The sequence below is a fragment of the Strongylocentrotus purpuratus genome, unplaced genomic scaffold (genome assembly GCF_000002235.5).
Source record: "Strongylocentrotus purpuratus isolate Spur 01 unplaced genomic scaffold, Spur_5.0 spur5_scaffold_13, whole genome shotgun sequence".
NCBI classification, from domain to species: domain Eukaryota; kingdom Metazoa; phylum Echinodermata; class Echinoidea; order Camarodonta; family Strongylocentrotidae; genus Strongylocentrotus; species Strongylocentrotus purpuratus.
The window spans coordinates 999,656-1,071,744 of NW_022145598.1; the positions used below are offsets into that span (position 1 = coordinate 999,656).

At 38.3% G+C, this 72,089-nt stretch overlaps 7 protein-coding genes and 1 long non-coding RNA gene across 9 annotated transcripts in view; 2 read left to right on the top strand and 6 right to left on the bottom strand.

Moving 5' to 3' along the window:
* Positions 1-1,198, top strand: part of LOC583520 (ADP-ribose glycohydrolase OARD1) — an 8,644-nt gene extending 7,446 nt beyond the window's left edge. For both annotated transcript variants that reach the window (XM_011682578.2, XM_783425.5), the window contains exons 5-6: positions 179-448; positions 1,110-1,198. In XM_011682578.2, coding sequence (XP_011680880.2) covers positions 179-394 — 216 coding nt within the window. In that variant the 3' untranslated portion in view covers positions 395-448; positions 1,110-1,198. The remainder of the gene's footprint in view (positions 1-178; positions 449-1,109) is intronic.
* A 3,344-nt stretch (positions 1,199-4,542) lies between these two features.
* LOC105446164 (PHD finger protein ALFIN-LIKE 5-like) lies at positions 4,543-4,902 on the bottom strand. The gene has a single exon (XM_011682609.1). The coding sequence runs from the start codon at positions 4,900-4,902 to the stop codon at positions 4,543-4,545; it is 360 nt and encodes a 119-aa protein (XP_011680911.1).
* Positions 4,903-5,012: 110 nt separating this feature from the next.
* On the bottom strand, positions 5,013-7,320 carry LOC762421. The gene is made up of 2 exons (XM_030983809.1): positions 7,314-7,320; positions 5,013-6,583 (listed from the first exon to the last, which is right to left on the bottom strand). The coding sequence occupies exons 1-2, from the start codon at positions 7,318-7,320 to the stop codon at positions 5,013-5,015; spliced, it is 1,578 nt and encodes a 525-aa protein (XP_030839669.1).
* Positions 7,321-16,334: 9,014 nt separating this feature from the next.
* LOC105436827 (uncharacterized protein K02A2.6) lies at positions 16,335-19,589 on the bottom strand. The gene has a single exon (XM_011662828.2). It carries the CDS (start codon positions 19,587-19,589, stop codon positions 16,335-16,337), a length of 3,255 nt encoding a protein of 1,084 aa, XP_011661130.2.
* Positions 19,590-21,689: 2,100 nt separating this feature from the next.
* LOC115922928 lies at positions 21,690-25,229 on the bottom strand. Its single transcript, XR_004063681.1, has 3 exons — positions 25,144-25,229; positions 22,047-22,048; positions 21,690-21,774 (listed from the first exon to the last, which is right to left on the bottom strand). It is a non-coding gene; the product is annotated as an uncharacterized LOC115922928 (long non-coding RNA).
* A 14,299-nt stretch (positions 25,230-39,528) lies between these two features.
* On the bottom strand, positions 39,529-40,197 carry LOC115923351 (5-hydroxytryptamine receptor 1A-like). The gene has a single exon (XM_030983810.1). It carries the CDS (start codon positions 40,195-40,197, stop codon positions 39,529-39,531), a length of 669 nt encoding a protein of 222 aa, XP_030839670.1.
* Positions 40,198-43,071: 2,874 nt separating this feature from the next.
* On the top strand, positions 43,072-58,011 carry LOC588922 (diamine acetyltransferase 2). The gene is made up of 5 exons (XM_030982674.1): positions 43,072-43,270; positions 51,765-51,893; positions 54,149-54,337; positions 56,180-56,220; positions 57,056-58,011. Exons 2-5 carry the CDS (start codon positions 51,773-51,775, stop codon positions 57,203-57,205), a joined length of 501 nt encoding a protein of 166 aa, XP_030838534.1. The 5' UTR covers positions 43,072-43,270; positions 51,765-51,772; the 3' UTR covers positions 57,206-58,011.
* A 7,395-nt stretch (positions 58,012-65,406) lies between these two features.
* LOC105436621 lies at positions 65,407-70,379 on the bottom strand. Its single transcript, XM_030982675.1, has 2 exons — positions 69,257-70,379; positions 65,407-65,693 (listed from the first exon to the last, which is right to left on the bottom strand). The coding sequence occupies exon 1, from the start codon at positions 70,371-70,373 to the stop codon at positions 69,357-69,359; it is 1,017 nt and encodes a 338-aa protein (XP_030838535.1). The 5' UTR covers positions 70,374-70,379; the 3' UTR covers positions 65,407-65,693; positions 69,257-69,356.
* Between the last annotated feature and the right edge of the window lie 1,710 nt (positions 70,380-72,089).

Genomic DNA, 72,089 nt, shown 5'->3' on the forward strand with positions numbered 1-72,089 from the left:
AGCGCTTAGAGTTATTGTATTAAGCGCAAAGCTGATGCACAATGGCCGGGGTAATAGTATATTTGTAAAGCGCTTAGAGACATTTGTATTGAGTATATAAAAGCAAAACATTATTTATTATTATTCATTCCTCTATTTTTTTCATGCAAACATTCTGTTCTGTAATATGCCTTTCTAGGTCACAAAGGAGAAGTACTGGAACAAGCCAACTTACAAATGCCTCCAGGACTCTCTTCAGTCGATGGCCAATCACTGCAAGAGGAATGGGGTCAAGACACTTTCCATGCCTCGTATCGGTTGTGGGTTAGATGGCCTGAGGTGGGACCAGGTCAAGCAACACATCTCAGAGAGCTTTCAGGACCTGGACATCACAGTGACCATTAACACAATTTGATCAGCGGCAGGTGCTTCGAGACAAGATGTGTCTGTGGTTTGAAGCTCTGGATCGGTAAGAGTTACTGTTCAACAAAATCCTGTAGACTATTTGAATTAAAATAAGATGGATAGAGACTTCAAAGTATAAAATAAGAATAGTTGCATAGACACTAACAACTCACACCTTGTACTTACCTGCCTACCCTTACAAATAATCCGTAATATTCTGATTTTCTGGATTTTAAGTTCCTGAAAATTCTTAATATTACAATTTTTTGAAATTAACTGCCAAAGCCAAATTAAAGTTGTTTTATCATGTGCCGCGATTTGAGAGTTTACGTATTGCGTGCGTTGAATGGCTGCATAATCGAGCAGCGAATCTGTATTCGCTTTTCGGTACAGATTTACCGCGTAATGCCAGTTACACTGCTGCTGCAAGTGCGATTTCTAATTTTCAAAGGCATACGGTCCTAAAAATTCCTAATTCTTATTTTCAAATGTTAGCAGGTATGCGTGTATCCCCAAGTTACTCAAATTCTGTTTGTTTGGGGAAGGAGGGGGTGTGTGGTCTTTTATGAGTGTTACATAGTTTCATTAAATTCAGTGGAAATCCTTTTGAACAAAATTTGTTTGTCAATTGTAACATGCAATGGTGAACTCCTTGAGAATTTTACTGTTAGTCATTATACATGGTCAAGGCTAATTCTTAACATCCCTATGTTCATTTTTTCCAGGTCACAAAGAAACAGTCCTGGAGCAGTCCGACCAACAAGTGCCTTTGAAACTCAACTCATTTGCTGATCACTGCTAAAGCGATTGGACCATTCAGGAACTAAACAATCCTGTACAAACATTTTCATGATTTGATCATTAGCAGAGCTCTACCTTAAGTTTAGCTTTGGTTGAATGTGAAGGTCTAGAAAGGTAAGGATTGTTGATGAACAGAGTTCTAAAGCTGACGGGATTTGATTACAGTGCATTCATCAGTTGAAGTCGATTCAGCTCTACAGAAGGATGAGGTTTTTCAAGTACCGTTTAACATGTACCGTTGTCATGTTAGAAAATAGGAGATAACACTTTGATGTGATGTAATGGCATACCTGATAATCTGTTGGGCTTTTATCAAAAGCCTAGATATATTAAACTTGCAAGCATTGTGAAGGAGAGCTGTTAAAAATGATTAACATGTTTTTTTTTTAAATAAATGATTTTGGTGAATCAAGCAACCGCAGTGACAACACCATTTAGAGAGACATAGAGAATTAAAAGGAAATGAAAGGGCAAACCAATTTGGAGGTAAATGTGCTCGCAGAATGTTGTGTGGGAAAATAAGAGATCAAGTCACTGTTATTTCTGATATCTTATCCATAACATAACAGCAGCAAACATGTTCACCTACCACCATCGGCAGAGCTGGAAGCAGCCTCCTCGTCATCAACGTTAGCTGATGCACCATCAGCTATCCCAAGCATATCCAAGACTTCTAATAGTGAAATATCTGCCATTTTGACATTCAGGGGTCACTTTATAGTGACCTTATTTTAAACTGAGACTAAAACACCTCCTGATTTGTTTTTCTTCTTCATGGTAGATATTTTGTTTTACCCATTAATGTTTTTGGAAAATCATGAACATCATGTTTTTTTTCTCAAATTATTTGCAATACCCCCATATGTGTTCAAGGCATGATTTTTAAATATCTAGTGTTGATCTCTGTTTTCTGTTTTTAAATGATGTAAATGTATCAAAAAAAAAACATCTATAGTCTTTCTCAGGAAAAAAATATGAATGAAAATTATATAAGACCATGCCCATTTTTCATTAACAATTTTAGCAATATTTGAATATATTTTTCTTGATAAATCTAAAATCCCTAATGGTAACATGTTTTATTAAACTTACTCTTGGCACTATTATGGATGATTAGAAGAAAACAAATCAGCTTTCCTGGATATGTAATTTAAAAATAACAAATCATAGAAATTATTTAGAAACAGGACCTTTTGCAATTAATTCAATAATGTGACATCATCGGAGATCTTTAACTGTTTTACAAACATGCCCACTTGTCTTCATAACACTGTCTTTGTTGCTGATAGTAAGCTGCAATAGCTGGTTAAGTATCTGAGACTGAGGCTGAGCTAGTACAAGCTCAAGCCACTTTTGCTCTTTGAGTGCCTGCACTTTTTGGCTTTCCTCCACATCTTCGCATCTTTTTTTCTTTTTATAGGTTTCACCTTTTTAGGTGATATGCTACATAGTAGCATATCACCTATTGTGTTTGTACGAATCTTATTTATTATTTAGTAATTTCTTTCTCCAACCGAATTTTGCCATCAATTATCTGAACAAATTGTATCAGTATCATCTTTAGATATTTACAGTATCTTTGGCATCATCAGGAATCGTGCACCTCCTCTTTTTAGTGTGACGCACATGCGCGCGCGTCAAAATAAAAAAATGATGAAAATCACTCCTGAACAATTTTGAGTACGAATCCGGTCATTTAGAGCATTTCAACATTTTCTGTTCGTACGTATCAGTACGTAAGTTGTGCGCTCTCAGAGCGCGCGAAAAAGGTAAAAATTCAAATTTTTACATGATTTGGATTCCTCTTACCGTAATTGACAATTTCCATTCATTTCAGTCACTCCTGACCTTTCATAAGGCCGTGAGCATGCGTCAAAGAGCGTGCGTCATAGCATGCTGCTATGGGCAATATAATGCAAATTTGATCAAAAACATACCATTTTAAAAATCAAAATAGCTCTATAGATAGTCCATCGGCCCCAAAGTTTTATATCATGGTTGGAAAGAGCATGAGTTGGAGATATGATTTCATACCACCCTGAATGTATTTTTTGATGACGTCATTTTGTCTTTGTTTAATTGAGATTATCTCACTTATCAGTGATTGATTTTCTCCCAGATTTTAATATGAATTTTCAATTCAAAATGTCATTTGAAAGTACTCAGAGACTAATTTTCTGCCCATTAGGAGAACACTCCATTAGAAAATTTGCTCATCAAATTCACACTCTGCCTAGCACCTAATACCTTCCTAATCCCTGGGGGGTCCGTAGAAAAACATTTGCAACCGAAACCAAGTTCGATAAAGGCGTTAAACATCAACAACTGCGATTATGATATAAGGGCAGCGGATACCCTACTCCTAGACTTGGGGCTACTGGACCACTTAAGGACTTATCGTCACCTTTCCTCCACGAATAGTACTGTAAGACATTTAAAGTGGTGTTTTGTTAATGTCCAGCCACCTGTGCATCTATTACTAAGACAATGATGATGCATTATTTGCATATTAATTATAATATTGATTAATTAAAATCAATACTCAAAGTGGTCCAGTTGCCCCAACATCGGGGCAACTGGACCACTTAAAGAACATGATTTTATTTTACAAACATGGTTGAAAACTGGAACAAATTCTCAATTTAAAATATTTATTATGTAATGGAATACATAAATGATTAATAAAACAGACGCTAAGGCCACAGAAATGTTTGACTGGAGTAACCAGATCTCCTGATACTATCGACCATGGATATTTTTATTAATTTTGAGGGAGGAAAAAATGAATTTCAGCATTGATTTTTTTATGCATTAAAACTTCTGGTTTCTATGAATAAAAAAGTAGTTAAACATTTAAAATAATATTAATTTTAACCATCTCGTGATGGTTAACTTAAACACTGATAATATTCATAACACTTATAACAAACCATAAGGCATGTTCCATCTAAAATTAGCTGAAATGGGTTTTCATTATTACTTTTCAGTGATTTCAATATCAAATCTCATACTGAATGTTATACATTGTACATGCACCATATAAAACACTAGAGGATGAATACAAAATCAATTGTTTTGAAATTGCATGCCAAATAAATCATGTGGACACTGGATTTACAATTTTCATTTGTTAAGCAGAAGTGATGTGTGATTTATCCTTGGCAGCGTAATAAATGTTGGAGTGTGCTGGTACTTTGGTAAACATCAGCAATTATTATTATTATTATTTATATTTGAATTTTAGTTTATTTTGACAAGCATTTTGTATTGATCCACAAAATTAATGTTTAACAGTCAGCAAAGTTTAAATTAAAGTTTCCATATCAAGATAAATGTTTATTTAAACCATTTGTAGATTTAGTCAGAATCACTTTCTGAATCATAATGGTACTTGTCCATACATGAACTGCAAATAAATTTGTTCATATTGCCTCGCCATCTGGTACACTCTTCGTGATACCATCTGCTGCAGCTTCGACACGAAACCCAAGGTTCGTCGTCATCTTCCAACCATACCATATTGCATTCCTCACACGTTGTATCGTCATCATCTTGTGTGTCAGGTGTAGCATCTTCGTCATCATCTTGTGTGTCAGGTGTAGCACTGGTAGATATCACAGGGGCTTTCTTCGCTATCCTTTTCTTTGGTTGTTGCTGTAGGCCTACCTTCTGTCTCTTGGCTTCTGCTGCTGCCTTCCTTTCTTCTGCTGCCGTCATCTTTTCTGCTGCCTTCTTTTGTCTTTCTTCTTTTCTTCTCTGTTTATCGTCAGCATCTTGTTTTTTCTTTCTCTGCTTTTCTCGCACTTCAGCAATGACTTCGTCAGAAGTTAAGTCGTGGTCTGCCTTTTTCTATTGCCTCTGGTTACAATAGCTGTTGGTACCTGTAGTAAATCTGCAAGCCAATCATTACCTGGTTCTTGAGTAGCTAGTGCACGATGGGTGGATGAGGTTGAAGGCATGTGTACTGATGGTGGTTGTGGGGCTCTGGCAGGTTGTTGATGTTGATCTTCAAGATCACTGTGTGTGCTCTGTGTTGGGTTAGTGGGTACTGGTGATGTGCCCCTCAATGGAGCCGATATAGGCTTTGGATCAGCAACCGGCACGTTTAGCGAGGACACGCTTTGCCCTGGTTCATTTTGAGTAGATGGAATGTTCTCTTCTACAGCGAGGGCGGGAGCGGGGGCCCATGCTTTTGATGGAGCAAATGACTTCTGTGGTACTGCAGTAGGGTTAAACGGGTATATGCCTGTTGACCGGAAACCACTGATAGCATTGGCGATTGTAGCGGCTTTTCCATACGCTTGTCTAAATAAGCCGGAAAATTTGTATCTTGTAACAATCTGCCCTGGATTCTCTCGCATATACTGGGCACATGCCTTGTCATAATTGACCTTTAAAGGGCCATACACTGTGCGATCCAGAGGTTGCAGCCAATGGGTTGTATGGGGTGGCAAACAAAGTAGTTCAACCTGGTTTTCCTTTGCATATTCTAAAGTCCCAATGGATATATGGGACCCATGACCATCAACTATGAGTAATACTGGACGGGCAGGTGGTATGTGCTTCACGAAAAACTGGATCCAGTTATAAAACAGGTCCATGTTCATGTATGATGTATCCGATGTAGCAAACAGTGTCCCTGGTGGAGCATTGCACGTCAGTGCTGGAGACAACCGCGATCCTTTGAAGATAACAAATGGAGGGATATAGTTCCCCACAGCATTCGGGCAGGCCATGACAGTGGTGTTAAACCCGCGCTCTCCACTTGTCTTCGAATGGACTTGCTTCTTTCCCTTGGTGGCCATGATTCTCGGCGGCTTATGGACTGAGGAAAGACCAGTCTCATCACAATTATATATTTGTGCTGGTTTGTTTTTTAAGTCTAGTCGGTCCATTGTTTGATCAAGTAAATCAAAATATCTCCCTACAACAATCTCGTTCATGGCTCTGGCTCGAGCTGCAGACAGTGCCTCAGGCTTCCTTATGGAAAGATGGCTATATCTTCCCTGAAACGTTTTCAACCAGTCATAGCCAGCTTTTTTCGTCGTCTTGTTGAAGGGATGAGGCCTCCCTGACTTTTCCGCGATATTGTAAGCAACCTCACACACCTGTGTTGGTGTGATGCCGAACAGTTTTTCCTCGCATTCAACGAGCCATTCCGCAATTCTGCCTTCTTCATCTTCGGTCAGCACAGTTGGTTTGTGTGCTGGTGCCTTTTCATCGACCTGTCCTCTGTAACGCCTTATAAGGGTGTTCCTGGGCACATTGAATCTTGTTTGTGCTTCTCGAAAGCTGGTTACCTCCCCACTTTTCAGAGCTGCTATGGCTTGCTGCATTGAATCAGCGCTCCATTTGTTCTGTGGTCCACGCTTAGTAGCCACATACTTTGCACCATTTCCTGGGGAAAGGAATTAAAAAGAACAAAAACCATGAATATTATATAAACTGACACATATTTAATAGGTCAAACTTAGTATGATAATATTGGATACATTTCAGTGATATTTCAGCCAAATTAATGACATTAATTAATTAATAACAATTTCTGGGGCTACTGGACCACCCGGTCCACTAGCCCCAGAAACATGCCCCCAGTAAATACCAAATATTTTAAAACCACCATTTTAATTGTTTCCCAAATTTGTAAATTATTTTCTATTAACAATAACAATATTTGTTACAAGTATATATATTATAAATACACATACTTGCTCAATATGGATTTGTTATCAAATTATTTCATAATCATGTCTTAATTTTGTAGCTGCATCTGAGCACTAGTGTCGGCCATGTTTAAATCAATCTATCATTGAACAACAAATTTGGCTTATTTTCCTACTAAATTTCCTCTCTTAAATTACATATTGCAATTTAATAAATGTATTATTATAATAAATAACACATTCTACTCATTTTAATTTTATACAGGCTTGGTTTTACATAATAAAGCATATTAATAGGAATTGTTGTTGTCATTAAATGCCAACACGACGCCATTTTTAAATCCCTTTTGGCTTTGCAGTTTATAACCTAATGTAGCCTAGTGTACTTGTTGCCATGTAGCACTGTGTGGCATTGACAAAGCGTAACACACATAGCCCTGTTAGTGTACGTATACAGCATCATACTGATCATTTTTACATCACATATACTACTACAATCTACAAAAATATGTGTTCAAACTTACCCCTGGTAATCTCCGCTAAGTAGGGGAAATCTTTTGTCTTCTACACCGCAGTATATGCCCACAAAACCTGTGATTTTTATTGGTAAAATACACCTAGCATTGATGGTAAACAATTTTTGTGGTGGGTTCAGAGATCGTCGAAGTTGAAACTGAGCAATCTTAACTGTTAGAGGGCAGCATGCAAGTAAAATATTGAGATAGCTTAATAGCGGTCCAGTTGCCCCAGTGGTCCAGTAGCCCCAGTCTCCCCTATTCTTTATTTTTTGCATTTTAATTTGTTCAGCGTGAATTCCGGGTATCTCTTTCTTTCTCTCTCTCTCTCTCTCTCTTTCTTTTCCCTCCATATCTGTTTTAAATATTTTTAATGAGCCAAAAGGGGGGGGGGGGGGAGGGGTAACCCCAGGGTAGTACTAGCCCCGACACCATATGTGTTGTCCCATATACATCTTTTTGTGTAAGTGATTGTTACTTTACCAAGACTCTGCCAAATTTATGATGATTTTGATGACTCCAGAACCTTGCATTACACACCATTACTTAACTTTTCTCATCCATTCCACACCTTTTCTTTCACAATGCAATCGCATTACCAGAACTCAAGTTTATCTTTAAAGTCATTGGCTGATTCTAAATTACAGATTTCAAAACACAGCTTACGAAACATTGTTGCTAGGAAAGAGTACTGAGGATCTATCTTTAATCGCCATCCATGACGGTAGTATGTTGGAAGAAAAAAGATGAATGACAATAATTCAAGTGTTCTCCACCCTCGGTTTGGAACCTTGAAAGGGTGAGTTCAAGATGTTCCATAAAGAAAATAGCATAATCAATACATTTTATCATGTATGGAGTCAAGTTCTCCCATGAATATCTATGGCACATCAACTTATAAAAACACTCGGCATGATCTCGATATCTTCGTTTCGTATCATTACTGTATCCCCATGTATAATCGTCTGTTAAAATTGAGCCTTCTAATTTCCCGTCCTTCAGAACAGGCTTTGGCTCTGATCTCAGAATGACATACATTTTATGTAAACTTTCCCAAATCTTGCATACAATGTCAAATTCCGATATAGGTACATGATTAAAATACCTTAATAGATATCGATTGAAGAGATGAAACAGGCAAAGGTAAATTGTGTACAACATTTGATAAGACGTGAGGGAAATCACCCTCTCTCCCGTGTGGAGGAGGACTAATATTTCCGAGTGCATGATCTTTGTTAAGTGTTATAGGCTCAAGCTTGCCTCCTTTGTCAAAATTGATATGAAGGAAAATTCCCTTGCCTGATCCCTCTTTTGTTTATATTATTTACAAGGTTAGACAACAGCTCTTTACCATACATGCCAACTGTTCAGATTAAAGAGGAACATTCCTCTTTTTGGGAGAAGATAATTATCATTTTAATGCAGGTGTTCCTCTTCCTGTACAAATTTGTCTGTAGTATTGAACAGGAGAGTTAGGATTGTTCCTCTTTTTTTTGAAAATAGCATAATTTGTACAGATTTTGATTTTCAAATGTTGGAATGTATGCTTTACTAGTGTTAAGGCCTTGTCCCTGTTCATTTTTGTTGCCCAAAGACAACAACTTTTCTATTTCTAATCTAAGTAATTTCTCTACAATTCTTGTAAATCCATGCAAGATATCAAAAACAACATTCTTCAAAGGTAAAGAGGGTGCCAAGGAATCCGGGTAGTTCCTGTCGATGAGAACTGGGATATCGTTTTCTATTGCCAGTTTCACCTACATGACTTTTTTCAACCTTTTTGGCTTTGTGGTACAGATTCCATCCATCTTCTGATGTAGGGCTCAGTTCACCAGATCCATCAAGAATCTTTATTAAAACCATTTCATTGCCCGAAAGGTAGAATTTATGTGTCTTCAACGAGCACAAATCATCCAGAATATTTTTATTTTCATTGATCAAATTCATTTCTAAATTGTCACGCGAGTCTTCTTCATAAAAAATTGCAAATGGGTATGTGTGATGTGGACTTTGAAAGGAAGTGTTTCTCAAATGCATTTCATTATTAAGAATAGATAAACCTTTTTACTGTACTGTGACGACCTCCTATTTCACGTCCATCGCCCCATAATTTGATATGAAGGGGAGCTGACAGAAAAGGGTATCTAAAGGTTAAAATGTCTACAAGTCTTTTTGCATCTATGTGCCATCCTGTATCGGTACGCTGTGGAAGAAGCACACAGCGAGAACATGATTCATACTGTTTTTTCCTATCTTTTTCCACCCGAATAGAAGGCAATATATCCGGCAACTTTTTCCGAAGCTCATTTATCAGTCTACTTCCACTGAAATTTTCTGTAAGGTAAATTATCTCCTCCGATGATAACTTACTCTTTTTCTCTGCTGAAAAAGAAGATGCACTGTGAGAGTTAGACTGACATGAGGGAGAGGAGTGGCTGTCAGAACTGAAGGATGGTGGGGTAGAAGATGCAGCTTCGTCATTCTTTATGATGAGTAATGTCTTTGCAGCCAGACTCTCGATGTGTTTTGATATTTCTTCACAAACCCTCGGTTTCTGGCCATGATCTCCAGATTTAAAGCGTGTCAGTAAGACATGCAATGCACCATAAGATTTGAACCATCTCTTTGATCGTTTATTTGATGTACTGGCTAGAAAACAAGAAGAAATATTCTGATCATATTTACTGCGCAAGACTGCATCAATGAATTTCCATCCATTTTTTTTGATGTGGCCACTCAGACCAACAATCTCTGCAACTTTCCTGAAATCCACAAATACCTCTTCCCCTTTTGGATAGAACATGTACTGGCACATCACAGATTAAAACTGAAGTGCCGAGGTCATTTGTATGACTTTCACCATCAGGTCTCTCAACAGGTTTCTTCTTCTGTTTTGAAACTTCTTTTTCAAAACGCACTTTTCTGACAACATCTAAGACAGCTACTGCTCTATGTTTCTTGTAAGAAATCGGATACTGCTGGAGAAGAATAATCAACGCAGATTTTGATAACCATTTGTGAGCTTGGTGAGAAGTCACAATACAAGCAGGTGGACCTTTGCTCCTCTTGTTTTTAAGCAACACATCATCAATCCTTTTGTATCCAGCTCGGGTAGAAATGCCACTAAGGTTCAAAATATCTGTGGAGAAGTACATCTGACCATTTATTTTTGTGTATGAAATATCTTGGCCACAAAATTTCACAAAGTTTAGGTCAATGACCTCATCTCGAGATAGCTTCACGATTGAAGGACTCGATCTGTTTAATTTGTAACTGTCGGTGGATGGCAGGGTAGACTTTTCAGCGTTCTTTGGTGCGTCAACATTTGCGTCTATTTCTTGGAGAGGCTGATGGATGGTAGTATTTGTTGTGAATTTTTGTCGCTTGTTCGGTGTCATCCAACATTCGTGTTGTGGCGTAGACCTTTCCTGTTTGCCATCAGAATGAAAGGACAGAACTGGATCACTTTGGCTGTGACTGGATCACTTTTGGCTGTGCCTGGATCCCTTTTGCCTGTGACTGGATCACTTTTGGTTGTGACTGGATCACTTTTGGTTGTGACTGGATCGCTTTTGGCTGTGCCTGGATCCATTTTGCCTGTGACTGGATCACTTTTGGTTGTGACTGGATCACTTTTGCCTGTGACTGGATCGCTTTTGGCTGTGCCTGGATCACTTTTGCCTGTGACTGGATCGCTTTTGGCTGTGACTGGATCACTTTTGGCTGTGCCTGGATCCCTTTTGGCTGTGCCTAGATCGCTTTTGGCTTTGACTGGATCACTTTTGGCTGTGCCTGGATCCCTTTTGGCTGTGCCTGGATCCCTTTTGGCTGTGACTGGATCACTTTTGGCTGTGAATGAATCATTCTTAGAAAGATCAATACAGGGGCCTACTGTCACCGTCTGGGCAGCTGCCCTTTCGCTGTAGATCAAAAAGTGCACTCCATCATGGTCCAATGTCAATTTCTTAGAAGGCTTCCCTCCTGCACTTTTCTTTCTCGTGATTGCACAGGCAAATGAACGGTAGCATGTCACAGTAGGTCGCAAGTCGTCAATAACAGCAAATTGTCCATTTACTTGAACAACAGAATAAAAGTGCCCTTTTTGCATTTGTATGGCCCCCGTCAACTGATACCTTTTCTGAAAAACTTCCAAATCCTCACTAACAACCATAGGAGGAACTTGCATGTGCCTAGCATGCTGATCAAGGAAGGGACTGTGCTCTGAGAAATCAAGGGGTTGGAACACTTTCCACATTTTGTCCTTTTTACCCTATTTCTCACAGCTCTGTGAAAACAACTTTCCACTCCAGTTGCCATGTTACCAACATTTCTTTCATTGACTGAATTGTCATAGAAGACGACTGGGTCCAAAGTCTCTGCCAAAGGATAATGCTCATGACATGAGGAGCACAATGCATCGCCTTCATATGTTGCAATAAACTTGTTGTTATCATCGCCCAATCTATTGAACGCCTCAAGAATTTCAGCATTTGAAGTGCCCTTTGGCTCATAGGCCTACGTGGGAACATTCTTACACATCCAGTTCCACAAATCTTCACGTATTTCACAAATTGGGCCATATTGTTCACGCAACTCGCACAGCTGCAATAACTTTTCAATGAGCGTATTCCCGCCAGTTTCTCTGTTATCAGGCTCATATGGATAGACTCCATAAAAGTAAACCTCAGCTAAAGCATCAATACCACATGATGCTCGAAAATCACCATGATTGTGCTTAGAACACCGAAGGGCATTTTTGAAGTGACTGACTTGCTGTCCTACTCTACGGTGCAACATTTTACTATATGAAAACATTATTTAATGGCGGAATTCATAATTAAAGGTAAACGGAAATCATACTTATGCAGCTTGGAAATAAATTTCATGAAGCTAACTAAAAATGATGACAGATTTAGCTGGTGTCCATAAGAATGAAGAAAATAAAAATCAATAACGAGCACTAGGATTTAATATTGTAGCGCAGTGTCGATATACATGAAGATAATATCAAAATGATGATCCATGATGTGCACTCGGAGCTAAAAATGTAGCGCAGTGTCCGTATACATGAAGAATAAGATCAAAATGAACATCCATGTTCAGACTTATTAATAGAAATGGGGAGGACCAGGAGCTATAATGTAGTCTTGTTTGATTGTACTAAATTAAACAATGTATTGTAAGCGCTATGGAACGTTGTGATTAGCACTATATAAGTAACCTGTATTACTATACAAAACGTAATTGCCATCATACAGTCCTCAAAGTCTTTACTAGTGTTGTAGTGAATATGTTGGTCGTTTCACAAAGCTGTTTAATTTGTTACCATTAAATAATAAATTCCGCAATTGGATTCTGAGTAATAGTAAATACCTGATTTTAATTTGGATTATGTTTACCTTAAAAGTGACAGGAACAATTCCACTGCACATGCATGTAGGTTATTCCCTTTGCTCATTTGATAGTTGAAAAAATTGAACAAGCTATGCCCAATTTGGGGAAATAACAAAATCCCTACAGCACTAGTGCCTTGCATTAGGCTATTTATCAACTTATCTTGCCTTGATCACAAAAAGCTCTGTATAAATGTTATACTGTTTAGTGTTTACAACCACATAGAAAATTACAGATACTGATAAAATGATCCATCAACGTCAAATTCAACCAAAATCACTAGGAGCTTTAACAAATCTATTTCCCGAAGGCTTTTTGATTGAAGTCAAAATCAATGGGCAGTACATGTATGTGATGAAATCTTGACATAAATTTCAACTTTTTTCACTTGGTGTTCTTTTTGCTGTGAGAGTATCGCACATCATTCCAAAGAATGACCGAAGTCGATAATGTCTTGTTCTAAAAAAAAATCAAGTTAACGGATCACTCATTAAGTCTACTAATAACCATGCTTGATACAGTGTATAGCATGACCGAAACTAAGCTACATGTATACAGCAAGATACATAAATGTTACAATTTTGTTTAAAAAATGAATTGGCATTGTCATGGTAATGTATACCTTTTTGTGGAAAAATAATTAATTGCTAAGTCTTTTTACATCATGCTTTCATCCCAAAACAGACTTAATTTTTGAAAGCTTGTCAAGGAGAAAAATTGTAGTAGACCAGTCATGAGTAAAGGTTGATACCTGAAATTTAAAGCGTACATGCATGTACGTACTGCATTTTGTTCCACTAATGTTTAAACATGTTTGATGTATGATGGAAAAATAGGAAATTCCTGATATAAAAAGGTAGCAATTACTGCAAAATTAAAACAATTTAAACAAGCTGCAAAAGTACAATTTCATTTTTTTCTCTATATTTATATATTTTATATTCCTTGCAATCACTTACTGCATACATTTGGTGATCTGCTTTACAAATGGAACATATGATCTCGAAGAACAGATCTGTAATCATGAGAAGGTATTTCGGCTGGAAATTCTGCAGTTTTATCCTGCAGAGTGAGATGCATCTGTGAAGACACCCTGATTCGCAATGATGTTACAAACTTCACAAATGTTGCATGTCTGCAGACATCCCACTCGCTGCCTAGCAAACTGTCCAACTTGTCAATATTGTTTTTTCTGTAGCTGTAGGTTGTTGTTCTCTCAAGTATGTCTAAATCGAACAAGGCAAAGTCAAACTCTATGTTTGCTAGACCCAGGTCGACAACCTTCTGATTTGACCGGGAATCTAAAGTGAGTTTAATATTCCTCTGAATGTCATAACGCATTTAATTTTTTTTTCTGTATTTTTTCCTGTAATCTTCGTGCTTGCAGTTTTCAACTGTCTCTTTTATTTTCTCCTGGAGGATACATTTTCCCTCTCTGTGCATGCTCCCCGCAGTCTTTACGCCCTGTTTCAGTCTTGCTGCCTTCACCTCGATTGTGATCTCATCGTCCACCTTGCCGTTGACTAATGGTGATGTGGTGCATCGCTCCTCGTCAATGCCGATATCAGCCACTAACACGTCGATCCCCAGATCAGCAATCTAATAACAAAACAGAAAGAAAAAAAATGGTTTTAATTTGTGAACAATAACAAACCATGATACGTCTATGAATAGCACGGAACACGTCTGTACAAATCTCTTTTGTATTTCTTTCTGTATGAATTTTGTGTTCAAGATATCTCAAAAACGGAATCACCAATCACCTTCAAATTTATTTCATCGAAAACACAGTCCCAGATACCCAAATATTGATCCTTTTGCTGATCCATGGCCAGTACCTTCTTTATTTCTTCCTGCTCTCGATTACCCGGGTCGTTTACGAACACGTCGTACACCGCCATACCTCCTCGCTTCACCACCACCACGCTTCCCTTCTCTCTCAGGTCAGTCGTAGCCTGTGTCGTCCGACGTTGAAAGCCCTCAACCAAATACATGTACATGGTCGCTTTCCTGCCACGAATACTCCCAGTCGAGGTAGAGGCCATCTTGATCTTAGTTGCTCTGCACTAGCTACTATTATTTATAAAGTTCTAATACCTGTACATGTACCGGTTACCATATGTGCATGCCATGTACGTTCAGTCCGGAAACAACTGCACGCAGCCATTGTTTTTCACTTTTTTAGTATCGCCGCAGATAATTGGTCCATATTCTTACTCTCCCAAAGTTCTATCCAATCACTGCCCCTGTACCTTGTAATCAAAATGAATATAGTCATCGAATATCTATATAATGTACTCGGTTCACGTAATGTTAATTTCAGTCTAAAAAAAACATTGAAATGTATTTAAAAATACTTTAAAATGACCTTAAATACCATATTATCAATTGTAAAATATAATGGTAATTTTAAAATAAATTAAGTTTTCTTGGGGAAACAATGTTAATAATATTGGGTACGAGGTTCGTTGTCATTATTATCACGAGGCTCATGAAATCTGGTAGGACAGAATTTTTTCTATAAGCCTACCAATTTCAGGTAAATTTACAACTTTTTCAAGATTTTCCATCATATTGCTCTTCAATCCCCACTTGCATAAGAAAATGATACAACTAGAACAGCATTATTGAAATATTGTGATTTAAGGAATATGTTTAATCCATAAATTCAGACGAATAATGACACTTCGACAAAAAAAAATTTAACAACTTTTTTCAAAACGTGAATCTGCAATGGCAATGATCTTTGAGCCGTATCTGGGTTGTTATTGAGCCATTTTCTCCCAAAATTTAGTATTTTGTAGCTGAGACTATGGGCTATCGCAACGTATCAGATGTCGGCAACATGATAACATTTTTCAATTCAAAATATCAGAAGAATATCACCTCTAGTTTTGGTATTGTTTTTGTATAATGGTCTTAAGATTTAATAGTTGTCGCCTTTTTGAGGAGATCATCTCTAATACTCTGCAAACATCCGTCTAAATACGACTTAGTCTGATGTTGTGTCTGTAAATATCATATCCTTAATACAGGAGTTACATACTAGTTATAGTTAGGAGGCATAAAATGACAATAGTTACAACATGGTTATGTGCTATAAGAGAGGGCTATCAAAGCTCTTCATTTACTAGATGTATTTTCACTGTTACAAGTCTACCACAAGGTGGCGCTATTTCACTGTTGACTTCAAGATACATTGACTCATATCATTACACCTTTCCTTCTTTAAAGAAGCATGTCCTTATATGTACTACAATAACGCAAACCATGTTGTTCCGAATTAAACCGTACTAAAACGTTTGAGAATGTTACATAAGCTTTCAAACCCTGACCTTTGTATTGTAAATATGCATGTGTGTATTCCATAACAATCAGCTCACACATTTTGGATATAATGATAATAAGTGATCCAATTATCACCGAGGTATACATAACAATTAGTGATCCAATTATCACTGAGGTGTAAACTTCTAACTTCAACAAGCATATATTTAAAACTTAGTATAAACAGTAACACCGCAATTATACTTGCTTGATTCTTACTAACTGTTTATTGTTTTTATTATTCATGAGTTCAGTTGAGTTTGTAATCTTGTAGGTATGCTGGCTGTTTAGTCTGCCGCTGACTTCTGCGGAATTGTTCTGAGCTCTGCCCGGAGTTGTCACTACTCGATGTCATGTTTGGTGGTGACTCGGTAGGGGTTGGAGGTGTGTTTTGAGGATTGTCCGTTGCAGAGGGTTCTTGATCCACAGCCAAGTCAGTATTATCATCAAACTGTTCATTTGATTTTCGAAGATGTCGGCGGTTTCTTCGAATCTCTGCTCCGCGCTCAGTTCGGATGGAGTATGACCGAATACCAACTTTCTCGAGAACGATGGCACTTTCCCAGGCCCTGGCATGCTTTTTTGGCTTAACCCTTACAGTATCTCCGACTTTAAGTTCTGGCAGATCTTTGGCACCGCGATTGTAGTAATGTGCCTGCTTTTCGCGATTCTTTTCTTTTCGTTGATTAGTGTCTGTTTGTAGCTTCGGTTTAAGTAGAACGCTAGCTATCGGCAGATTGTTTCGAAGTCTGCGACCGAATAGACGTTGAGCAGGTGAACTGTTCAAGCCAACAGTTGGTGTGTTTCTCCACACAAGAAGGCTCATGTAGAAGTCCTCCTCTCCTTTCTTAGTCTTTTTCAGAAGCTGCTTTGCGATTTTCACCGCATTTTCCGCTTTTCCGTTACTTTGCGGATATTCTGGCGAACTTGTAGTATGCTCGAAACCGTATACACTCGCGAATTGATTAAAATCATGCGAATTGAACGGGGGTCCATTGTCGGATTGGAACGTTTCCGGGATGCCGTGATTCGCGAAATGTCTCTTCAATCGAGTGATCACAGCTGGCGCATCCTTTTTCCCGGTCAAGTTGTCTATCTCCCAGTAATCGGAAAAATAGTCCACTGTGCAAAGATAGTCACGGCCATCTAGCGAGAAAATGTCACATCCGATTTTCTGCCAAGGACGCGTTGGTAGTTCATGGTGTATGAGAGTTTCCTTCCTTTGTGATGAAGCATATATGTTGCATGCTTCACACCGCGACAAGTAGTCCTTCATGTCGGATGTCATATTCGGCCAATAGACACACTCCCTTGCTCTTTGTAGTGTGCTCTCGAGGCCTGTGTGACTAGCGTGTAGTTTTTTGCGAATTTCGACTCTCATGTCCGCGGGGATGACACATCTCAGTCCTTTGAACACGATACCGTTATCGCTTGTTAGTTCGTGACGAATGCTAAAGAACGGTCTTGCCTCCGGCGTACAAGTCTGGCTAGTGCTCGGCCATCCTGACGCAATATACTCCATCACTGCGTTCAGGGCTGTATCGCGCGCGGTAGATTCGCGGATCTCTTGTTGCGAATTCTGAGATACTGGAATAGCATCAATAAGGTGAATATGCTCGACCTCTTCTTCAATGCCTGATCTGTCACCGTTCTCCAGGAACGCTCGCGATAGTGTATCAGCAAGGTACATCTCTGTACCTGGTATGTACTTGATTTCAACATCATACTGACTCAGTCTTATCATTAGTCTCTGAAGGCGTTTAGGAGCTGTTGCAAGAGGTTTGCTCAAAATGTCGACAAGAGGCTTGTGATCCGTCAACAAAGTCACCTTCCGACCATAAACGTAGTCATGATGTCGCTCTAGTCCGAATACTTGTGCTAACAATTCTTTCTCAATTTGCGAGTAACGGGTTTCCGCTGGTGTGAGAGCTCGACTCGCATAGGACACCGGTTGTCCATCTTGTAGTAATGCATACCCGAGTCCGTATTGGGATGCATCACCTTGCCCCTCGGTGGGACACTTCTCATCGAAATATCGCAAAACCGGGGCGCGGCTGACCAGATCTTTGATTTCTTGGAACGTTACTTCTTGTTCCTGTCCCCACAGGAATTCTGCACCTTTGTGTGTAAGGCGTCTGAGTGGTTCGCTAATGTCCGATAGTCGCGGCAGGAACTTCCCGAGGTACTTCACCATTCCTACAAATCGTTGTATCGCTTCAACTGAATCTGGACGCGGCATATTCTTTATAGCTTCCACTTTCTTAGGATCAATTTTCAGTCCATCCTTACTCAGAACGTGTCCCATGAACTTGATCTGTTCAGACTTGTAGTCAAACTTCTCCTCGTTAAGGCGGATTCCTCGCTCAGAACATCTGTCGAGAAATGCTTTCAAGTTCTCATCGTGGTTGTCGTTCGCTTCAGCCATGTCGGCTCCATGTCCTGTTATGATGATGTCATCTGCGATCTTGAACACACCTTCCAACCCTTCCAAGTTACAGTCCAATTGTTGTTGGAATATCTCCGGCGCTGGGGAGATTCCAAAGGGCATCCTATTCCACTTGTATCTGCCCCACGGGGTCTGGAACGTTGTCAAACGAGTTGATTCATCATCAAGTTCTATTTGCAAAAAGCCTTCTTTACAGTCTGCTTTAGTGAAGACTTGAGCTTTGGACATGTGTGGTAGTACATCTTCAATCACAGGGAGAGGGTAATGTCCCCTTTTCAAGGCCTTATTTAAGTATAAGGGATCTATACATACTCTGATATTCCCATTAGGCTTCTGCACTGTTACCAAACCCGAGACCCATTCTGTTGGTTCTACAACCTTCTCGATGTATCCTAACCCCTCTAGTCTGGTCAATTCTGATTTCAACTTTTCTTTGACTGCCAAAGGCACACGCCTTGGAGGCATTACAACAGGCTCTACAGCCGGATCCACCTGAAGATGTACCTTCCCAGGCATCTTCCCACGTCCCTTGAAGACTTTAGGGTACGCATTTATCACATCTACTTTGCTTAAAGCTTTGCCTACAATTGTGCAACCATCTGACACTGATCCCACCACAAAGTTTTTGTGTTGTACTTTTAGGATTTTCATTATCTGGGACATCCTAGCACCTATCAAGGGCGTGCAATCCTCATGAACGACCACAAACTTTACGTCATACTTTCTATGGTTCTTTGGGTTCTTCAGAACAATGTTACATACACCTATCCCATCTACTGTGGCCTTATTACCATACAATGAGAGTCTTCGTGTACCATAGTTAATCTCAACATTGTCAGGGACATGTCTCTTTGGTATAACATTGCACGTGGCCCCGCTATCCACCTGCATTGAAATTTTGTTTCCTCGTATTAGAAATGCAGCCATCACTTTGTCTTTGTAGGTACTATTATCACCAATTGCATTTAGGGCCAACACCTCTTCACCATCATCTTGGACTAGTCTGATTTTGTTTCTGAACTGTGTCTCTTTCATACAGACCTTGGCAAAGTGATTCATATTGCCACATTTATTACACTTTTTTCCATAAGCTGGGCATTTTCGGACTTCATGAGAACCACCACAGTATTTACAGTTTTTAATGACCTTAGGCTCTTTATCTCTATAAGTGCTTTCTTTGTTTCTCAGAAATGAAACACTTTCATCACTCTTGGTCATGTCCTTCATGTGTTGCTTTGTTGCGTAGAACGCGTGGCCAATTTTGGTGCCTGCCTCGAGTGTGAGGTTACTTTCTTGGAGTAGCCTTTTTTGGAGAGTGTTGTCGGCAACTCCACACACCAGCCTATCTCTGATCAGGCTGTCTCTCAATTGCCCAAAATCACATGACTTGGCCAACGCGCGTAGTCTAACAACAAAAGCATCAAATGAATCTGACCCTTGAGTACAGTTGTTGAATTTAAATCTCTCATAGATAACATTGGTAGCCCCTGTACAATGCCTGCCCCAAAGATCTAAGACTACTGACATCTTCTGTCTGTCAGAATCCGACTCATATGGAAGGTTATTATGAATATCTAAGGCATCTGACCCAATGGCCATTACAAATGTGGCCACTCGTATTTTCTCATCTCTCTCTGTAAGACCAGTCACCAATTCATAACTATCCCATAATTGGCTGAATTTCGACCAATTGGACTTGAGGTCTCCTTCTACGGACAGCCTCGGCAGTGGAATACCCTGTGCCATAATCCAACACTATATGCTACACTTGGGACTACAATGTACAACTGACTACCAGTGCACCCGTACCACGAATTTATGCATACATATTCACAACAAATTTATGCATTCATCTTCATCAAAATGTTGCTTCCTACTACATCAAACAACAGATATCATATTATCAACCACTTCTGTCACCATGTAAATATCATATCCTTAATACAGGAGTTACATACTAGTTATAGTTAGGAGGCATAAAATGACAATAGTTACAACATGGTTATGTGCTATAAGAGAGGGCTATCAAAGCTCTTCATTTACTAGATGTATTTTCACTGTTACAAGTCTACCACAAGGTGGCGCTATTTCACTGTTGACTTCAAGATACATTGACTCATATCATTACAGTGTCCACAACACAATGCCTTGCATTGCCAATGCAGAAATATTTGGAATTTTTCTTCTCATTGGAGGTCTATGGAGCTAATTCTTGTTCCTCATGTTTGGTGAAGAAATGATGAGGTATTCGGTCTTGTCATCATTGGGTTCCATGTCCCTTGTATGTAATAAGTTCCTCCCCACTTGAATCCAAGGAAATGTGACACAAATGGCATATTATTTTGAAGACAGGAGCAACGGCCTTGTGTACACTAGCTGTGTCTTCTTGTAAGAACAGTGAGAAAGCTCTAATACACTGGCAGGTGCTGGCGGCGGTGTCATCCAATCAATGACGTATGCATCATCCTCAACCTTCCATCCATGGCTCACTGGAGATGGTGTTTCTGGTTTACCTTCAAGACAAAGCTTGTGGACAGCAGCTTGGTAGTTTGCCCTCTAATACACTTGGCAGGTGCTGGCGACAGTGTCATCCAATCAATGACCTACGCATCATCCTCAACCTTCCACCGATGGCTCTCTGGTTTAGCTTCAAGTCAAAGCTTGTGGAGAGCAGCTTGGTAGTTTGCCCTCTGTGTGTGCTTATGGAGAGCAGCTTGGTAGTTTGCCCTCTGTGTGTGCTTATGGAGAGCAGCTTGGTAGTTTGCCCTCTGTGTGTGCTTGTGGAGAGCAGCTTGGTAGTTTGCCCTCTGTGTGTGCTTGTGGAGAGCAGCTTGGTAGTTTGCCCTCTGTGTGTGCTTGTGGAGAGCAGCTTGGTAGTTTGCCCTCTGTGTGTGCTTGTGGAGAGCGGCTTGGTAGTTTGCCCTCTGTGTGTGCTTGTGGAGAGCAGCTTGGTAGTTTGCCCTCTGTGTGTGCTTATGGAGAGCAGCTTGGTAGTTTGCCCTCTGTGTGTGCTTGTGGAGAGCAGCTTGGTAGTTTGCCCTCTGTGTGTGCTTGTGGAGAGCAGCTTGGTAGTTTGCCCTCTGTGTGTGCTTGTGGAGAGCAGCTTGGTAGTTTGCCCTCTGTGTGTGCTTGTGGAGAGCAGCTTGGTAGTTTGCCCTCTGTGTGTGCTTGTGGAGAGCAGCTTGGTAGTTTGCCCTCTGTGTGTGCTTGTGGAGACTGTCCTTGTTTTGGGGTAGGCTCTTCTCTCCACAAGTCCCGCTCTTAAACAATTTACATCTTGCATCATTTACATCTTTGCACCCCTTCTGTCCATAAAGCTCACAAGTGTATGCCTAGCTCGATGCCTTCATACAGGATTAGAGGCACTGAAAACGACGTTCCCAGATTCTGAAATGTTGTACAGTGCTCTTTGCTAGACATCATCAATCTCAGAGCTCTTAACTTCCCAATGCCATACATGGCACTCACTGTGTCACATCCTGTGAAACAGTGAAATCCGATAAGGGCTCTGCACACATCTTGGCCGAAATGGTTGAAGACATTACCAATGGCGATGGTTTGGGCCTCTTTGCCTGGGTCTGTCTGGAAATACATATTTGCGTGGATATCTTTTGAGAAAGCCAGACAGAGGATGAACACATCAGTGGCGGGACTGTTGATTCATTTATTTTTCATTTATTTTTCCTCTTTCAATCGTTCATATTTACAATGATGGTACATTTTAACATATTCACATATTTATATACTTATAGATCAATTTGCACAATACAATACATCAAAAAAATAAACATGAAATTGAAAGGGAAGGAGGGCCGACTAAAAAGCAGAGTTTGTAGGGTGATTATATCAACACTACTACTGGCAGCATGTAGGCTGTGAAGGAGGAAGAAAGAATATTAAAAGTCTTACGTGGTGCTGGTCCCTTACAACATAAAACAGAATTTTACCCTTATCTATTTAAACACTTAAACACCTAACAACTAACACCTATTGGTAAGATATACAACTAGAAATAGTTTTTACAATTGTTTCTGCAATCAGTGAACTTGATGGAGTCCATGTTGCCCAGTATCTGCAGCATCACTGAGTCCACTTGCTGCATAAACCTGGCTTCCTAAACTCCACCCCAGTTGGTAACCCTTCCACTTCAAAGTCCATATGCTTATAGGATACTGTCTGGCGGCTTGTTCCTAGCATACTTTGCCCTATTGTGGATAAAATATTAAATCCATTCACATATTGGACAATGTTTAGTCTTTAATCTGTATCTCATTACAGTTTTATGTATGACCGAAACCCCATGTTTTCAAGGGGTCCAGACTTTTGTGACATTTCATATCGATCGTAGGTGAACCATAGACCTACCGGTGTATATATATGCTATAAAGTAAAAGGTTGAAATGGGTGCATAAACCATGTAAACGGAAAACAGTGCTACTTGGAGTAGAGTCCGAAATGTAATATCAACAGATACTTAAGTATGAAACCACAACAGCCTCCACAAATAGCACCATTATTATTCATGCAATCCAATGAACATATATTCGTGATCCAAAAGTAAAAAATCCAATCAAAATATAAAAATCTAGGTAAAAACAAGAATCATAGTAGGAGAGAAGTAATAAACGATGCTTGCTGCTAGACAGTATATCCCTCAATTGCTAGAATATTTGCACAAGATGCATTCCAAACAAGGTACTGCTCCTTGTACTTTGTGTCCCTTTTCATCTTCCTCTGTAGATGCTTGAGTCTGACTTCGGCAAGACGTCTGTTGTTCGGCATTTCTGGCCTTTTCTTGAAAGGCAGTGGCATTATCAGGTGACCGTCTTCATTCTGTGCGATGGTAGCTTCCAAGTGCTTGACGAACTCTATGTCTTCTTGTGAGTAGGCTATGTCCTTACTGGACCTCTCAGAGAAATCTGCCTCTAGGGCCTTAAGCACATCCCTTGGTGCAATCCCTGGCAACTCCTGTGTAGCCACTCTGCCACATCGACTGGAATCGATGTTACCTTCTTGTGTGTTTGCTGCACCGATGACACTCCATCCCAAGTCTGTTCGGATAGCGTAAGGCTCAGCATTGATGCCTGTGACAACCTGTCTAGGAACTAAGGATTTAGGTCAATTCTATCCTATCAACAATCCAACTTCACATCCTTGGAGAGCAGACGTATCCCGAGCGATATCTTGAAGATGTGGCCACTTGTCGGCAGTTTTCCTAGTTGGAATATGCTCGCGGTCTGCTGGAATAAACTCTTGAGTATAGCATTTTGAGATCTTCACCTTAGTGTGAGATGTCATGTCTCTTGGACACTGCATCGCACTGGATGGTGGATGAGGAGGTCATGGTCAATAATTGCAGTCTCAAGGGCTGTCGCTAAACGCCTAAGCTCTGAGCTGCCTCTTCTAGGACGAATGAGGCCTCACTCTGGGTGTCTAACAGACGTATTAGGGAAATATCCCCCGAAAAGGAATAGCCCTACTCTATGCACTACTTCGCCCCCAAGCCCTAGCCCCCTCCTGGCCACTGCAGGCAGGTGTGCTACACACAAGGGTCGATCACACAAAATCACTATCACCTCACTGACTTAAAACAATATAACGATTTTAAATAACGATTTTAACTAAAATGCAAAACAAATGGTGCCTCAAATGACACCACCAAGGATCACTTACCCCTTTTTTATGACATCATTCAATAACAATACAGAACAATACAGACATTGCAGAATATGACGTCAGCTTCGTGTTGCATTCAGAATCCACCGAAATGCAACTTGAGCAACAATAATAATAACGATACATGAAACCATTACAGACTTAACACTAGTATACCTACTAGTTCCACATAAATTACAAAACACACTAAGGATGCTCTTGGTCTATTAAAATGGTAATAAACATTTCCAATCCTTTGATTAAACTTTCACTGCAGTACTTTAAAAAATAAGATAGACAAAAACTGTTCTAAAACTCACTCATCGTCGGGAAGGTTTCTTCTGTGTTGAGTGCAAATGCGGGTAGGGTGCGTTGTTTTTCTTTTGCATCTTCTGCCTTTTAGTGACATACATGTGTATCGCACTGCCGGCTCCCTGGCTAGACGTGGCATAATTATCTGGAGAAGAGAATGAAGAAACATTAACAACAAATAACTACATAAATAAGGTATAGACCTCAAATATGGTTCATGGTCAGTAGACTTGGATTTTTTTTTCACAACTTAATATGAGAATTAATAAATCAATTGTTATTATTTGTTCATAGTCCATTTATTCCATTTAAGTTATCAATCTTGATAGGAATTATAGTAAATAATTCTTCTGATTTTTCTTGGCCAATATTCACCTCAAAATGCTGATTATATTCAGAGGATTTCATTTTTTTTGAGGGGGGGGGGGTCCTGCTAATGGGCCACCCTGCCTATAAATAATGTCCCAACCTCAATTTTTCATCATATCGAATCGCGTAATGCAGGCGAGACCGCCGAGAGCGTTTCCCTTGTTTATAAATGATATCTCAAATGTTATACAGTTTAGTACCATTCCACTGTAATACTGATTTTATTAACACAGTGTCCTGCTCGTCTACACCAGATGTATGCCGTCGCCGGAGATACCTGGCTTGGTCATAGACTTTTCTCCAAGATTGGTTGATTTGTTTAGAATGCGCTTGCATGGATTGCACTCTATCTTTAGATGAGCTGAGTTGGTTTCTGCTCTGTTCAAGATCTTCTCTCAACTCTTTGACGATGCATTATCATCCATCAGCTTTGTTATGCTTTCATCTCTCCTTTTGATCCTTTTGTTAACATTCCTGGCGTTTACTTTCTGAAGTTTTCATGGACATGCTACAATTTTTTTCTCCTATTCAAGCAGTTCTTTTTCTTTTTCTTCATACTTTTTCTTGTAGGTGTTCAGTTCCTGACAAGTTGGATCAAACTATTCAGTGATTCTCTTCATCTCGTTGCACAGAGATATAAAACTATCCTGTAGGGTACCTGAATCAACAAAATCTTTCTCTCTTGCTTTACGCATGTCACCCTCCTCTAGAAACTCCAGGTGATGCTTTTAGTCTTCTATCGTTCCTTCCATTCCTGCCATTTTATGTTTGACTCCTTTGTTCTCTGTCTTGATTTCAGCGATTTGAGCTCTCATATTCCTCTTCCTAGGTGTGTCTGGTGTCTCCAATTGCTTGCTTCTCAAAACTAAGAATTCCTCGACTAGTAGACTGGACAACTTTTGTACCTGTAAAATACCTTTATCATTTTTTGGGGTTATGTTTGTGCTGTTTTAGTACCTCTTGAACATAATTACCAAAGATTCACTCGGACAGGTCTGAGAACAAATATCACAACACATGTAGAGAGGGTTCACTGCCGTAATAGGGTCCGAAGAGCTAGAGAAAGTGCTCTGACAAAAGCTTTCAACGACACTCAGTTCTGTTTAAACAAAATGCCTTCATTTCTTTTGTTACATGCCTCCTAGGTGTATCATGGCCATTCACATACGTGATAGCATGTCCATCTCCTTGGTCCCTAGATGCCCTTCCAATTTCTTGAGTATACGCCTCTAAATCAGAAGGGCATCCCCTGTGTATCACCTGACGTACTGCTGGGTTATCTATTCCCATTCCAAGGGATACAGAAGCTAGGATCATTGGTCCATTATTTCAATCTTGGAGAGATGAAGTGATCCTCTTCTTAGCTGATTCTGGTGCCTCAGAGTGATACTTTCCTATGCAGTTTTTGCACATTACATAATGTGCTGACGAGCACTGCTCATTTAGTAATGACACAATATTGTCACATGTTGTGTGGAGTTTTGTGAGAGATGAGAAATAAATTATCAAGAATGTCTTTCCTGCAGTCCAAAGTATTTTTTTTAGCTCCTCATTGGGGCAGTTTTTGCATTCATGGATTCTTTGACTTCCTCGCTAGAAGCTCATCCCCTTCGATGTCTCTCGTAGAACCTTCTCTCGCCATTCTTCAAGTAACTGCACAAACTTTTTGTTTACCACGCGACGATTAGTCATGGTATTTTGTTACCTTGAGGAGAAGTTCCTTTACAAGTTTTTGAGTTTCTTTGGCATCCAGAACTTCCAGAACAAGCAGTTCAGTCATCGCTTCTACAGCTTCATGTTAAAGAGCATTGCCAGTTTCAGTCAAAACTTCACCTTATCCTAATCCACATGTGCCGATCTCAGTAGATGCCAACATGGTAGCATAAGGTGTCTTAATTTTTTAGTCGTGCCATCAATAGTGCGACTGGAACTTTGCTGGTTATTATGGCCCCCCTCGCAATACGCTTGGAGAGCAATGCTTGCTCAAATTCCACTTAAATGATGCACATTGGTATCGGGAGTCTACCCTAGTCTAAACCCGCTACTCGTTCTAATACTAAAGGAATGATGTCCGACACATGTTTAGAGCTGACACCTCTAGAAATAAGTTTGTAACATACGACTCGTATATCACTGTTGTACATCCTATCTTCAAAGGATACAATCTCCTTGTTGCCCATGATTTAATCTAGATCACTATGAAGGGTGTCACTTTATTCTAGTTCTTGCAATTGTTGTTTCAGTTCTTTGTTCCCCATATCAAACTCATCAGTTTTAGTACATTTGTCTACATTGTACATCACAGATTCTGTTCTATATTTCATAATTGATATCATTGAAGCCAACTTCAAAGAGGTCATCTGGTAAGGCAATGGGACGTATTCATCATCTTTAGTCTTGCATACAATATTTCTGTTCTTCATCGAAACACGTTTCACAGATGAAGACTTCTTTGCTGCCCTCAGAACTGCATATCTTATCAGAGTGAGGTCCCTTAAATCCATCTTTGCTTTTAAGTGTGAAGGGGGCATCATACAAACAATCTCGCTGCCTCCTGTTGCTCAGACGAACAAAAGTCTGACAAACTCGGCGGATTTCTTTCCAAGGCAATGGCAAGATGAAATATTGATTCCTTTCAGGTCTACCTCTGCCTGTATCGCCACTTCGCAAACTTCTCCTCAAATTCTTCCTCTGACCCCTCTTCCCCGGACCCCTCTTCCCCGATTCCATTTATCCTCGGGTTATCTCTACTGCTTTATTGTTCCAGGTGGTCAGTCTTGTACTGTCTTGTACAGCAATGTTTCTATAGCGGAAGGCTACCGCTTAAATATCTCGCTAATGGTTGTAAGCATCCGTTATGTTAGGTTAATGACTTAAATACCTTGCTAATGATTGTAAGCGTCCGTTATGTTAGGCTAATGACCTCTGATGTGTCCATTGCTCTGGTAATTTGACCGAGCAAACACACTTCCATAACATCCATCATTCTACATAGGCTTTGTTCCAGTTTTGCCATATGTTTTGTTCTTGTACGAGTCTTGTACCCTTCCTCTTCCTTTTTGTTGTGGCACTTTTAATTGCTGCATTGACTGCCGTGACTCCTTGGAAGTTACAAGAGCCGATTTATTGAGGTAATATTCTATTGAGGTAACATGTCCTCCTCCATTCCCTGTCACTTCCACAGCATCCATCATTCTACATAGGCTTTGTTCCATTTTTGTGAGCTGTTCCTACTCCTCGTACTGCCTCTGTACCATGGCCTTACAGCTCCGTCTGTACTCTGCCAGTTTCATCTTTGAGACTTCTCCAGCCCTTCTGCAGTTGAACATGATAAGCTGACAAACCAGAATTTGTTCAAATTGTCCCAATCTTCTTTATTAATCACTTCCTTTGGCTTCTAGGTAGTTTGTCATTTTCACGACATCCTAATTTGTAGGCAGAACCATGAGATTGTTCTTCTTCTGTTTCATAGCCTTCCCATGTCGGTCTTCATCTATCTAAAGAGCTATATTAACTTTTTTAATGACTCTGTTTTGAATACAATGCCAGCTGGGATGTTGTTTCCGAGGGTTTCAGCTCCTGCATTTAAAGAGTAACTAAAAGGTACGGTCTAGACTGGCTTCTGTCGCTTCACCAACATCCATATGTTCCCGGTTTGAACGCAAATCTATTTTCTTTTTTTACAGGAGAGTTACCTGGATCTCTTTGGTTTCTCTTTATAGAAGACAATGTGCATTGAGGTGCTCATAGCCTCAGCCCTCGGGTATTTATTTATTCATGTCTTCTTAATAAAAGCAGGGTGGTCCCATTCAAGCCGCAAGGCCTGCTTTCCAAGCACTATGAACATTACTGATAAAGAAAGCGGACAAAATATACAGTTCCTCAGGTAGACAAAGGAACATCCCTTCATTGCTATTATGTAAAATTGTGTAGAACAGGTGTCACATGCATATTCACCTTTTTACATAATAGCAGTGAAGGGATGTTCCTTTGTCTACCTGAGGAACTGTATATTTTGTCCGCTTTCTTTGTCAGTCATATTCATAGTGAAGGGAGCCCTGCTGTAACAAACAAATTACATTTCAAATATCTTACAATACACATACAAATACACAAAATATACAAGAAAAACATAATATAAACAAACTATAAAACAGTTCATACAAATAGGAAATTAGATAAAAATGGAAGAGGAGAGAGAGTAAACCAAAGAGAGAGAGAGAGAGGGTGGTAGGAATACTTCATGTACCAGTAAGCAAACGCAAAATAGAAGAAGTCAATTAACCGAATGTGGATAGGTAGGCTGCTATTGGCTCTTGTTTTCCCTATATCAGCCTCAGCAGTTGCGATAAGTGCCACTCCTGCTCGGTTCTTCCTTTCTAATTTTTAACAGTTGTTACATTTTTCATGAATTCCTCTTTTGTTTTTAATCATTCAGATGCATGAATTCGTGATCATATTAATTTGCCTAACCCAAATCATAATTCCACATCACCTTCGAGACAGTATGGGGAAGTAACACCAAAATGCTTTTCATGATATCTTTCCTTTCAGTAGCAAAGTTGTGCACATTCATTTTTGATAAGTGAGGACTGATAATTACAAAATTGAGGTTCAGGGTGAATTTTATATGATTGAAGAATGGTCTCTTACACTTGTAGTATTTAAAGAGGGACTATTAAACTGAAACACTAACCTTTACATTATTAACTTGCAACCAAATATTAGCAATATATATATATATATATATATTGTAACTGCATTTGAGGCCGTAAAATACACAATAGACAAAGGTCTCTACGGGGGCATTGTTGAACATTTATTCTTGTCTTCCGTTCATTTCACTCCTGTATCGGTGGGTTGACGAGTTCGATTCCTAGATTCTATTTTATTTGAATAATACCGTTTACGTGATACACGAATTAAAGTTGTTAATCTATTTCTATAATGTTTATATCTATCTTTATTCTGAGCAGTTGGTTTATGCAATGATATTTTATACAAACGATTGCGAGTTAAAATTGATTTCATTAATCCCCGAGTAATCCATGGCTGTTTTATACTTATATTATCTTTTTTTTTAATAAATGGCATATTCTTATCTATATAAAAAGAGAGTTTATGCAAAAAGTTTTGATATCATAAATTAGCATCTTCAACCGAGAATATCTCGCGCCATTGTTCTTTGGACAAATCAGAAATTAAAGAATCAATAGTTTGTTCTGTTTCTTTCCTCTTTTTAACGAAAATATTTTTCCTAGTTTTCTCACTAATGACATTATAGCATATAACAAAAATGGGTAGATGATCTGATATATCTGAGTACAAAATACCATTTAAATGTTCTGCATGTATGACATTTGAGAATATATTATCAATTAATGTTTCACTTATTGTTACATTATCAATTCTAGTAGGTTTAGAAATATGGGAATAACAAGAATATAATAACATAGTATTACAAAATTTCAATATATTATTGTTTGTTTTATTAACTAAGTCTAAATTATAATCACCCATTAAATATATATGTTTATTTTCCTGCGATATCTTATTCAAAACGGAATCTATTTGATTTATGAAAGTATCTACATCACTAGTTGGTGGTCTATAAATAGTTCCTATTATCATATTTTTATTTTTACTCATACTAGCTTCTATAAATAAACTTTCGGAACCTTCAATTTCTATATCAGCTCGAATTTTGAAAATAAATGTATTATTTATGTACATGGCAACACCTCCTCCTCTACCATTCTTACGGTCTTTACGTATCATTTCATAATTAGAAAGATTAAACATTTCGGGTGAATTTTCATGTAACCACATTTCTGTGATGCCAATGGCCGAAAAGGGAAAATTATTAATAGAGTCCATTAATATTTCAAAAGGAAGAAATTTTTTATTCAAACTTCGAGCATTCATATGAAATAGACTAAATTGATTACTAATGTTATTAGTTGGTCTTAAGGTAGATTGATCATGAATGTTATTAAAATCGAAATCAATCTTCTTATTAAATTCATTTATTGTATAATATTCACTATTGTGTTCAATTAAATTTTGGTCATCTATTAAAACATCAGGATTCATTTGATTTGAGTGACATATTAACATGGAGCGCGCAAGAGTGAAGGAGTGAAGGGTGAGCGTGCAGTGACAAGAAAGTGAGAATATCAAAAAAACATAATTCTATATCCAAAAATAAAAAATACATAATTACAATATTGAGAAAATTATCAACAAGTATCATGACCGCGGTGTCCTCAAGCAAGACTCCCGATTATAACTATTATAAGTAAATCTAAACACACATCAGTGCAAATACAAAAATGACAAGATTGCACATAAACCTTCTATAAAAAAAATCATGTTTGAAAATAACCTGATTACGTCTTACAAAAGATACAAATAATACTTTTATGAATGAAGCGATTTCAAAGTGTTATTACATATTCAAGAGAACACAAAATAAGCAGTCATTATTCATCATGTGTGTGTGTGTTTTTTTTAATTTTTTAATTTATTTATTTTATAAGATCTACACGTTTAAATGGTACACATTTATACTCAATTTAACAAGCAACGGACAGAAAGAAAAAAGAAAGGCGTGCCCAAGAAAGATGTGTACAATACACAGCTATACAACCTAAATGTGGGTCGCTGGGGATTTCAAAACAAATAAAATGAGGGGCTACTTGCGTGTGCTCATTCATACAATAACACTGGAAGCGCCACGTTCGGAAAAAACACATCGCATTGGGCTGACGAACATTGTTTGTGAACAATGGTCGTCACCCCAAAGCACCATGCCCTCCAAACGCCGCGTTGCCCCGAACTTACAACCCTAAACTCAAAATCGAATAAAAGAGCATTATTTTATGAACACAAACAAATAAAGAAGGGTTCAACGTAAAGTCCCACTTTCACATTATCTGCGTATTAGCATACAGGAAAGGCTTGCCCAAGAAAGAATGGTTACACAGCTACTATACAACCTAGATGTGGGTCGCCGGGGATTTCAAATACAAAATTGAATAGGGGGTCACTAGTCTTGTATGTGTTCATTCATAAAATAACATTGAAAGTACGAACTGGACATCGTACAAGTACCGGAATCAGAAAAAGGCCACAATAAACACAATTGTTATCAAAATACATTTGCATAAAGGTACAAGATAAAATTAACAATCACATCAAATTAGTGTCTTAGTATTATCACTGTTATGCATTCGTACAGAAACGTCATAATATTTGATGACTAAAAAAAAAGTGAAAACTGCAAATAACACTGTGCGTGTATTCTTGTCATGCTTATTTGAACAAATAACCATTATCCCTGGATCCTTGAAGGGATTATAGTCATAACAGAGTATATCAGAAGGGATTCTTTCAAACAGAATAATTATTTTTTAATTATGCCTTCGCTATAACATTGAAATATGGAATAACAGTGATTATAATAAAGATGTTTCAACAAAATCATGACATAAGTACAGAAAGCCAACCATGTACTTATTTTGCATTTTTTCATTTCTTATTTTTGATTTATATGAAATCAATATAAAACATAATGAAGCAGACATAAACAATGAATAACACCAATTCAAAACGATACTCTCATCCTACAGACCGGTAGGGATAGTGTCCGTGTAGTATCTCACGAGTGATGATACTAGAAAACAAGTAGATTTAATATTAATGTTCATGGTGTTCATATTCGTGTCCAATTACAAACTTTAGACTTCAGCAATGTTGACTAGGTGGTGTATGAATAATTGCCTATATAATTATATAGACTAGTTCTGTTTCTTGAAATTATGAACTTATACATTTCAGGTAAAAGCAGCCTCGACAAAAGAAAATGTTACGGCCATAATCATGAATTGAATTGTTTGAATGTGGGTCGCAGGGGATTTCAAATACAAAATTGAATAGGGGGTCAAGTCTTGTATGTGTTCATTCATACAATAACATTGAAAGTACGAACTGGACATCGTACAAGTACCGGAATCAGAAAAAGGCCACAATAAACACAATTGTTATCAAAATACATTTGAATAGTTAAAGCCAACATTTGTGTTTTACAAGGATTGCTTTATTAAAGGACACTATTATAATGGATGTTAAGACAATTACAGTCGGTGACTACTATACCATGCCGGTATTCTGGAGAATAACGGTTTAATTTCAAAATTGACTTTGGAATATATCAGCTAGTGAATTACTTCAGACATTAATGTCTACATTGACTTTTGAATGTATTACGTAGTGAACTACTTTCAGACTTTAAATTTGGTGGAGTCCGCATGTTTTTTAAATGAATACCTTTTCCCGTATCATGAAAAAATCTCTTTGAACATCAGAGGGCAAAAAAAAAATGTCAATAAAGAAAATTCCCGAGAGATATCTGATCTGAATGTTGTATATCCGATACAGAAATTTGACTTTTTCTGCACGAGTTAATATCTTTCCTATCAATGCACTCCGAATACAAGAACAAACAAAAAAATTGGTATATACACAATACGTACCCAGTTTATTTATTTCATGCTTTTGTATCCCTCTTTTCGCTCATCTCCTTTTCTATCCTTTGAAAATTAAGGCAGAGAAATCTAAAACCCTGCAAAACATCTTTAATCTTAAGATTACAGACTGTTGTTCGGTTGCGAACTGTCGAGTTAAAGGGATAGTTGAGTTCTGTTGCAGAGGGCGCTACACAACCTTTTTTTTGTTGAGATAATGAAAAACTGAGTGTCAAATTTGAAAGAACATACCATTTCAATGACAAAATCATCTTTGTTTGATCAAAATCGGTTCAGAGACGGCTGAAATATCCATAAATATTACGATTTCTAATATTTGTGTACCACCACAAATATTCGATAAATTGAAAAAGCCGTTGAAAAACGAAATAGCGCCTTTTACGTTGTATTTCAGCCAATGCCGATGTTGGATTTCTTGTTGACTTTGTCGTGTTGGTTATATATTACGCACAATCAGCCGGCCCACGTATTTTTATAATTAATTAATTAATTGATTAACGGTCACTGTATTTTATTGAAAGTGGAGCTGAATTGATATGATCGTATTGGCTACATTTTACACATTTGGGGGAATAAATTACCTTCATAGCAATTTTAGGTCCCAAAAGGGCACTAAAAATGCCATAAATAAGACTAAGAGCAATAAGCATGCCCTTTGAAGGCATTTGCGGTCTGAAAACATAACTCAACTATCGCTTTAAGTCCTTTATAAATGACAGGTCCTTTTAGTCTTTTACATACGTAAGACATTATTTATATTTAGTAAACAGAATGGAGAATTTGAAACTCTCGAAAAACCTTTGCATGGAGATTCAGAACGATTTAAGTTCCCTTCCATTTGATTCAATAATAAGAAAAATTCATTCACGATATTAAACTTCATATGTTTGTATATGAAAGTAGGTCCATAAATATGTGTTGTACCTACGTTTAAAAAAAAAAAAAAAATGTTCAGAATTATTGAAATTCGATTCAGGTTGAAATTAAACTAGTTTGAACTATATTCCACGATAGATTCTACAACAAAGATCGACATTTTTCCCTGGTTACTTAATTATTATACATGTATATGACTTTGGCAATGTTTAGTAGTAGCTGTCTGTCGCGAAGCGACAATGACCGCCTTCATTTTCACTTTACAGCTGTTCTCCATACAGCTCGCTGGCCTGCAGCAGTTGTCCAAGTCTTGGTTTCAATTTGCCTCCGCTTAAGGTTCCTCTTGATCGTGTCCTTGTAGCGAAGCCGTGGACGACCAATCCCTCTTTCGCCAGCGGGTAGTTGCGAGAATAGTACTTGCTTTGGTAACCTCTCAGAGGGCATCCTGATGACATGGCCTGTCCATCGAAGGTTCTTCCTGATGAGCAGGTCCTCCATAGAAGGAAGGTTTGCTCGCTCTAGTACCTCTTTGTTGGTCACCTTGTCCTTCCAACTGATTCTCATGATTGCTCGAAGGTGTCTCATCATGAACGCGTGAAGTTTCTTTACTTGACTTGTGTAGAGAGTCCAGCTTTCCGCACCGTATAAGAGAGTGGATAGGACGATAGTCCTGTAGATTTTGCACTTCACTCTTGTTGAGACATGATGGTTGTTCCATAGCCTGGTTCGCAGTCTTCCAAAGGCACTGCTGGCCTTTGACATTCTTTTCACCAGCTCAGAGTCGATGCGTCCGTCTTTGGATATAGTGCTGCCGAGGTAAGTGAAGTCATCTACCTGGTTTAGGGCTGTCCCATCCACTAGGATCTCCTCCTCCTCTAGGTGGTCTGTACCTGGTTGGAATAGTACTTCAGTCTTTTTGATGTTTATTTGTAGACCGAACTTCTTTGATGCTGATGAAAATACATCTATAACATGTTGCATCTGCTCTGGTGTATGAGAAACAAGAGCACTGTCATCTGCAAAGAGGAGTTCCCTCACGAGAATCTGTGTAGACTTCGTCTTAGCTTTGAAGTGTGCGACATTGAATAGGTCGGCGTCTTGACGTGATTGTATGTAAACGCCTTCCTCAAAGTCCGCAAAGGCCTCCTCCAGCATCGCCGAGAGAAAGATGGAGAACAGCGTAGGGGCCAACACACATCCTTGTTTTACACCGTTACTTACAGGGAAGCTATGGGATGTTTCGCCTGCTTCCTTGACTTTAGCCATCATACCCGTATGTAAGGACTCTACCATTCCGGTGAACTTCTCGGGACATCCATACTTTCGTAGTAGTTCCCAAAGACCTGTCCTACCAACAGTGTCAAAGGCTTTCGTGAAATCGACAAAAACCACATAGAGGGATCGGTTGTGCTCAATGCACTTCTCCTGTAGTTGTCTGAGGCAGAAGATCATATCTACTGTGCTGCGGTTGTTCCTAAATCCGCATTGCGTCTCCGGCAATATATCTGGTGCTATGTGGGTATTCAATCTGTTCAGAAGGATCCTGGCAAAAACTTTCCCTGCTATTGACAATAGCGATATTCCTCTGTAGTTTCCACATTGAGTTCTATCTCCTTTTTTGAAGATGGCGACAATATTAGCATCCTTCCAATCCTGAGGTACGGAGCCTTCTGCCCATGCTTGTTGTATCAGCATTAGTAAACTGCTGGTTAGTGTGGCTCCTCCGTGCTTCCATATCTCGCTTGGTATCCCATCCACTCCGGGTGCCTTGCCATCACCCAAGGAGGCAATTGCCAGGTTTAGCTCTTTTCGTGTTGGAATATCATCGAGTGCAGTAACTACAGGTCGCTGGTTGATCCTATCACGCGCTGCAGGCTCGATATCTCCTGGCTGGTTGAGTAGTGTCTCAAAATGCTGCGACCATCGTTCAAGCACCCTTTTGTTGTCTGAAAAGGTTGTGTTACCGTCCAGGGACTTGAGATGAACTGTACTCCTAGTCTGGGGGCCCCAGACTTCTTTCAGTCCAGTGTAGAAGGACTTCATGTCATTATTGTCTGCGGAGCGCTGCAGGTCCTCTGCCTTTTTCTCCCACCAGGTGGTTTTCATTTTCCGTGTGTACCTCTGCAAGTGTCTGCAGGCTTCCTTGTACGCGGTGGTGGTTGACCTGGTACTTCTAGTCTGTAATACACGTTGGTGTGTTTCATTCCTTTTCTTCATGAGTATCAGAAGCTCGGAGTCTTCTGGGTCAAACCAGTCCTGGTGTTTTCGCTCTGGTTTACCGAGGGTGTTGCTCGCTGTGTCATATACTACTTTGCTGAGTGATGCCCAGGTCTGATCAACTGTCATTCCCTCTTGCACTCCCCAAGTCGCCAGAGCTTTCTCCATATCTTGCTCTAGCTTTAGCCGTTGTGTGTTGACGTGTAGCCGGTCTGTGTTCAGCTTTGCAAGTTTAGTAGCTCCTTGCTTCCTACGCTTTGAACGTAAAGCAAATGCAATCTTTGATCTTAGTAGCTGGTGATCGGTCAAGCAGTTAGCTCCACGCATAGTTCTTGTGCTGTGAACATCCATTCTGTCTCGTTGTCTTGTTATGATGTAATCAATCAGGTGCCAATGCTTAGAGCGAGGGTGCATCCAGGTGGTTTTGTGTTCTTCCCTCTGCTTGAACACGGTGTTTGTCAGTAGGAGTTCGAACTCAGAGCACAGCGCTAGAAGTAGCTCACCATTGGTGTTGCATTTACCGATTCCGTGCCTGCCTAACACCGACTGCCATTTCTCATAGTCTCGTCCTACCCGGGCATTGAAGTCTCCCATCAATATCAGCTTGTCAGTCCGGGGGGTGTCCCGCAACGTTCGTCTAAGCTGATTGTAGAAGTTCTCCTTTGTTTCATCCGGACTCGTCATGGTTGGTGCGTATACACTGATGAGAGTAGCATTTCCCTTCTTCATCAGTGGTACTGTCATTGTCATAATTCTATCATTCACCGCTTTAGGCATTTCTGTGAGCTTCGCTAAGATCTCTTTTCTGATGGCGAATCCCACTCCAGCCTCTCGTCGTACCCCGTCCGGCTTGCCGCTCCAGAAGAATGTGTAGCCCATGTCATCGAGCCTACCTGACTCGGAGAAACGTGTTTCACTCAGAGCAGCAATGTCAATTTTGTACTTCTCCAGCTCCATGGCTACAAGGGCAGTCCTTCTCTCTGGCCTGCCAGTTCCTTCCCGATCGAGGAGTGTCCTGACATTCCACTGTCCAAACGTCATTGTAGTAATTCCGCTGGTGTCATCTTTTTGTTGTTGTTGTTTACTTCCTAGCATACTTGGCACTGTCGACGGAAGTCCTGATCTAACAGCGCGGTCCTTGTTAACCCGGAAGACGACCGAACCGGTATGAAGTTTCATACTGTTGCGCATAGTGAAGGCTGCTTGCAAAGGTGGATAAGTACCGGTAGCTCTTGCAAGTTACTACCGGCACTCTCTCGGGGAACTGGTGGCAGTTTCACACCGGCGAGGACAAACCAGGACGGGTGTGAACCACTAGACCCTGCAGTGACTGGTCGAAGGATGTCGGGAGTTCCGTATCGTCAATCGCCCTCAATGCTGTCACGGTGGCATGGTTTTCTGTTAGGGTTTGCTCCCTTAGCCTTAGTTAGATTCTAAAGAGAACCTGAACCACAGGGCAGTGGTTACAACTAAGCATGGCAAAACCAATTAACAATTATCAAAAGAATGAGGCGGTTACAATTACTCTTATGACAAGAGTACTAATTGAACCAACAAAATATTACCTTACTTTATTGATTATATCTATTCAGTGCTGTGATAAAAACACTGATTATAGTAGAGAAACAAAGATTTTTTTCTCGAAATAAGTGCAAGAATATTAAGGAGATTAAGGGCAGATCGAATAACCTTACGATATCAAACTAATTTAAATTTAAAAAAAAAAAAAATAAATAAATAAAATAAAAAAAAAAATGAATAACTGATTATAATATATTATGAATCAATGGATTTGATCTGCAGTAACCTCTAAGTAAGCTATATGGTAATGCAGCAGAATTAATGATAGTCTATCGTATATATATTGAGGAGGTATCAGCAATTAAGGTAGACTATAAACTATAAAAAAAATATTTAAAAAAAGAAAAGAAAAGAAGATAAAGACGTAGGACATAAAATGAATACTGTTAAACCCTGCCCAATTTCCAATGATTTTTGTAAGCGTGGAATTTGTATTAAGTCATAAGTGAAATGTTGCAGAGTATTTTTATAACATGCGCTAATTTGCAATAACTTACATCAAACTTCAACGCAACACATTATTAACACAACTCCACAGCAACACATTATTAAACAGATTTCACTTTTTTTTAAACGTGAATTACACTTCATCAACATAATACAAAGCACTTGGTTCACTTGGTTATTGGCATTCTTAAATGGCCCCTCAACATCATTAAAACACGATCCATGCATCAATTCAGTTTCTAGAGATAAGGATTACATTTAATCGCAAATAAAAAGGCGGAAAATATGTCATAGCGAGTAGGATAGATTTGTGTTAGGGTACCAATTTCCATACTGAATTTGCACATTAAATATATTTTTTAAATTGTGAATTCACGCTGGTATATACAAGTTTAAAATACAGGTTACCAAGTACTAGTGCAGTCCTACATTGATTCCTCAAACCCGACAAGTTTTAATCAAACCAAAAGTAAATATGTCTAATTAAAATTCAACTCATGTTATATTCGCATTTGTTCGCTATATACTGGAAAATACACTCCACGATTCATCATTATACCTCATTAACGCCAAACCCAGTCCACACCAACACAAAGCGACGGACTTGTTGCCATTAGGGGTAATACAGTTGTTTGATTGGTGGCTTTGGTGTCAATCTCGCTGGTGTGACTGGGTGTGACATTAAATAATGATCGAGCATCAACATATTAATGTCAAACCGTTGCAGAAACTGTATTTGAAACCCCAGTTGTTTTCTTGGACTAGGTGGCTTTTGTCCATCGACAAAATACCTTCCTTAAACCTTTCTGAAATCTTCGATATTGAAAAGAATGTATAAGGGATTGACCCACATATATTCCCGAAAGCAATCAACACAGACAACATGTAGGTCAAGCCTTTGAAATCTAAAGGATACCCGAAACTATAAGCCAAATATAACATCTGGTTCGGTACCCATCAAATAATAAAGAAAACAGACACTGTCACCGTAACTTTTAGAACATTTCTTCGGGCACGGCTTCGGTGGTCGACGCGTCGAGTTTTACGGGTTTGCGAAACGGATTTTTCCGAGTCTCGGTTCTCTCTGGTCCTCTTTTTTCCTCCACCGTTGACTTCAGCTTGATGAATATGGAGGTGTACAAGAATACCATGACTGCGAGCGGCAGGACTAGCTCCAGAAACGCGGCGCCGAAAGCGAAACCAATTCTTGTCGCATTGTTCGGGAACCGGAACAGCATGCATTGATCTTCTTCCACCCTCGTGAACCACATGAGACTTTGCTGACAGGCGAATCCAGACAACCAGGGTAGAGCGACAAGGCATATGAACCTTGCTGACTTGGTTCGACTGTGGTAATGAAGTGGAAATACGATGGCGTAGTAACGCTCCAGTGTCATTAACGTTAGATTGAGCGAACTAGCAACGATCAGTAACCAGAAAGGAAACTTGGAGTGCCAAAATGCACAAATAAACCGGGCAAGTGCTGGGTTATTGGTTGGTAGAGGTGGTAGAGGTGCGACAAAGCTGGCTAGGAGAAGAAGAGACGTCAATAGATCAATCAAAGATTGATTGCCGATCAGGACATTGGTGACATCGTGAAGATCACGAACGACCACGATAACGAGGAGAACGAGTGCATTGCCGAACACGCCCAATAGACCCATCACAATATATATTGCATTTGTAATAGCGATAATCGTTTGATTTCCATATTCAACCTGCCCTCCATTTGTCGTATTCGAGAAGTTGGTTTCCATGTTGTGCAAGACTTATACCGCAATTATGGATGGAAATTATTTTGACGTTTGATGCGGTTCTCAGATACGAAACGAAAAATAAAGTTGTTCGTGTATAAACCTTTAAAGCTACATGATTAACTAACAGCGTGTCCCTAAATGGTGCTTGCAAAGCTAAATGAACCTCTTTCCATTTGGTAAAGAAGTAAACCAATTTGAGGGAATGCCCATCGCTTAGATATTATTTTTAATAAAGAAATGCCCTCCTCACTTTGGTGTACTGAGTGACAAATGCTTGACAAAACGATGGCTTCTCGCTATATAACTTAGAGAGCCTTAACATCATCGATTGGAGAGGGGCAAGAGCAAAAGATTATAGACGTTATATATGGATAATAAAGATAAGCTGTCCGGGTCTTTGAATATAATGCTTCAAAACAAATCGAATAAGCTGTTTATTTCTTTAGTCATGGTCTGTTTCAACTGTTTATCTATTTTCCTTGACAACTCTCGAAAACGAATTTATTATGCATTTCACAGAGGAAAGTTAATGATGAAACATATGGGCGCAGGCCAAGATTTATACCCACTCAAGTGTGAATTTGGCGCATCTTCCCTCATCTTCTTTAACCAGGAAATGGACTTCATTGTAGCCTTAGGACAGGATGGTGACATAAAATTGATAAAAGAACATCATAATCAGTTTCTCTGACCCCGAAAACCCCAATAAATATATAAACTTTTATCATGCTAGCCTATTTCCTTTCATAACTACACTGGACCTGTAACTCAGATGGCGGCCACTTTGGATTTGACCAATATGACCAGTATGGCAGCCCCAAGGAGACCTCAATGAAAGAACATTATAATCAGATTATCTGACCCCCAAAACCCTATCAATATAATTTTATAAACTATTATCATACAAGCGCTTTTCCTTTTGGAACTACGCTTGACCTCAGATGGCGGCCATTTTGGATTTTCCCAATATGGCACCACCCAGAGGGCGCCCTTCTTGGCGTCCGGCAGAAATCGTAAACGTATGGTACAATCTACCTCTGGGCCAAATGTGGTGCTTTTAGAAGAATCTGCACCAAACAACCCCTATTTAGCCCTAACAGCCCCCACTAATAGGCTAGTATGCATATGTAAGGGTCAGTTCCTGCTGTCTTTGCCTTTTTCAGTACTGTTCTCGCCACCTTCACGCTGCTTTCCTTACCATTGCTCTGGGGATAGTATGGTGACGATGTCAAATGTTCAAATTCTGGGCAAATCATTTGAACTCCTCAGCTACAAAATGAGGTCCATTATTCCTCTCTTTCTTCCTCTTTTTCTTCATCTTTCCATCTTTCCTGCTCTTTTTCTTTCTTCTTTATTCTCTACATCTTTTCCTTCTCTCTTCCTTACTTTGAATAAAACTTGTATTTAGGTACATATTCCCATTTTCCTTCTTGTTCGTATTTTTGGTTTTGTTTTACATTTGGTACAAAATGTACGATAAACACGTGACATAATAGACGTGTACCTATAATTATTTAAATGTTTAAGAGCACTTTTTTATCCCGGAAATTTGAAAAATTGACCGATCGTTCCGTTGTGGGGGGGGGTACGGTCACCTTTTGGGGGTCACCCATCAACACGATTTCTTTCTTTATTTATTTATTTTTTAATTAAGGGGGATCCTCAAAAACATACACATAAACAAAATTTGAGGGGGGTTCGACCCACCCCCCCCCCCCCCCCCCTGCGTACGCGCCTGGTTACATACCTCCCTTAAATTTGACGATATTCCTGGCTTTGGGATCTTTGATGTATTCAATTATCTAGTAGACAATATGGCAAACTATGCATTTATGATCGTCGAAAACTAGAGGCTGTTAAGAGTTTTGAAGACTTTCGATTAATATTTTTCGACGGCCTTGTGGAAAAGCTCGACTACTTCTCCCCCCCCCCCCCCTCTCTCTCTCTCTAATTATCGGCAGATAGCGACTCGAGTTTTTCGACTACAGGTCAAACCGCCGCAAAAAGACAGAACATACCAACTTGAACAAAAAGAAAATGATATAAATATTAAACACAAAATGTAAGAATTGTAGAAAATGGAATAACAAATTTATTGTTAAATGTTTTATTTAATATAGGATTTCCCGGCCAAATTCGCGAGTTTGTCATTCGAATTCATTTACTTTGCATTTAAGTTAGCGCAGATCGGCTTTGCCATGCCAATTATCATTCAATTTTCCCGTTTTTGTATTTAAATTAGGATCTTGGTCGAAGGGTTTCATAGATCTGTCATTTAATTTAGAAACTGCTCAACTAGCATTCAAATTAATCGTCACTTGTCGAGGGGCCATGTTTATCATTCAAATTAACACCTGTCATTCGTATTCGAATTATGTTTATTCAAGTTAGGAATGTTAGGGAGAAGAAATGCAACACACGTTTACAGTTTTAAAAAATGCAATTAAATGCATGATTTGCCATTAGGGTCTTTTCTGTTATTCCATTTATTAATTTTGAGGACAATGCATATGGGTGTAGTTATGTAATAACAGTCATTGTTCATGCCCATTGCACCGTGCTGAGTGCTTTTGCAGCGCTAATTGAAAGCATCAGATCATCGGCTTTGGATTACGCGTCTTTGTATACAACAGTCAGATTGGATTTTCTCGAGTAATTCAGTGATTTATTTTTTGTAAAGATTTAAATAACACGCACTTGAACCAACCCTAAAATTAACTTGGCACACAGGAGATTTGTGGCTGGCACGATAGGGATTAGCACTGTGGCATTGGGTGCATTGTATGGGTGGCAGCTTAAGAGTTAAGGCTGATCTGACCAATCTAAAAAGATTATTTCTGCCTGGCTGCGCTGTTTGGAAAGGCGTGATGCTTATGCGGAGAAGACAACGTTGACTCGTGCCAACATTTGACATTGGCGTTGACTATGATCGTTTTGTCTTGCTTGTGTGTAACAGTGTACACTCACATCAGAATATAAGGTAAGCGTATCAATTAAACAGTATTCCTATACCAATAAGCTTAGTACGGGCCAACCGTACGTACTAAAACTTTCGATCTAACGTTTGTTTGAGTTTTCGATTTGGATTGTTATGAAGATTTGATGTAAAGGAACGTCTCTTTTTCTTTCCTATTTCTTTACTTTTATTTTTTGCTCGAGTTGTTTGTTTATTTCTGTTTTTTCGTTGTTGATTTTGTTCTAGAAGGGGGGGGGTAGTCAAATATGGATCCGTTCATTTCGGAGTTTTAGAGTAAAACTCGCATAGATTTACTTCAACTGTCTGAATTCGGACTCTCTTCATTAAAGTGCCTGGCTTAATCATGCTGGCCAATTATTCAAATGATTTGTCTATACAGTTATTGAGCAAGAAAGCAAAAAAGGTATTCAATTTTCCTAGGCAACCTTAATTTATCATGATATCACAATGTTTGTAAAAAAAAAAAAAAAACATACATATATATATATATATGCATGTTAGTTTACTTTCTTCCAAAAGAATATGGGTCGAAAAATGATGACTGAAATACCCCAAAATGAAAACAAAAACAATTCCGAGAAAAAAAACATATAGGTTCAAGCGCAATTTTAATACGGCATGGATTATAGAAAGTATGTTCGGCTTATGTCAGAAGCAGACAAAATCCTAGTGAATTGGCTGTAAGTTGATTAGCTGGAAGTCATTGCAAAAGTGTCATCAAAACAAGACATATTCAAGTGATACAAATTAGAGATTATTATCGCCAACACGTACACTCTTTATTGCATGTAAAATTCATATGGTCTTAGGAATAGATCTATGCCAGTGCACCTAAATATATTTGTTTGAATAATCAATTATTCACTGTTGTCTTTCAACACGATCTTCTACAACTACAAGCTTAATGCAATTTAATGTCAAGAATGGAAAACTACAAAATGTACTAAGACTGGTTGATCTACTGAGTAATGATGACAATAACAATGTCGACTAGGTGCCTACCCTATTTGCTATTATGATTACTAATTAGACAACTACTACTACTACTACTACAACTACTACTACTACTAATACTAATACTGATACTACTACTTCTAACTACTACTACATTTACTATGACTACTACTACAAATACTATTACTTCTACTATTAATTCCACTTCTACACCACCTACTACTCTACTATTGGTATTGACTACTTCTCAAACCACCAAGATATTTATCGTTTTCTTTGAAGGCGTCACTGTGCAACACCCTCTCACAGCGATTAACTGTAAATTCTCCCGACCATTTTTGAATTTTCCCAACCATTTTTTCCTTGAAAATAAGACATAAGACAGGCTTTAAAACATCGCTCAACACTTAAAGGGCCCATGACATCGAAATACAAGCGTATTCCTGTTGGTGTGCAGTCCTGCATACATCTCATATTTTGATATGTAAACTTCTGAATTTGTTTCATAGATTTTTAAATATTTGTTGAAATATTTTTTTCTTCAAACTTGCTATAGGATTTTCCGGCCAAATTCGCGTGTTTGTCTTTAGAATTCATTTACTTTGCATTTAAGTTAGCGCAGATCAGCTTTGCCATGCCAATTATCATTAAATTTTCCAGTTTTTGTATTTAATTTAGGATTTTGGTCGAAGGGTTTCATAGATCTGTCATTCAATTTAGAAACTGCTCAACTAGCATTCAAATTAATATTCACTTGTCGAAGCGTTATTGTTATCATTCAAATTAGCACCTGTCATTCGTATTCGTAATATTTGTATTCAAGTTATGAATGTTAGGGGGAAGAATTGCAACAAACTTGTACAGTTTTTAAATAATGAAATTAAAATACATGATTTGCCATTGGAGTCTAAGCTGTTATTTCATTTATTCATTTTTAGGACAATGCAGATGGGTGTAGTCAGACATAAAGTAAAGAAGGGGCGAAATTAAGGGATATGGCATTTCTGCACGGACATGTTCATATACCCGGGAAAGGTGGGGCTACCCTCAATCGCCCCTTTTTACTACAGACTCGGAATTTTACAAAAGTAATTCACATCGTCTCTTATACCCAGCACACCCCTCTGTTTTTCTTAAAGAGTTTCAAAGTTTACTTGCCCGCCAGCAGATCGATGGCTAAAGACTTGGCTAAATAATGAATCATGTTCAAATTGTTGACTCTAGTCCCTACCCCAGTCACAATATTGTACCCTTCTTCCATAATGAAATTATGATGAAATTATGATAAGTTTATGATGAAACATAAGACGAACAACTTCCTTACATGAACATTTACAAATATATTGAGACTATCAGGTCCGTAGATGCAAGTCGTTTTTTTTTTCTTCTTAACAATCTAACTTAAATGCTCATGAATATCAGATAAATCTTATCAGTATAAGTGTATAAATGAAAGAAAATAAAATATAAAATACACATGAAAAACAATCTTGAAAGAAAAAGAATGGGCTATAAAAAGTGTGTAATAAACGAGAAATGTGCTAATTTGAATACTGCAAATGAATTAGAATGCTAAAAGTACACCGTCGCGTTGTCAGAAAATCGTGTTGCGCCAAATCGAATGACCAAATAGCGAAAGAAGCTTATTGTTCATTAATTTGAATGAAACATACGTAGATTCTAATGAAAACTCCATAGATTTGAAAACTAGAAAAAGAAATATAAACCCGAGATATACCTGACTGCACTAAAACCGTCGAATTTGAACGCAAGACAAATTAATTTGAATGACAAACTCGCGAATTTGGCCGGGAAATCCTATATTAAAGCTCTATCCCCCAAAACTTTTAATCTCATTCCCCTAGCCTTGGCTCGGTGTAAAAATGTCAGAGGTAAAAATGTCAGAGGAAAAAATGTCAGAGTAAAAAATGTCAGAGGTAAAAATGTCAGAGGTAAAAATGTCAGAGGTAAAAATGTCAGAGGAAAAAATGTCAGAGGAAAAAATGTCAGAGGTAAAAATGTCAGAGGTAAAAATGTCAGAGGTAAAAATGTCAGAGGAAAAAATGTCAGAGGTAAAAATGTCAGAGGTAAAAATGTCAGAGGTAAAAATGTCAGAGGAAAAAATGTCAGAGGTAAAAATGTCAGAGGTAAAAATGTCAGAGGTAAAAATGTCAGAGGTAAAAATGTCAGAGGTATAAATGTTAGAGGTATAAAATAAAAACAAAATCATGTGGCAAGTTTGTTACGGTTACACCCGGGCCATATATTAGGCTTATCGAAAAAGAACAGCGAGGGATATTCTGCAGTCGTTATTTCACCGCTGCTTTATTTTCTACTTTCCCAGTTAAAATTTATTTACCTTTCGGTCCCAAATTGTGACTTTTTGCCCGATTATTGCCGAAGGAAGACGAGGGGGGGGGGGTATTCTTCTTCTGGGGCACGGTGACCCGGCTGCTCTCCCCTTCCTCTTATATTATGCTTTGCTATATATCCTTCTGAACAGTGGTCAATGCCTAGGCAGAGCAGGCAGACTAATGGGACATGGTTTCTGTTCCGAGTTTCATCATCAGGCAATTATTGATAGCATTCTTAAAAGTACATGATTATCTTATACAACCTTGGTACAAATACCCCTAAAATAAGACTTAACTAATAAAATACAATTAGAATTACTCATGAGTAATTCTTATTATATTTTATTCAGGTATTGTATTAGTTAAGTCTTATTTTGAGTGTATTTGTACCAAGGTTGCAGAGGAATCATGTACTTTGAAGAATGCTATATGTTGTCTGATGATCGCTACTATTGCGGTATAAAATAGTCTGGGAGAAAATCAATAAGCAGCTTTGTTACTCCGATAAAAAGCAGAAAGCCGACCATGTTACATCCATTAAAGAGAAGGTTGAGTTCTGGGGAAAGGTGAACAATAATTTGTGAGCGTTTGTTATCATTCTTGTTATGCAAGTGTGGAAGAACATCAAAGAAAAAAGTTATTCCCTGAAAATCTATTTCAAATGACTTCATATCCCAGGTATGACAAGTAACGGCTTTAAAATGAGGCCTGATTTGATTTGCCATATGTTTGTGTAGTCCCATATCAATATCTTTCTGTGTACAGTGCTTGTGACTTTACCAAGACTGGGCCAAAGTTTTTATCATTTTGATAAAATTTTTCGTGTTTTCGTGATTCCTCGTGATTATATGTAATTATTTGTACTAAATGCACTACTCACTTTAACACTTGACTTTTGTCGAGAACTTTCATTTCTTCGTTTGGACTTTGTTCGTCTCTGGGACGTTACACGGGCTAGGTTGTAGGCTGCCACCGGCCAAACCGGTCCGTTTCACAAACATTAACACATCAACCAATTCAAAATATCAAAAAATGTTAGACATTCATACATAATATAATTATATGCAAGCCTGATCACAAAAAAAAAAATGTCAAAATCTATTTTCCACATTGTATTATCCTCAGGACATGTACGAAATACAACAAACAGCCATTTATACAATTTACATTATTGAAGAAAGGAATATAATAGACGAGCCCATGCAGTAGCTCTACGTCTCGACATTCTGTGTGATAAAAGTGCTGAGATATTAAAACGGCACTCATTTTTTTTTGCTTGTACATTTTTACCTCTGATATTTTTACCTCTGACATTTTTACCTCTGACATTTTTACCTCTGACATTTTTACCTCTGACATTTTTACCTTTGACATTTTTACCTCTAACATTTTTTCCTCTGACATTTTTACCTCTGACATTTTTACCTCTGACATTTTTACCTCTAACATTTTTTCCTCTGACATTTTTACCTCTGACATTTTTTCCTCTGACATTTTTACCTCTGACATTTTTACCTCTGACATTTTTACCTCTGACATTTTTACCTCTAACATTTTTACCTCTGACATTTTTTCCTCTGACATTTTTACCTCTGACATTTTTACCTGGCACCCTAGCGGCGTGACATCATCTGTCAGTCATCAATTAGCTAACTTGAGAAAGTGGAAAGTATCTTTGCCGAAGTCGACCACATGTTACAATACGTAATACAATAGCAACATACAAGTTGCTATGTCCGACATGCTGTAGCATCACAAGGAAGACAAAGGCAGTGATGATATATTGTACATATGTATGGAAGCATGCAATTCTATTATGAACGTGTGCTAAGGTGGGGGAAATAACATACCATTGTCTATTCTAGAATATTAGTTTAGTCTGACATGTATTTCCTCCACCCCCACCCCCCCCCCCCCCCCCACACACACACACACCTAATCGCGCGAAGCGAGGAAGCCTTGAAGTTTCGTTAAATTATTAGAGAAAGAAGACGATTCGTTGTACCGTTCTCGACTCTTAATCCTTTTCCTTCCTACGTCCTCTTCCTTTCTCCTTTCTCTTTTTTGGGGGCCGGCATTTTTTTTTGGGGGGGGGCGACTGCCCCCTTGCTACGCGCCTGCTTAAAAGGAGAAAGGTAGGAGAGGAAAGAAAGGAAAAGAAAGAAGAGAAAGAAAAGGACAAATAGAAAAAAAGGAGAGAAAAAGGAAACAAAAGAAACGGGGAATGAAAAAAGGAGAGGGAGAGGGGGTAAGAGTTTGAAAGGAGAGGTGGAATTAATAGAGAGGGGGGATATTGGGTGAAGTCACCACGTCGAGGGGGCAAGAAAGATACACATAGATAATTATGTAGCTGTGTCGGGTCCGCTGTGTCGGTATTCTTGCTCTATCCTCGTGTGCTATATCAATTCAGGAATTTGAAGTCGGTGATATGTATTATGCCAGTAGGTACAATTTTTTTTTCTCTCTACGAACTGTGACTATCGGACAGAGAAACATTTTTTTTTATAGATAATGATAAAGAGTCGGTACAACAAATTGTCTTCTTTCTCTAATAATTTAGCGAAACGTCAAAACTGAATTGAGACAAGGATTAAGAGTAATAATTCCAGGAACGTCAAAGCTTCCGCGCTTCGAGCGGGAGGGGGGCAACTAAATTTAGACAAGGATTAAGAGTAGCGAACGGTTCAACGATTCGCCTTCTTTCTCTAATAATTTAATGAAACGTGAAAGCTTCCATGCTTCGCTACAGACAAGGACTAAGAGTAATAATTTAATGAAACGTCAAAGCTTCGCGTGGGAGAGGGGAAATTAAATTTAGACAAGGATTAAGAGTAGAGAATGGTACAACGAATCGTCTTCTTTCTTTGATAATTTAATGAAGTGTCAAAACTTCCGCGCAAAGCGCGGGAGGGGGGAAACTGAAAAATAACTTAGTTCCTGGCCCCGGATTTCTAAGGTTAAATTTGTAGAAATTTGGACATTGGCATTAATCTATTTGGCATTAATCTATTTGTCGATAATTGGTGGATAGTTTGCCGGTAATGGTTTCTACACCCCCCAACTGAAAAAAAGTTTAGCGACGCCTCTGATAACATCACCGTTTAACACTCGAGATCATTTGTGCAAGTACTATTGGTGAAGTACCAGTACCCGTTGGTGAAGTACCAGACCACCGTTGTAAGATACCAATCTCTGTTTTGAAAGGACGGTTTTTGTTTCGCCTGACGATCGAGTTATGACGTCAGAAGCGATGTTTTTTTGGTTGAATTTTTAGTCTGCCGAGTGGGGGCGTAGTAATTTAGCTGCACATGATTCTCAATTTTGGGAAAAGTCATCTTTCTGATTGCGAACAATATTTAGTATTTCCAGACAAGCCCAATGTTGTTGAATCGCCTTTTGTGAACGGTATCGCATCATGCTTGAAATTGTCGCTATTTATTGAAGTGCAGTCAGTCCGATTGGTTGGTTATACGCTACAACCGTCTTTGTGAATTGTGCAGCAACGAAGCATATACAACGTCTCACGACGTGACAGATCACGTTGCTCTTACTTCTAACCAATCAGAAGGCCTCGTTTTTTCCAGGAAGTGCCGGTTGACATTAATGCGCCAAATGTGGTTCTCAAATTGCAAATGCTTCCGACTCTACCCTCACCCACCCCCGCTTAATCGCTCCATTCCTTCGCTCCGTCGTTTTTCATATATTTCACCCCATGCAATTTGTTTGTGCCCCCCCCCTTGTAAGAAATTCCTGGATCCGCCACTGAATGATATGATTATGAGTATGAGGGAGGGGTACGGGTCGGCGTCGTAGAGCTTCATCGGATTGGTTCTGTCCCTGAACACACGCTCTCTACGGTGGGCATCACGCCCTAAGATGTGCATGAGTGCTGCCATTTTGGTTGTCAAGACTTATTATTTGGTGTTAATTGAATTTGTCGCAGGTACAAGACCATCGACAAATTTATTGAAATTATTCGGTGGTCTTTAAGAAATTAGTCGCTGTTTTCCAACGACAAATTTTCATAAAATGGAAATTAGTCGGTGATGATGAAATTGTCGGTGAAAATGAATTTAGTCTGTGAAAACAACCGACTAATTGTTTGATGAAAAAAAACAGATAATAGGTGTTCCTAAAACATTTAGAGGTGACTGTTTATATATATACAGTGAGTCCCAGAAAAAACGAAACCGAGAAGTATCGATGTTTTATCATAACTTAATCACAACCATAATTAATGAATGATACATATTTGGAAAGCTTAGAGTCTCCTCTTTCAGTTGATGCTACTCGGATGATGCATATTTTACGCATGAGTGATTAAAACCAATTTGAAAGAAGGAAACCAAAAAGACATTTGGCGGGCGGTATCTGAATTTCGAAGAATAATTCACATTTCTAGAAAGTTGAGTTTCTGCCCTTTCATATGACACCTCAATCAGGAAAAATGAGCGAGGAATAACAAAGTTCTGTTTGTTTAAAATAGCCCTTACATTTTCATAATTTTAACAAACGAATTCGTTTTCACTGGGTGCCTGTCGTAGCAAAAAGCAGATTTGACAAAAGACTTAACTCCGTTTCGTTGACAATCAGCCATGCATGAAGACTCTCGTCTACGGCTGATTGTCAACGAAACGGAGTTAAGTCTTTTGTTAATTTCGTTTATTGATACGGCAGGCAGCCAGTGAAAACGAATTCGCTTAATAAAATTATGGAAATGCAAGCACTACTTCAAACAAACAGAACTTTGTCATTCCTCGCTCATTTTTCCTGATTGAGGTGTCATGAAAGGGCAGAAACTCAACTTTCTAGAAATGTGAATTTTTCTTCGAAATTCAGATACCGCCCGCCAAATGTCTTTTTGGTTTTCTTCCTTCAAATTGCTTTTAATCACTCATGCGTGAAATATGCATCATCAGAGTAGCATCACATCAAAGAGGAGACTCTAAGCTTTCCAAATATGTATTATTCATTAATTATGGTTGTGATTAAGTTATGATAGAACATCGATACTTCTCGGTTTCGTTTTTTCTGGGACGCACTGTATATATATATATATATATATATTTCATTATCATTACTGAATTATGATTATCATTATCATAAGAATTATTATCGTCAATAATATTATCATTAATGATAATAATTCATTTTTTATTATTTTTGTTATCATTATACAAATTATGCAGTCATCATCATGGAGAGCTACATTTTTCGAGAAGCAACTAAACTGGATGTAGAGACAATATACCAAATTCTTGTAGAAGATATTTGCCAGGAAGACGACACATGGGACCAGGTTATGATTTCCAAGATTGGTAATTATTAAGTTCTGAATCTAGTCTGAGCCAGGAGCGGATACAGGATTTTAAAAAGAGGGGGCACAAAATTTTTTGACCTCCCAAAAAAGGCATCGGGAATTTTCTAATATTTTTCTAACTTCACAATGCTCTGACAAGCAACATATTATTTAGGCTGTGCTTTAGGCTGCTTTGGTTTCAGGTACCATGAATAATTCTCAAAAATATCAGTTTATAGGAGAGCAATATTTGAAACTGTGTATAAAGTTAAAATGTGAGAACAAGTATTATTAACCGTATCAGACATCTGAGCAGGGCAATTTTTAAATGCTATTGCCCTCAAGGTTTGATGGATAAGTCAACAAAATTACAATAAGTTAGTCCGCTCAGAAAAGTCAATGGGATTTTGTGTGTAATTTGGCGGGCAATATAAGTTATACAGTAAATCAATGCGCAAATATTTTAGCCCGCTCAGAAGAGTCAATGGGATTTGTGTGTAATTTGGCGGGCAATATAGGTTATACAGTAAACCAATGGACAAATATTTTAGCCCGCTCAGAAAAGTCAATGGCAAAATGCGTGTTAAACTAGTGAGCAATAATATAGTGCCAGTTGTAATTTACATCGCGCGTCAGCTATTGTAATTTACATCGCGCATCGTGTATAAGAAAATGCGCACTTTGCGCGAACTCTATTGTGACGTAACAATCACACCCTAGGCAAACTGTTTGCAGTGTATCGAAAATCTGTCAAACACTGAATGAACAGTGCTGGTTTGACAATGTTTTTGCAACTTCTAATGCTAGGAAACCCTGTCTAGCCTACATAATTTAAGAGTATAAGATAGTAAGAGTTTCTTGTTTGCTTTAGGTGTCTGATGTGGTTAATAATAGTAATATTGACTGCCTAATTCAGGGCAATACGACTTGTCATATATCACCCTCACCTTCGGTTCGGGCGATATGTCGTATTGCCCAGAAGGCAGTAAATATTACTTAATTATCTTTACTTTGTATATACTTATTTTGAATAGAAACCGTAGCCTCGGAGAAAAAATAATATCACTCATGGACATCTAAAACTTGTCTGTTCATGTCGCTATGTTATATCGGCATGTCCAGGTTATTATTTTTTGTTTCACGTATCCTACCACAATAGTATACAGTGAGTCCCAGAAAAAAAACGAAACCGAGATTGATCGATGTTTTATCATAACTTAATCACATTTATAAATGATAAATGACACATATTTGGAAAGCTTAGATCCTCTTCTTTCATTTGATGTAACTCATATAATACATATTTTACGCATGAGTGATTAAAATTAATTTGAAGAGAGGAAACCGAAAAGTCATTTGGCGGACGGTATCTGAATTTCTAGGAGAAAATCACATTTCTAAAAAGTTGAGTTTCTTCCCTTTCATATGACACCTCAATCAGGAAAAATGAGCAAGGAATGAAAAAGTTCTGTTTGTTTAAAGTAGTGCTTGCATTTCCATAATTTTATCAAACGAATTCGTTTTCATTGGGTGCCTGTCGTAGCAACAAACAGAGTGACAAAAGACTTAATTCCATTTCGTTGACAATCAGCCGTAGACGAAAGACTTCATGCATGGCTGATTGTCAACGAAACGGAGTTAAGTCTGTTGTCAATTCTGTAAAACCCAGGCGTTTATGTTTGATTCAGTTAAGATCTCATTAAAACACACTTGAAGTTAAAGCTTATGTTAAAACTCCACAATACCAGGCAAAGAATGGGACGCCAAATAAACAAATGAGTTGGCCACATGTAACCTCCACCTCCTTCTTCTTACCCATCTTCCTCCTCCTCCTCCTCTCCTTCTTCTCCTCGCCTTTTCTTTCTTCTCCTCGCCTTCTCCTTCTTCTCCTTCTTTTCATCTTTTTCTTTTTCTTCTTGGTTTTATTCCTCTTCTATTCTTTTTCCTTCTTTTTCTTCTTAACGTTACCTTTTTCCCTTCTTCTCCTTATTTTTCTTTCTCTTATTTTTCTTGTTCTTCTTGGTTTTATTCCTCTTCTATTCTTTTTCCTTCTTTTTCTTCTTAACGTTACCTTTTTCCCTTCTTCTTCTCCTTATTTTTCTTTCTCTTATTTTTCTTTTTCTTCTTGGTTTTATTCTTCTTCTATTCCTTTTCCTTCTTTTTGTTCTTAACGTTACCCTTTTCCCTTCTTCTTCTCCTTCTTTTTCTTCTTCGTCTTTTTTCCCCTCTTCTTTCTCGTTGTCTTTTCATTTTTATATTGTTTTGGTTTCTTAGAATTCAAGGAGCTCTGCTTTGGCTCCGATAGATCACTGTATCCGATTGTAGTGGAATATGCCACGGTGGGAGGTACTAATGCCATTGATAAAGCGATCGTCGGCTGTGTTATGTTCACTGTGATAACTGACTACTTACATGGCAAGCAGATCTACATACAAGGACTCGCAGTTAAGCATGAACACAGAAGTAAGTAACCGATCCTATTCCATTCCATTGCCTCTGGTATTGAGAAAATAAAACACCTTACAAATATAAAATTCCACTATTTTCAAAGGATTTCTAAACTATTTTCCCCATTTCTCCTTATTATTCCCCCTCCTATATCTCTCCCCTTCTCTCTATATATTTCTCTCCTGTTCTCTCTCTCTCTCTCTCTCTCTTCTGTTCTCTCTCTCTCTCTCTCTCTATCTCTCTCTCATGTGTTCTCTTTCTCCTGTACTCTCTTTCTCCTGCTAGGGAATAATATATTGCCCATTATATATGTTTGACTATCACTATGGCCGCCAAGAAATGCAATATATTGTTTGTCATGTCACATCACTTAGGCCAATCGTGTTGCAAGCTTCTTGGTATGTGAAATGTCATATTTGATATCACTCCCCCAACTTGCCCAAGGTACGTCGAAAACTGTGCCAGCAGATGTTTTGAACAGGCAGTGTATAATGAACTTTTAGAATAGAGTTATAGACCAGTTAACGTCAGTCACGGTAACATATTTCGTATACAGAAAATGGCAATGTTAGAGTCACTTTCATCATAATAATGTACCGAATTTAAGTCATTTGAATGAATTCTATTTACCTGCTTGAATTTGAGATATCTGTATAATTGAATTATATGTACGCCTTTGCAAGAACAACAAAAAAGAGGAAAATACCAATAATGCAGTCATGTTAAAATAACGGGATTGAGATATTATTAGCCATTCGGTGTCAAAAATAAATCATATTAAAGATCCGTTATTGGCACTTAAGGACCATAACATGTCGGCTTCTGCCTGTATGCCATAATTATTTAGGATAAAAAATTTCCGTTTGAATGCAGATAAAGAGATGGATTCAGTGATTTCAGAGTTCATTCTTAAACTTCGGATCTGAAAAAAAAAAAAATTCTTTGCAATTATAGTTTGAGTTAGTGGTAAATTCAATCGAATGAAATCAATAGATTAAATTGTCCGAAATGAAATTGAACGCCAAAACAAGCTCCTCAGGCCAATCGTGTTAATTTGAATGCAAGAACCTCGAAATCCAATGACGATATTTGAAATCGTTAGTTCACCATTTCGCATGCACATCATCGATTGATTTTCCTCTAAAGATAAATCGAACGTGGATATAAACCCATATCGGAATGCTCTTAACTAAAATTAGTTTGCCGATTAGTTAGTTTTGATACCCATAATTAAATCGTGTGTCTTCAAATTAATCTCGTTGCCCGGATTTGAAATTAGGAAGATCGTGGCGCTCAAAGCTTTTAAAGATAAACTCCAGTTCTGGTAAAAGAAAAAATAATTCTCACAGAATCAAACGAAACTTACACTGAATCTTCAAGATTACAAATAAATGACATGTGCAAAACAATTTTGGAAGAAAATGTATACTGGCTGAGTAATGAGCATAGAGAGACAAGGAAATCAAGGTAGTACTAGCCCCGACACCATGTGTGTTGTCCCATATATAGCTTTCTGTGTACAGTGCTTGTTACTTTACCAAGACTCGGTCAAATTTATTATGATTTTGATAACTCCAGAACCTTGCAGTGCACATCAATACTTACATGCTACATGATCAACTGTTTCTGATCCTTTCCACACCTTTTCTTTCACAATGCAATCGCATTACCAGTACTAAAGTTTGTCTTTAAGGAATAGATCATACAATCTATACTTCCCCGGGTCAACTGTCGCTAACGCAAATTAATGTCTTGCCAGATAACGTTATTGAACCTTACACCTCGTGATCCTCACTCCGGTGATTTATCCCCGAGACCACATCAAATCTGTTTTTTGTTTTCCATCTGTTATCACAGAAAAGGCTGTTGGCACAAAACTCGTAGAGACGGCGATGGAGGTAAGTACAAACTGTTTTGTCTATTTTATCATTATTGATATGCTTTGGTAATTAGGAAATAACAAACAACTTTTAAGTACCATACATGACCAAGTTTGTTATAAAGAGCATACAACTACTTAAAAAAGGGTCATTTTATTTCACATTTAGTCCGATTTTTTTACTAGAAGATTTTGGAAATTAATGTAGCAATCAGATACGTTTACGTCTTAGACGTGGTCGGTATCATATATAGCATGGACATTGAACACCAATATGCAGGGAATTGTATTGACCATGAAATACAGGAGTGATTGGGATGTTTCTTTAATCATACTAATTATTCGTTTTCTAATTTACACTATGGTATTATAAATCTAGATAAATATTTATGCTACTTTATAATAATGGAGTAACAACAATAGAACATTCATCTATCGATTTAGGTGTTCACAAGTATTATAAAGCTGTATTACGAAATCTTAAGTAAGTTTCCTCACCCCCCCCCCCCCCCCCTTTTTCGGTACCCATTTAATCCTTCCCCATTTCTCCTATTTTCAGCTTTTAGTGTAAAGTATTGTGCCGTGTAAATCTGTTTACCCCATCGCATTTGGTAAAACGTTCTTCATTCAAATGTTAAAATATTCAAATGATAAAACTATTGAAGGAAATGACATTGACAACGAAAAATTCATCCAGTTCTAGCCCTGACGTCAAAATTTAATTAAAAACAAGTCACTAATCAATCAGTATTCCTTTTGTTAACATTTATATCTGTTCTGTGAGTATAATCCCGCTTTTTATTTCTCTCTATATATCTTTATCTCTCTCTCTCTCTCTCTCTGTTTGTAAACAGTTCGGACAAAAACTTGGGTGCAAGTCAGCCTTTGTATTAATCGAGCGAGCCAATTCTGCATCAATGAACGTATTCAAAAAGTTTAACGGAGAAGTCATATGGGAGAACTATAGCATGGTACACTGCAAGAACATAGGGAACATAATGTGATTATATTAACCCATTGCTTACTGGAACCGTTTGGTCCCTGTGTCAAGCCTATGGAAATTAGATAATTCAGTAGTTAGAGGTAGTCAGATCAGCCATTTAACGCAATTGTCGGTACGCTATAAAAGTAATAATGATTATAAAAAATAGGTCTTTACAGTGTATACTAGTTTTTGTAATATCCGTGAACTGTCTATTTGAATATGCTTATCATTACTTAATATATTTTCAAATTACATTCTTAGTAATTTGTTTCCTTTTTATCGTGGTAAAGGGTTACGCTCTTGTATGTTCGTGTTACCCTCTTAAAACGAACCAAAAGGGAATACAGATACAACATTCCTCGTGTGGGTACAGATTACTTAATAAATTAAAATCCTGTTTATGAATTTGTATATTGGTAATGTCCAAACTGTATGATTTTATGTTCGTACTTGTCTTTCTTTTTATCAGAAAGCAATGCATTATTTAACTACAATGATATGAAATTGGTTCAAGTGCTTTTTGAGTAATAATATCAACATTTTGATAAACGTTCATACTCACTTTAATAAGTATGATATAAGTACAACAAACAGGTTGTAAGATATTAGTTTTATTTATTGTTTGTTGTTTCCAGATTTTACATGATACCAATATTACAATATAAAACAATTCTTTGATTATAATCACACAAAATACATTAGATACATGTTACAAATATATTAATTGATTGAGTTCCTTAACAGCTGTAACTGACAAGAAGACGAATGTATTTATTTGATAGTTAGATATGACAAATCCAAATAAAAAGCAAATCTTGTAAAGAATAGGTTCCGTGCAACATATTACATTTATATGTACGAAGTTTACTTAGAAATATTGATGAAATGACATTATCATTTACTTCGTCAACGGCAATTGATGCTGAGATGAATCGGAATAAGGAATATCATATAAATGTATTTAGACAGGATCATAATGCCTACAAGTATATATAAGTATATAAGCGTATCAGGACCATTACCCCCTGGGCAATTACCCTCCCCCCCCCCGGAAAATTACGCCCCGGAAAACTACCCCCGTAGGACGATTACCCCCCGGAAAATTCCCCTCCCCCCCCCCCGGAGAATTACCCCCCCCCCCCCCCCCGAGGACAACTACCCCCATGGAAACTACTGGGCATGATGGTTCAGTGGTAAGAGCGCCCGCCTCATGAACGGGAGGTCGTGGGTTCGAACCCCGGCCGAGTCATACCAAAGACTTTTAACAATGGGACCTTCTGCCTTTTAGCTAGGCGCTCAGCATATTAGATTGGAGAAGGGTAGTAATAACATATTATGTTATGCAGGGCCCGCTGGAAGAGCAGTTTCATAACCGAAGTGGCTACCCTGGGTAAATAAAACGTTATTATTATTATTATGATTATTATAACCCTCGAGGACAACTATCCCCCAGGAAAACTACCCCCGAGGACAACTACGCCTCCTCCCTTCGAGGACAACTCCCCCCTCCCTTCGAGGACAATAAACCCCGGAGGACAACTACCCCCAATGACAATTTCCCCCGAGGAGTTTATAACACTGTGACGTATAACGCAAGCTTCTCTCCAAATTGCTATTTACAGACAATTTCATTAACTTCATTTTCTTAGTTATTTATGAAGTTTATTTCAGTCTTTTTAAATTATTCAATTCGATATGGGGGTGGAGGTTGCCCAATTCCCCTGTAGTTGTGCTACCGAGTAAAGAACAGACATTACATTTCTTAGAAATTGAACAATACATTGCGCGCAGATGAGTACGCGTTATAGCCTCTCTCACCGTCAATGGCACAACAAAGAAATTAGGATGTAAAAGTTCCTTTATGCATCCTCTGTAACTTTTTTAATCAGCTAATCATGTATTTGTCTTTGTATGTATAATGGGCCCTCATCCATGCCATGATCCATAATTAAGGTTTTCTTCACGTCATCTATCTATTTCTGTTGTCATGCTGATCGAAGTATAATAATTATGTTTTCGTGTACGTTAAATTATTTTGAAATAGAATTGCCTTTAAGTTATATGTACGATGTACGCTGTCAAAAGAAAATAAATATCCGCTCTCTGGTAATTCATCTCATTTGATTTTGTAACTCCAGCACAGCGTTTTTCAACCGGGGCGCCGCAAGCCAATGATTTGGAAAACGTTGATTTTTTTTTTTTTTTAAGTGAAGTACCAGAAACGGTTAAAATATGTAATTACATGAGAAAATAAAGTTTTGAAGATACTAAAGTGTCTTCCTTCCTAGCTCGTTGAAAATATTTTTACAGCAAGGCAAATAAGGGCAACGAGAGGCCCGAATATCCTCATATTCGTGTATCAAGGTCATGACCGAATATATCACTTTTTATTTATGTTCATTCGGCTTCAAGGTGCCCGCATACAGTTTTAAACAGTTTCTAGTGTGTGGATTACAAACTAATTTTTTACCAGTTTGAAAATGTCTTCTCCTTTTTATTCTTAAATGTGCCTATACCTGTGTGCATAGCACTTGACGAGAGCCAGAGTCATGCAAAATTATTAGTCTATAAAGACTTTGGGATTTGGGAGAAACTTTTAATTTCTTAAGAGGGTACCGTGACTAACAAAAAGTTGCTCTAAAAACCCATCTCTTTCTAAACAGTGCTATTGAATCATGTCAATATAGCGTAATAATTTGTGTTGTTTTAGTTTACTTTATTTTAGTTAAGAATGTTATATTTTTGTGATAGTAATACATGTATGTACAGCGCCATGAGCGTCAGAGCCTGGCGGATACCGGCGCTATATAAATATCCATATTATTATTATTATTATTATTAAAAACACGCTGCTCCAGAGAACTGTATTTCTATGCATTTTGAAAAGCGCTGGACAATTGCCTAATAACTTACAACCGCACTGGCGTTGCATAAATTATAATTAAAGGGAAATGTGTAGTAATGAGAAAGACAACGTGCTATAGTATTTGAAAGAATATGGGTTCATGCAGGGGATTTTATTGGCTCGTAGCCATCTCTCAATGTGTCAGATCGTCTTTTGCTATTGAATCCTGATTGTCCACGGGGGTACAGTTGTCCTCGGGGGTGATATTAGGGACTTTTAGATTTGCATGTCGACAGCTTTGACTGCAACGTGTGACGTCATTTTAAGGCACTGCGCATGCGTTACGTCGTCTCAGTCGGCGATCGAGAATGCGTCAACCTTGATTTACCTAAATCTAGTACATACACACATATTGATATTTATATAGCGCCTTTACATGCTCAAGGTACTATTATGCCGCGTGCGCATAAAATATACAGTTCCTCAGGTAGACAATTAAAGGAACATTCCTTCCCTGCTATTATGTAAAAATGTGTAGAACAGGTGTCACATGCATATTATTCACCTGTTCTACACATTTTTACATAATAGCAGTGAAGGGAGGTTCTTTTGTTGATGGTAGAATGAGGAACTGTATATTGTGTCTTCTTTCTTTGTCCGTGATGTTCATAGTGTTACTTCTTGCATGCATGTATATCGTCGAGTGCAATCTAAAAGATTTCTAATTGTAGTCAACATGGGCAGTTAAGTACGTTGACACGCATGATCAGTCGGCGTTCGTCGTGTTCTCGTCCACTCAATCTAAAAGTCCCTATTAGGCAATTTTCGCAAACTCATTGTGGAATTAGAATCTGCGGTTCGTGTACAAAATCGAGAAGTTAGTATAGTAACAGTTAGATGACCGCTGAGGCTCTGTAATCTAGAACGGGTTTTGGCCAAATCTACGGGGGTTCTCAATGACGCCCCAAGTGAATCAAGTGCCGCGATACAAACTATTTCATTCACCTGATAATAACAATAGTTTTTAAATAGACAGAATCCAATCTGCATACATTGGTTGTTGCCACATTTAATACAAGCAGTTTGCATTCTGACTATTGCGAATCCTAGACAGGTGAATGAAATAATTTGTATTGAGGAACTTCACAAAGACGTATGTATTAAATTTGATTACATTACGAAAATGGTCTATTACCTTCCACGCAATTAAGTACAGACGGGACTACACGACTAGCACAACTTGTCTCGATCAAGCCACAAAACGGCTTTTTGTCAAATTTCAACAATTTATCATCAAGTTTTAAAACAATTCATGTTATATCCATATTCATGTTGTTATTGTTCAGAAACAATAATCGGAAGAAAAAAACTCACCGAAAAGTCATTCGTGTCAGGGGCGGATCTAGGGGGGGGGGGGGGGGTTAGGAGGTTTAATTCCCCCCTTAGGCTGGCCAAGGTGCTTTCTACCCCCCCCCCCCCCCCCACCCCCGAAATATTGGTTGCCACTTTTTTTCAAATTGAAAACAAATTTTAGTGCTCCCTACCCCCCACTAAGCGAAATATTGGTCGGCGCGATTTTTCAAAAGCTAGATCCGCCCATTAAAATTCGTCATTCTTCGTTATTAGACGACGAAATTCTCATCACCATCTTTGGTACAAGCTCGCTGATTGGCTGTTTATTCACTTGGGGCGTCATTGAGAACGCCCGTAGATTTGGCCAATACCCGTTCTGGATTTCAGTACCTCAGCGATCACCCTGCTGTTACTATAGTAGCTTCTCGATTTTGCACACGAACCGCAGATTCTCTGTCCGCAATGAGCTTGCGAAATACCCCTAGGCCCGAATTCACAAAGCAAGGTTTGAGCTCAGACCAAGGTTTGACCTCAAACCTCCTTTTGTTTCGCCAAACCTCCTTTTGTTATTTACAAACCTGGTTTGTAATGTTTGTCGAACTGGCAACAACTAATGTATGCAGTTTGGATTCTGTCTATTGAAATACTATTATCCTTATCAGGTGAATGAAATATTTTGTATCGAGGCACTTCACAAAGACGTATGCATTCAATTTGGTTACATTACGAAAATTGCCTAATGGCATTGCAAATGCAATACCTCCGTAGAGATACGTACGCATTCACCGAAAAGCAAAACCACGTATTGTATCGAGGGCGGTCTGTGTGCGGCGGCCGTAAACCTGAGTGTGTGTAAGATACATACACTCACACACAACACATAAAAAATAACGGGCATGGAGCATGACTTTCCTATTTTCATTTCTGATTGTATATGTGTGTGTGCGTGCGTGTGCGTGTGTGTGTGTGTGTGTGTGGAAATAGATTATGTGGAAGTTTCTTTGGAGTTTATCGATGTAAGGTTTTGGATACAATTACACATAAAATAACATGGCAGTGAAATTATCTTTCATGACATTAAATGTTAGAGGAATAAGAGATAGGTTAAAAAGAGTGAATATTTTTGAATGGTGCAAAACTAAAAAGAATAGTATAATTTTCTTACAAGAAACATATAGTACAGTAGAGATAGAAGAGCGGTGGAAACAAGATTGGGGAGGGCCAATGTTTTTTAGTCATGGGTCAAACCATAGTAGAGGGGTTCTTATTTTATTTTCTAATCATTTAGATTTTGAAGAAAAAAAAATTAAAGTAGATGAAGAGGGGAGATACATTATTTTTAAAGGTGAAATACAAAGGGATAAAATGCTATTGGTTAATGTTTATTTTCCAACGAGAGATAAAGAAACTTTACAAATTGAATTTTTGAAGAAGTTAGATGAAAGTATTTTTGATCAGTGTGATCGGGACTATTTAGTTTTATTAGGAGGTGATTTCAATAGTATATTGGATGGAAAATTAGATTATGTGGGGTCAAAAACACCGGTGAAATCTCGGGTTATTGATTTGATTAAGGAATTTTTAAATAAATACGATTTAGAAGATATATGGAGGAAAAAAAATCCGAATGTAAAGCAATTTACTTTTCGACAAAATTGGCCGGTGGTGCAAAGCCGTTTAGATTATTGGTTTATACCTTGTAGTGTTGAAAAATTGGTGGGTACGTGTGAGATTTTGACATCTATTACGCCAGATCATTCTGGCGTTAGGCTAGAATTTAATGATCTGGTTGATAAGTTTGTTTTGGGGAAATCATATTGGAAATTTAACAGTAGTTTATGTATGGATAAAGATTTTGTTGAAGAGATGAATAAGGAAATACAGGAATTAAAAGCTGAATGGTCATTACAGATTTTGAATAAATTAGTATTTTGGGATTTTTTAAAGATGAAAATGAGAGAATTTATTATAACATACTCGCGGAAAAAGGCAAAAGCAAGGAGGGTTGAAATAGAACTGTTAGAGAAACAAATCAAGGATTTAGAAGGCGAACTGGTAGTGGGACCCACTAAATATATTGTTGATTGTATTGAGGAGAAAAGGGATAAACTAAATAAATTGTATGATTTTTCTCGACAGGGCATTAAAATAAGATCAAGAGCACCTTGGTTTGAAGATGGAGAAAACAATACGCAATATTTTGAACAGTTGTTAAAATCGAATAAAAGGAAAAGTGTAATTAGGGAGGTGTACAAAGAAAAGGAGGAAATTTTAAAGGAAATTAAACTATTTTATAAAGATTTATATTCTTTAAGGGCTGATATAAATCAAAACGACCCTTTCTTTTTAATGATATTTCAAATTTAAATGAAGACAATAGGGAAATCTGTGAAGGTAAATTAACTAAAGATGAATGCTTGAAAGTTTTAAAAGAAATGAAATTGAATAAAACCCCGGGAAATGATGGTTAACAGTTGAATTTTATTATACTTTTTGGCCAGCTTTGGGTGATTTGTTAGTAGAAGTATTGAATGAAACATACGAAAGGGGGGAATTAACGGCATCTCAAAAACAAGGGGTAATTACCTTAATTGAGAAGGAAGCGAAAGATACTCTCCATATAAAAAATTATCGACCCATCACGCTTTTGAATGTAGATTATAAAATTGTATCTAAAGTTCTAGCAAGAAGAATGAAAGAGGTTTTAAATGAAATAATTCATCATGATCAAGTTGGATATATAAAAGATAGAAATATTGGGGAAGCTGTACGATTGATAGATGACATGTTATTTTATTCTATGCATTATGGGGAACAAGGGAAAGGGTTTTTGTGTGCAGTGGATTTTGAGAAAGCTTTCGACTCTGTATCTCATAGATATTTATTTCAAATATTGAAATTGTTCGGTTTTGGAGATTCATTTTGCTCTTGGGTAAAATTATTGTATAAAGGGAGAAGTAGTTGTGTTATGAACGGTGGTCACTCCACGGGGTATTTTGAAATAGAAAGGGGAGTAAGGCAAGGGGATCCATTATCGCCATATTTGTTTTTGGTTGCCATCGAAGATGCCAAGACAGTAATAATAATATATATTACAAAGGAGTGACTTGTATTGTGTATATGCTTTAATTGGAATTGAATAAATTGAACTTGAACATGAACTCTTTTGAATGAATAAATTAATAAGTACATGAAGTGAATAAAAGGAATAATATTTATAAGAAATTGTAGCACCCTCAATTCAACCCCTCTTTTACTACATACGGTACATATATATATATATATATATATATATATATATATCCACTCTCACTTTCACTCTCTTTATCTGTCGATCTCTCTCTCGCTCTCTCTCTCTCTCTCTCTCTCTCTCTCTGTCTCTATCTATCTCTCGCCCTATCTTTCTAAGTGCGTCTCTCTCTCTCTCTCTCTTTTGTTGGGTATACTTCCTTTTTCGATTTCTCCCTGTGTCTCTTTTCGTCCTTGCCTCTCTCCCTCGCTCATAAAATTCGTCTAAATTCTGAATTGTCTTTGAAATCTTACTTCTTCTCACTATGTCCATTCATATTCCTCCTCTATCTTATCTTTAGTATTGCCGATCTCCCTGCCTGCTGAGTCAGGTACTTTCTCTTTAATCGACTCATCTATATTTATACTTGGTTTCCCTTTGAGCCCCACCCCCCCCCCCCTCCACACACACATACGCACACCCCACTCACCACCCTTCTCCTCCCGCTATCTTTTTCTTTCTCTCTCTGTCTCTATCTGTCTCTATCCTAAAATGGATACTCTTGGAATTGAAGAAGCTATTTAATCTATGTAAACAGAAAGCTCAGTATTTTGAAAACATCAAATTACTTGTAAGGTGAATTAGACAGTGTTATGATTTTAAGAATACATGTTAAACAAATAAATTACTCCTGGTCTTTAGTCTTTTCTTCTCATACTTCTTCTTCATATTGTTCTTCTTCGTCTCCTCCTCCTCCTCCTCCTCCTCCTCCTACTTTACCTCCACCATGTTCTTCATTTGTATTACTAATTCATCATGTGTAAGGAAATACTATCGTTCTTTTTTATTATTACCTGGATGAAGAGGAGCAATGCCCAAAATGCCTTGCCCAAGGACCTTAGTCGCGTTTGTGTCGCATGGCGTTTAAAACGAGCTTATGCACCCATCATGGAAGTCACTATGACACATCTGGTTTCTTCATTACTTTGGGTATTGCCATCGAAATGAAGGTAAATACATCAACCGCAACGATAAAATTATACGTCGCATCATATGAAGAAAATAAATCCGCGATCCATCCTGTATGTTAACAAAACAAATAAACAAAAAAACAATTAAAACAAAAGACAGATAATAACAAATTATAATGTTTATCAGAAAATATGGAGTTTGCAGAAGCAAATATTCTAAAATGTTAATCGAGAGAACAAATCCACCTTTTTCATGTTTTTCAAGTCATATTGAGGATCGTTTGGAGAGAGATCCATTTTCGAACTAAGAATAATTCATTCTCGAAAGAGATTCTAACCACTAACTTGAGGTAGATTCCGAAATCTTATAGTGCATTCAGCTCCAAAGAATATGATATCAGTTATAGTTCCTTTGTAAAGTTAAGTTAGTGGATTATCCCAAGAATAACTGCAAGGTTGATGGTATCTCTTTAAAGCTAAGTTAGATAATTGGTGTCAAACTGGACGGTATTTTAAAGTAAGGTAGAAAAATAATTTGAGCTTACATGCAGCGAAAAGACTGAAGATGGGTTATCACTCAAAAATGTTTAACTCACTGTGTTATTCTAGTTAATGCATAACAAATATAAATTGTTACTTGCCAGTGAATATTGCCAACTAGCTAATAATGACTACTAAACAAATCAATTCAGTCCCCGACACTGAAACCTGGTTCAGGACCATCTGTATAGAAAAGTCTCCTGACTATAAAGTGTTTTTTTTTCTTCTGTATTCCGGGATTTGTATATATTTCTCGTTAACACTGAGGCTTATGCAGATACAGTCGGTAAACCGCCGACAAAAACGTAAATTAAAATAAAGGCCGCATGTTTTGTGTTGCTTTGTTCTTTTCTTACGTGTAAATAAATGGTAACTGCGCGCATATTCACTGACTTTTGCGTTATACCATAAATAAATGTGAAGCGTACTAAACTTGTTTGTCATCATGAAGATAAAAACCGCTGTGGTTTTGCTGCGTCATATCCAGGGGCGGCCGAGCAACTTTCAAAGTGGGGGGGGGGCACCAACAAAAAAGGGCACTTTCTGGAAAAAAGGGCACCTACAGTGGGAAATCTCAAAGCGAAAATATACACTTTTTAGACATTGGTATATACCCCTACATTGTGATTACATTTTCAGGGATGATTTCAATATTTGTTTATCTTCATACATCATACAAGATATCGCTTAAGCATCAAACTTTACAGTTGGGTGTGATGTCTGAATATGCATTTACGAGCGAGCGAAGCGAGCGAGAAAATTTTTAAAGATCTGTGAGGTCGCAGTGCGAAAATTACATCTTATAAAGAGGAAAAAAGCCAATCGTGATGGGATTATAAGCACATTCTTATAACGGAAAACTGAAAAGACCTTTGATAAGTAACATAATTATATAATATATATCCCTCCAAAATTCCAGTGCAAGACTCCTTGCTTTCACACCAAGAATGTCTTCTATTACGCCTATATTACGCTCTCTTCACTGGCTACCTGTCCAGAAAAGGGTCCACTTCAAAATTATTTTACTTGTCTATCGGGCTCTCCATGGAATCTCGCCACAATAAATTAAAGACTCACTACACTCCTACAATCCAACTCGTACCTTAAGATCTGGAACTGATAATTTGCTGCAAATTCCCCGTACCCGTCATTCATGGGGAGACCATGCTTTTTCGCATGCAGCAGCCAAATTATGGAATAAGCTTCCCTCATCACTTCGCTGTATTGCAACATACTCTGCCTTTAAAACTCGTCTTAAGACTTACCTATTCCATCTGTCACCCAGTATTTCCTTAAGTTGTATAAGTTTATTTTACTAAATCCATAATTGATATGTTATTTGTATATACATTTGAAATTAATTAGTTATCACCCTTTAGTCTCATTGGCTGCCTGTGTGGGGCCTGTTGGCCTCAGATGCTAGAGCTTCTGTGAATAATGTGCTGACTGGGCTAGTCCCTTAAATTGTCAGTGAACGGAGCAGCTGGAAGGCACCGGGCCCCACCAGGCAGAGCTGAGGATTGAAATGGGTTATAACAAAATATCGCAAAAAATATTGCAAAATTATTTACTTTACTTGTATCAAGAGAACTGTTGCTGAGCTAGCGCCATGAGCGTCCCTGGACGGTGTGTGCGCTCTATAAGTTTACAATATTATTATTATTATTATTATTATAATCTTTAAATGCGAGCGAGCGCAGCGAGCGAACTTTGGGGGAAACTGCTCTTAGTCGCTTTAAATAAGGGGCACGTTTAATGATTACATGAAAAGGGGACAATTATCGAAAGGGATAAGACACTTATTAGAAAAGAAAAGGAGCACGTGTATAAGTACAAAGGATAATTATAAGAGGTGAAAATGAGGCATTTTTTCACTTGAAAAGAGGCACTCACCAGTGATGAAAAGGAGGCGTTTACGAAAATGGGAAATAGGCATTTGTTGACGGGAAAGGGGCACCCATCAGATTTTAATAGGGTCATTTATAAGAGGTGAAAAAGGGATAGGTCCCTTTTTAGAAAGGAAAAGGGGCACGTATCATTATTAAAAGGGGAATTATTAAGTTGCAAAGGGGCACTGACCAGATATGAAAAGGGGCACTTATGAAAATGTAAAAGGGGCACTTATAATAAGGGAAAATGTGCATTTGTTGAATGAAAAGGGGGGACCGTTCAGATGTTTAAAAGGGGCAGTTATGAAAAGGGGAAGGGGAATTTATGAGAAGGGGAAGGAGCTCTCTCTTTTTAATGGGGGCACTTATAAGGAAAAGGGGCACTTATTAGAAAGGGAAAGGGGAAGTTATGAGAAGGGGAAGGAGCTATCTCTTTTAATGGGGGCACTTATCATAAGGAAAAGGGGCACTTATTAGAAAATAAGAGGGGCACATGTTAAAATGAAAGGTGCACTCATCCGAGTTTAAAAAAGGGGTAGTTATTAAAAGGAGAAGGGGCACTTCTTACAAAGGAAAAAAGGAGAAGTTGTCAAAGTAAAAAGAGCACCTCTCTGTTTTGAATAGGGCAATCATCAGAGGTGAAGGGGGCACTTATTAAAAGTGAAAAGGGGCACTTCTCGTACCTGAAAAGAGGCACTCACTAGAGATTAAAAAGGGCACTTATTCAAGATAATTTCAAGATTCATGAGAATGGAAAATGAACATTTATTGCAAAGGAAAATGGGAACATGTCGAAGGAAAAGGGGCACCTGTCAAAAATAAAAAGGGCACTCGTCAGAGGTGAAAAGGGGAAAGGGGCACTTTTACTAAGTAATAGGGGCACTTGTCAAAGTAAAAGGGGCACCTTTCCTATGTAAAAGGGGCACTTCTTACAAAATGAAAGGGGCACTTTTCCTATGTAAAAAGGGGCATTTTGGGGGTATCTGAAAATGTGGGGGGCACTGTGCCCCCCCCCCCTGCCCCCCCCCCCCCCGGGAGGGCTGCCTCTGGTCATATCTGTACTAGGCCTGAAGTAACATGTATATGAATACATCTTGCTTCAGAAATACCATTATTTTATTATAATAGCCCGGCGCAATATTGTCAGGGTAGATATCGGGTAACCATGAAGAAAAGGCTCGCCTTGTCTCCCTTGAGTGGTCTTTATATAGGTTTCACTGAATTTAAGGGAAAATTAGCATACCTGCCATGTAACCTCCGATTATAGCTCCACATCCCCCAAATACGTCCATGACCCCGACAACCATGGCAAGATTCGCCGGGGACACTCTGCTCTTTACAGCTTAAGGTCCCAGAGTAGCTCTTCCTGCAACCGAGGCACCAGAACATAATGACGCAATCAACATGACGTAGAAAAATGGAATGAAAATATCACATAACAATGCAGCGATGTTCAAGATAGTGAAAGTTAGGTATAGGCTGATAGGATCTACGAGTCTATGGGTTAAGATTCCAACAAGGATGCGTCCAGACACGTTGCCAAGGGCAGCACTAAAGGTCAGAATGAGGGTTTGTTTAATTGATAGTCCCCTTTGGAGGGCATGTGGAATGAGAAAAGTATGCCAACCGATGTATACGATTTCGTGAATGGCAAAAGATAGGATAATGAAAATTGAAACTGGATTTCCATAAAGCTCCGTATTTCGTAACCATGCCTTCATCCTGCTCGGTATACCATCATCATCAACACTTTCCAGGCGGTTCTTGTAAGAGGGCTTCCCAAGAGAAGATGACTCGTTTGCAAGTATGGCTGGAAAATCTTGTCCCACGCAAGCATTGAGTAGCGGCTCCTTATCACTGCTTTTGTCTGTACCGGGGATGTTTTCGGCTTCATTCTCGCAAACGACGTCAACTCCTTCGTAGGTAGAGCCCCGTTTAGAGAGCCCCGGACGTGAGGAACTACGCGTGAGTAATAGTTCTTGATTAGGGTCTTCTGTTTCATTGTGTTTAGCTTTATACTCGCCGGTGACGCCACCTCCATCGCAGGGGAAATTCCGTTTTATTCCCTTCGATTCCGATGCACAAGTCCCTGAACTAAGTGTGTGCAATGATTCCACGTCACCTCCTGACGCAAGGCGTTGCGCCGGTATTCTAATGGCAATGACACAAGGGACTATGTTAAACATGAGGCCCCCAATGATCAGAAGCACACCGCGCCAGTCGTAAGCTACCAGGAGACTCTCCGCTAATAACGGAAATAGACAGATACCCACAGCGCATCCGCATGTTGATAGACTAAATAAGAGGTTGAAGTTCGCGCCAGCAAGACTGTCTAGGATCATGAAGCATGTCATCATCATAATGCTTTGACCGATCCCTGGAGCATTTAAGGATGAAAAAAGAAAAGCAACCAGTTTTAAATACTATAAAATAGCAAGAGTTCGAAAAAAGCATCATCATCCATCAAAATGTGTAAACAAATATATTGACGTCAACTAAATGTCTTTTTTCAGTGGTCATGGAAAATGATAATAATAATAATAATAGTAATTATTATAATACTACTACTAACATAATAAATGTTATTACTATCATTATTGTTTTTATTAGAACTGCAATCGTATTATAATGATACGCGTGCATTGACGCCCGTATGCTACGTCACAAACGATAGAACTTCTTCTTGACTATCCAAGAAAATTCGTTATAATTCTGAAGCATTCAGCAAAGGGGAGGTAGGAAGGCAAGAAGAAAGCTATGCAAATGCACCTGAAACGGACAAATGGCGCCTAGACGGTCATGCTGACTTATTTTGGAAGAAAACAAATTCAGTGAGCACTATGTATTGCTGAAGTCTAGGCTTACGAAGTTTTATCGGAATATCGGAATAAAAAAGGGACCTAAAAGGAGTTAACGAGAACTGCGTGCAAAACGAATGAAACTTGGGTGAAAGAAAGACGCGCGCTCTGGCCAAAATGAACTTCCACACTAACATAATGTGTCGGGTAAAAAATGGCATTTAACCTTCCCCCCCCCCCCCCCACCCCCGTCCCTTGACAGATTTTCAAAAACCGATTTCGAGATGCCCTGCGTTTCACCACCAAGAATAGGCTTGCAAATTTTTAAGAGAATAAAATCCATAGACAGCAATGTGAAATTACTTTCCTGAAAAGCATGATTTTCCACAGCAATTGCCAAATTGGTCAATGGAAGTATATATCTTCTTTTTTTTTCGCTGGAAAGGGTATATCTTGATATAACTATTTAAAAAAAGGATTCAGAATGCGAACGACAACAAGCTATGATATAAATAATAATAACTATAAAATTATATTAATAGTTATCATACAAGTAATGATGATGATAATAATAATAATAATATAAATTATGATGATAATAATGATATGTCATTATCATGTGGTGACTAATAATTGGGAAAGCTGAATGGTAAGGATTCCACAAAATGGCGACAGACTCACCAGAAATTGCGAGAGAGATGCATACTAAGGCATTGGTGGTACTAAAGGACGTAAGTGTGAAATCGCACGACGTCATCATAGCACCTAGTAATAACAATAGGCGAGGCCGAGTACATCGTATGTATACACTGGGAATGATGGGAGCTGGAAAATTAGAAGTAAACGTGTATATTTATAATTATATCCCTTATCGTAAGATTGTTGCATTAGAAGTGTGAACAACAAAAAAAGGAATATTTTTACTACAAAAGACGTTTCCTGCCGACTACATCGGAATAGTTCATTTTGTATTGCTGACGTCACACATAGTCCCTTTTTTCCCTAGAGAAAAAGTGAACTATGCTTTTTTTTTTATTGCTGACGTCACGCATAGTTCCTTTTTTGAACCCCCCCCCTTCCTAAATTGTTTGTATGTGTGTGTTTTGGAGGACCCCCCCCCCCCCCTTTCCCTTTTCTATTAATTCAAAGTTGTTTTATTTTTTGTTTAATATTTGAAAAATGTGGTAATGGGTGACCCAAAAAAGCTGACCTTACCCCTGTTACACCCACAAGTGTAATAACGCCCACAGATGTAATAACCACTTTACCCACAAATGT

What these genes read in the sequence shown, in the direction of transcription:
- LOC105436827 (XM_011662828.2), bottom strand. Translation starts at nt 19,589, where the DNA reads ATGAATCACTTTGCCAAGGTCTGTATGAAAGAGACACAGTTCAGAAAC.
- LOC105446164 (XM_011682609.1), bottom strand. Translation starts at nt 4,902, where the DNA reads ATGACGGCAGCAGAAGAAAGGAAGGCAGCAGCAGAAGCCAAGAGACAG.
- LOC105436621 (XM_030982675.1), bottom strand. Translation starts at nt 70,373, where the DNA reads ATGATGATGACATGCTTCATGATCCTAGACAGTCTTGCTGGCGCGAAC.
- LOC115923351 (XM_030983810.1), bottom strand. Translation starts at nt 40,197, where the DNA reads ATGGGTCTATTGGGCGTGTTCGGCAATGCACTCGTTCTCCTCGTTATC.
- LOC588922 (XM_030982674.1), top strand. Translation starts at nt 51,773, where the DNA reads ATGGAGAGCTACATTTTTCGAGAAGCAACTAAACTGGATGTAGAGACA. An exon ending in GGTTATGATTTCCAAGATTG is followed by an intron (nt 51,894 to 54,148) that starts GTAATTATTAAG and finishes TTGGTTTCTTAG; the next exon opens with AATTCAAGGAGCTCTGCTTT. An exon ending in AGTTAAGCATGAACACAGAA is followed by an intron (nt 54,338 to 56,179) that starts GTAAGTAACCGA and finishes CTGTTATCACAG; the next exon opens with AAAAGGCTGTTGGCACAAAA.